Raw genomic sequence first — 72,089 nt, 5'->3', positions numbered from 1 at the left:
GTTGCCATGCCACAGCCTAAGAGTTCTTTTCTTTATTATTGTAATTTCTTATTTCTTAAACTCAGAGGATGGATACCCAATAGACCAGGGAGAGTATTTTGTGAGATTCTGACACCTTCACTGTTTGCTTGTCACTCACCGAACACGGAGAAGCTCAGGAAATATATACACACTCCAATAATCGTGCAGTGCCTTTGAATGCAAGTATCTGTGATATATAGCTATGTAATGGTTACTGTGAAGGTGCTTTGAACAGAGAAAGTATGGTGTGTGCAGCTAAAACACCATGTGTTCTGGGTCTGCAAGAGTATATGCTCTTTCCAAAAACACATACAATTTTGTTGAGTTCAACATTTATAATCACATACTTCAGAAGTAGTTCAGCTTCTAAATTACATGTAGAGTTTATCTCCAGAGGTAACTTAAAATGAGTATGAACTTCAGGATGAATAGGTATAGGTCAATTTTTATAACAAGGCAGATTTCTAGTGCTTGAAATGTTGATTTGCATATCAAAGGTTACAGAAAAGAAAAGCAGTTGCTCTAGCTGGAACTAGTGAAAAACTACCTTGTGATCTTAATTCCACGAAAATACAGTCCATGCGTCATAATATTCATGCAGGTAAATTTGCTTTTATTCTGTTGAGCAGCACTGCAAGCATTTAATACCTAATGGGAAAAAATACCTAATTTCTTTGGAGATAGGGAATTTTAGGGAACATCTCAGCAATGTCAAGATTAATTTTCACTGCCAGACAGAAAAGCACTGCTACACAGGCTGGCCAGCATCACATTTGACCCACAGTCTAACATTTAATTTCATCACAAGCAGAAGAGAATGAACTGACTAAGAACCCATATGAGTGGGGAAATGTGCTTACCACAACTCCTTGCCTGGCTTAGGAAACTGTGGGTACTTAAACCCTCTCAGGACTGGGTCTACTGTATTTTCAAGAACAATAGTAATGGAAATTCATGACTAAGTTCAGCTAGCTTTTGGGTAGTTTGTACTCTAGATGACAAAACTCTTCATGCTAAGAGTAACAATACTGAAATGGATAAAAAGATTTCTGGTTTTGGTGGAATGGAACATCTGCAGTTTAAAGAATTATTTTCTTTTTACAGGGGCCTGATTCATTCTAGTATTTGAAAATCAGAAGGGTTTCAGTTTGTACTTTGGGGGTTTTTTACTAGTTTTACAATAATATCCATGATGACATAATACTGCAGATTTAGAGAATCACAGAAATTGATTAGGTTCCTTGTTCTTTGTCTCTGTGAGTAACCAAATCTACCGGAGAATCAGACTAAGGTACTTCACTCCATTTCAACAACAACAACAAAAAAAACAACAAAAAAACACCAAAAGAAGCCAAAGATGATGAGCATTATTGTTGCCAATGAAAAATCTTTTACTTCTAACAAAGACCACAAAATCCTGTGATCTCCACTAATATTTACCAGTCAAAATTACTATTAAAGCCAAAAGGAATTTTGCCTAATAAAAGAGAGAAAGCTCTTTCCCCAAAACCACGGTATTTTACAAAAATATTTCAAAACCTGCACTTGTTGTAAGGTCATCCAAAGGCACTTCTGGAATGGTTATACTAGTTTTACATAATAGTAATGCAGCCAATATTTGTACAAATGTAGACATGAATCAGGTTAAAATTACCCTCAAGTTGACTTTAAAATTCTGGAATCAATATTTAGGTTAGTAATTAATTAAGCTAAATGACTTTAATTAATTAATTAAACTAAATGGATTTAGCTTAAACTTTAGAAGAACTAAAAGAAGAGGATCTTTGGCAGAAGGAACTTGTCTGCTCTTCAGATTTTCTATTGTCTTTTTCTGTGTTTTTAAATTAATATACAGCTTGTCATGCCTGAACCTCTGCAGTCTGCCTATATTGTACCTAGGATATACCTAATAGTTACAGAAAAGGCTCAAAGACAAGTTTTTTGTCTTTTTTTTTTTCACCTCAGTGACTCCTTACATGACCCCAGTAATTCCTTAATCTCAGCCTATTTATTTGTTTAAAAAGAAAAACCTTACACCACCACCAATAATCCAAGCTGACAAAAGGTGCTGCAAAATTTAATTAACATTTAAACATGCTTAGTGACCCTTAGGTGACAGAGAGTCTAAGTACAGTGTGTGACTGTTACAGCGTGGAGTGGTGCACAACTGCAAAAATAAAACTCCTCACATAGTACACCTGATAAATTAGTCTGAGAAAAATGGAGACGTGTAGCTGAGATGCCACTCAATTTCTGTAGCTAAGCTATGAAGGCCTTTGTATGTGTGTGTACACGTTTGAACACCAAGCTGCATGCTGCTGTTACTCTTACTATTCCCATGTATTTTTCTTTTACTGAGCAGGTTCCAGCAATCAGATGGATTAATGACATGTTGCTTCATAACAACAAGTCAAGTGTTTCTCCTCATGAAAAGATAAAATAAAATAAAACACTTCACTAACAAGATTGATTAAAAAGGAAAGCAGCCTGATTCAAACCGCCATCCAGCCTAGCGCACCTGCGGCACAGCCTGCCTACTAGCTCCAGCTGTGGGTGAGGAGGGGTAAAGAGCTGGATGCAATCCAGCGGTGCCTGCCTGCACACAATGTGTTAGTTACCCTTTAGAGAATATGCTAGGATACAGAGCAAATCCCCACAAAAGTCTTATTGCGATTCCATGCTAACTTTTGTTTCCTAAATCACAAAAGAAGGTCTTGCTGTCAAGAAAACGTGAAATTAGCTAATACATTTTTCAGGCCTTCCCATGTTGCTATTTCTCGCCTCCTCTCTTATCGCCCAACATATGGTGCTAGAAACAGTAAAAGCACAAACTGCATAAACACCAAGCTAAAGATCTGAGCCTGATAAGTGATAAGAATCCTCAAGTCAAATTGGTGAACCCTGGGGATGCTCATCCCTTAGTTCAAACCTTCAGCCAGAACTAGACTCAACCTCTAAAACACCATCAGTTGCAAGCTTCTTTTAGCCAATCAACCATAACCTGGTGAGTATTTTAGCATCTGTACAGCACAATCATTGCGTCTTTTACATCTGTTAAACCCACACATACCTTTACCATGATTATCACCAGTGACATAAAACTCACTGGAAAGCGCTTCAGAAAACTGGTAGACACAAACAAGGTGGCACAAGTGGTTTTTTCCTAAGACAACACATATAAATCCACTACAGGGCTTACAATTTATGTTTGCCTTTTGTTTGTCTTATAATATGGCTGTTTGCACTGTTTCTGTCATGGGTTGTGGTACAGGCAAATGAACGTCATGTTCCTACTGAAGCTGCAGAAGCTTTGAATCCTCTGAGCCTGGATTTATGTACCGTGCCTCCTCTTTGTATTCTCTTGTCCTACTGATTTTAGTTCTGAGCTGATGCATCTCTAGCTGTCAATGGCACACTTTGTAGTGCCAATGTTGTGAATAAAGAAGTACTCAATGGCAGGTGGGGTAACCAACATGCATCCAATGACACAAGTACCAGTTATTTTTCCATACCCTGTTTCTCACAAGAGATTGCTCTGATGGTTCTCAGCAAGCATCAGGGCTGGGATTGAAGACTATGATGAGTTTTTAAATCTTGGAAATGACAAATCAAGAAGTCCTAAAATAAAAAGGTTGCAAGAGATGGAAAGGGATCTTTTTAAGCCTGTCAGACTGCTAGAGCTAACTAACACTAACTCATCTACCTTCAGGAGGAAAAAGGTACTTTTCTTTTTTTTAGTGTGAGACTTTTGAAGTTATGCTACAAGGCGCAGTTATTGCCGTTTCATACGTTAGGGACAGATTCTGGGCTTCTTAATCACAAATTCATTAATCTAAGAAGTCCTCTTAAATCATGTGCTGAGTAAGAGAAAACATTTTGTGAATGCCCTGTGTAATAACGTATCAAGATCTTTCTGCGGGGCAAGATGAAGAGATGACATCTTCTTTTCCTACCAAACTTGAGAGGAAAGTGCAGGATACCATGCCAGACACAGACAAGCGTGGTGCTAGTGGCACTCAAGCTGAATGCTGCGCTGAGCAGCCACATATTCAGACATTTTGTGAAGAGAAAAGGAATTTGGCATGTATGAAGGGAGAAGCTGTTCCAGCCATGAGGGACAGCGTGAAAGGCTGCACGAGGAGACAAAGAAAGCCGTCAGACAAGAAATGAAGGCAAACTGGTGTGAAAGGAGGGGTGCAGAAGAACTGGGGAAGAGACGGTAGAGCAAGCTCTGGCTGCAGTCTGCTCTGTGCGATCAGTCCACAGGAATGTGTTGCTGAACAAATATGAAGAATGACAGGGAAAAGCATCCACTGCACAAGCCATCCGCACACAGTTACACCCTGGGACCCAGTTTCATTTAAATTATTATTTTTCCTTCAGCCCACAAATTTGTGTGCTACTGATGAAGATTTCTTTTCTCTATTAAGTCATATCAGGCCTCAGCCTAAATAATACCAGTACTGAACCCGTGACCTTTTAAGCCATGCTGTCAGGCAGGGGGGCTGCAGTAATGTGAAGCAGAGCTAACTTCGAACCAGCAGGGTACAATGGCCCCATTATTGAGTTTGCTTGCACTTGTCTGACACTGGGTAAAATCCCCTGAACAATGTCAAGACCTTTTAAATGTCAAGTCTTCCTGGGTCTGGGCACTTGTGCCTGAAAGCTCCAAAAAGAGCAGCAGGGTCTGGACTGCAAAGAGTGATTGCAGGCTGCTTTCAGAGGAAGGTAAGCAGGGGCAAATGAAAAGAAGAAAAATGTGCCTGGGAAAAGAGATTTTTGCAGCAATCTATGAGATTTTGCCTGGTAATTAACTTAGGAATCATGCAGTTGTTGCAAACAGTTGACCTGAGGCTGCCCTCTGGGTTGAGAGCTAAATTTTGTATTTACTAGATACCTCGTGAGAGGTAGAGCAGATTGAAAGTAGTGGTGTTGAGTATTTATTAACAAATCACTTTTAAAGTGGAGGGCAAATAGCCAATGAAATCTGGCTTGTGAATTTAATATGGTTTTGTCAGCATATGGTACCACTCAGGGGACATGAAGGAGGCATTTTTTTTACATATGTATGTGTGACAGGCAAGGAAGATGTAATGAGAAGACTGAAGCAAAAATAGATGTTTCTTGTAAATACATTTGAGCAGAGGAAATGAAGCAATGCTGAAACTGTTCAAATGTCCATTAGCAATAATACTACTTGTGAATTTTGAACTGCATGTTGAAGGGTGAATGCTCCGAACTCCCTGTAGCAGAGATGGAAATACACAAACAAACAAGCAAATGCATGAATAGAACTTTTTTTTTTTTTTTTTTGGTTGAGATCACTTGTGCAAAATAATATTAGTTGCAAGTCAAGACTGTGGAAAAAAAAAATCATCCCCAATAAAATGATTTAATATGGATGGACTCAACCCATGTCCATGCTCCAAAACTCCCACAGACTTAACAGGGTGCCCAGCCCCAAACTGTTGCATCTTTTTTGGTCTTCAATCAGAGTCCACTATTTTAACAACTTACCTGAGAGTCACAAAAAACTCATGAACTGCAAACAGAGAAGAAAGAGGAAAAAGATGTCACATGTGAACTTGGAAATGTTCCTAGGTTTCCCATTCAATCCTTCGAAATATTTCAGTGGACTTTGGCTCAAGTCTGTGAACATGGGGAAGGTATTAGGAACAACAGAAATTTTCAGCAAATGTGTTCTTTTACACTAATTCCCAAGGAGAATGTAATACTTCCAAGAGTGATAGAAGATTCTTGTGCTAGGTACTTTATTTTTGGTTACTGCAGTAACTGCCTTAGAGACAAGTCTTTAATCCTTCATTTACCATCCACCACATGCTGTGGACACTTACGCTCATTTGACAGACTATAGGGCTGTTTTAACTGTGGTACAGAGCCCATCTGAGCTAGATATTTCAGAAGTAGTGCAATGATCAGGCATTATTCCACTACTTCTGGTATATCTTGTATTGCTAGATGAACAGTGCAAAAATGTCACGTGTAAATCCATGACACATATAGGTAAAATGACACAACTATCTCCTGCAGCCACATTTTTCTTTGCTCCTTGAATGTCTCATGAACTCACCTGGAATCAGAGTGGATTCAGAATTTTTTGTGGTTGTTAAATAACTAACAGAACTCATAACACACTTGAGAGAAAAATTACAAAAATATGAACATGACACCATTCCCTCACAGTCTGATACTTTTCAATCCTGAATTAAGGATGGAAAGGTAAGGGGAAGGAAAGCTAGGACCAGTGACTCCTCCCCACGCAGAGCAAGCTCTGTTATCTGATTTGATATATATTTGCCTCCCAAAAGCAGCCATGGTGTGTGACCAGAAATTCAGGCCACAGAAAATTACAGCACCAAAAGACAAGCCTCATCAATTGTTGTTTAGAAAATACTCCCATGATAAGCATGGTTTCAAGAACTCAGAACATTGTGAGGGAGGGAGGGAGGGAGGGAAGGACAGAAAAGCTATCCTTAGGCAGAATATCTTTAAACAGTCCTGCACACAACAGAGACCTTAAGAATTATCTTTAGCTCTTTTAGAGGTTCCAAGTAATTCTTTCAAGCTTGTTTGTACTGCTTTATTTATATTTTATTATTTTGTTCTCTTTAATAAAATTTAGAAGTAAATTCAGACTCTTATGTGAGTACATGGTGGCCTTTAGCTTATGGTCCCTTCTCTTTGTTCTTACATTCGGTCTCTTCATTTATCAAATATTTGAGTAGGATCACTATCCATTATTTTACAGCTTTGTGGCTGACATTCACTTAAAAAAACTACAGGGTGGAAGACAGAAAGGTAATTTTTTTTTTTGCAGAGCTCCCAGAAAATAGGAATTAATCTAGTCTGAAGATCTCATTATTTAAGTCAAGATCTACTTTTAGTTCTAGGCACATACATGCAAAATGTTCTCACCAACATGTCTGATGATTCTTGTAGGTTGTTCACTAAGAATCTCCTAAAAAAGTATTCATTATTCACCAGTATTCACCGAGATTCATCACCTATCTGACGCATCGCCTGTGCACAGTTCATTGTGCAGAGCTAAGATCTGAATTTCGAATTGCTTTTACTAAACGCAAGTCATAGTGTTAATTTCAGATTCTTTGCTGACCAAGTACAGCCTGTGAAAGAATGAGTTTGAGCAAACCCTAACAACTGAGTGTGAAAAAAAAAGGACCTTCCAGTGATCACACTGCAATACAGATTTGATATTCACTATTGTGAAGAATATTCCTATTTTGGAAGACAGAACATATACCACACACAAAAAGAAGCACCAATACAGTAAAAAAGAATTTGCTTAAAAATCACAGTGAACACTAACAGACTGTCAGTTTTGTGTGTAATGACCCAGCTGTCATTATTGCCATGGCTGCAAATTCTGCTTGCCTGCTGGGCTGCGGAATGATGTTGTATGGGTTGGGTATCAAGAGCCTGATATTTCTGCTAATCAGCGTGGCTGGGAGCATGCTGCACACAGCAGAGTGTGCCCCCCCACCCAGCTGGGCTCTGCCTGGCCCCAGAGCAGAGCTGCAAACACCTCAGAAGGAGAGGCACCTTTCTTCAGGAAGGCACGTATATTGTGAGAGTTTGGGGTCTGTTCATATCCTGCCATAGAGACCTTCTGTTCACTGGGAATCCACATCCGAAAATTCTGCGCTGTGGGAGCAGCTCGAGCAGCTGCACGAGGGGGAAGCAGAGGACACAGGGCCCAACACCACCCGCTGCACCACAGGCTTGCAGGTCTCATTCCTCCAAGAATATCAGTGGCCTGCTTGTTTCTTTTTAAGAGGTGTGCAACTGCAACTCTAGTGTGCTGTAGTGTGACATTCTACTGTGCCTAAGAATTTCGGGGCAAACTACAGTAACTTCTTCACCTCATCTCCTCTTCCCTTTTTCTCTTTCAAGCTGGCATTTTCCTTGTAATGCAACTGAAACTTGTAGTTGGAGTTTGGCAGAAGTTGTTTTGCTAAAGCAGCAGCCTTAAATTTCAAACAAAGCTTAAAATAGCTGCAATCTTTGTGGAAGTTCAGAAAGAAAACACTTGTAAACTTAAAGAGAAGGGGGAGCAGCAGGAGAGCCTGAGTGAAGAAAAATGCCTAGTTTGATAACCATGGTGAAAACAGTCCACAGATAAGTGCAACACAGGCAACTGTACTCCCATGCCAGTCACATACAACTCTAAACAAAATAAGGTCCACAAAAATTATGGTCTTCTAAAGAATTAGCTTCTGCTACACTTAAAATGCTTGACCAGAGCCATGCTTGGTATAAGTGAGATAGGACTCTACTGCTTTTGACCTTTCATGGCGAGAAAAAATGTTCTTAGAAAGCAACTTAAAAGTTGTGCATGTTGAATACCTGCTGACAAAAAATTTTAAATTCCCACTGGCAAATGTATGCACCCTAAGTACTTGCTTGTCCATCCAATTAGTGGGAGGAGAAAGAAAAAAAAATGGTGAAAGTGCGTTGAGTTCTCTGAACAATCACAACTTAACAACCCAGTTCAATGCTACAATATTTGTAATCAGTCTGTACAGTGAAAACAAAAAGTATTTTTTATTGAACATGTTTGAATAATGGATAAATTCAAGGAAATTGTAATCTGTTTTTCTGAGAAGAAAAGCAGGCTAAATTAATTGAATAAATTATTCATTGTAAATTATGAGCTCAAGTCTGCTACTCTGTTTTCGTATATATACATTCATTTTCTGGCATCTCTGCTGAGCTTGCTAACGAGGATACCAATTAGTAACAATGGTACTGGTGGTTTTATTTTAGTTTTACTTGTCTCTGCATTTCCCAGTTTTGTCTGGTATCAAAAGCTGATGTACTAAAAGGACACAGATTCTTCTATTTCAAACAAAATCAGAAAATACTGGAAGCCTAAAAAATAATAGCAAATAGACAACTTGTCTGAGCTTTACAGCTTGATCCTTCAGTCAGAAGTTTGAATCCATTTCAGCAAGTGCCCAGGCTTTGGTATAGGTATTTGGAATAAGCCTTCCAATGTTCACAGTTTTTGCTTATCTCTGGCATGAAATAGATATCTGTCCCCCCTAACAAAAAGACCTCCAATTTAAGGTATGTAAAATAAACCTTATTCTATAGCAAATACTTATGCTTGTGTAGTAATTTGGAAATATACCTGCTGCACATTTGCCTTGGGTGAATCAAAGTAAAGTCAGTTAAAATTTAAAAAAACCCAAACAACCCAAACAAGTCGATTGGAACTCATCTGAGGCTTCACAAGAGACTCAGTGGTGTGGGCACTTCATGGACAGACAGTACAACGTAAAGGGTTCAGCAAAACCCTTAGTTATTTAATTAAAGTCTTTCAAAAGTTTGAGGCAACATTGAAGTAAAGAACTCTAGGGTTGAATAATGTGATCTGATTTTACATGTCTACAATATAGGTATCTGTCAGAGACTGCCCTCCATGGCTCCTTTCATAACACTACTTTTATTGCAATTCCTTCTACTTTGCGTGTCTGCTTAGGGTGAGGTTAACTACCAGGCCAGCCGCTTTCTTTTGATGGACTACAGAGTAAAGTGTGACTAGCTCAGGTGAAGTCAACCACAATGTTGGTGTCTGGCTGAACAGAGCCCCTTGTGCCTCAGGACCAAATCAGAGATGGATGAGAAACTGTATGTGGTAATGCCTGTGAACAGATGCTGACTGCTTATGTGTGTTGTACATTCATGGAAAATGAATTCAATATTCAGGAAAACAGTGATCAAATGCACAAAGAATAAACAAGATATTTAAAGCCTCAGTACCCTCTGCCTTTCTCTAAAACCAAAGTTTTTTAAAACCAATCAAACTAGGATGTGAAAACGCTAAAGCCCAGAAAAAGGTGACATACCATTTTACAGCCTTTGTACAGGTTTCACTTATTTCACCGCCCTTGCCCAGTGGAAACAATTGAGACAACTGAAGCAAAACTAACTATGTCTTCACTAATAAGTAAAATCAACCAAGGTCTACTGTCTTGTCCAAAGTGAGCAACATGGCTTAAATTTGCATAACTATGCTGTTTTTGACTTGTCAGCCCAGTGTGGCCTCATCCATGTCAGTTTAAAGCAGTGCCTGACCTGCAGTAAGTACTGTTTGGAAAGATACTAATTATCATGGTCCAAAACTGCCAGGGAGCATGCTAACAATTTAGCAGTGTGGGTCACTGGGAAGCACTGGTTCAAGACTATCCCTTTATCTCCCTAGCTTTGTCGTCTGCCCTCACTAGGGCCAGGTTGGATTATCTGGCTTTATTATACCTATTCAATGTGGTAAAAATTAAATGACAGACACCACATGAAGGGTAAAACTGTAATCCTTCAGGCTTTATGCAGTTGCATCTTCACCTAAAATTCATGGACTTGCTTTGTTACACACTCATATCCTACATTGGTCAAGTTTGCAGGGCCTCAATCCTTTCATTGGTTGCTCTGTTTATATACTGACTGGGAAAGGTCAACTTTGTAGTCTTCCTGTTCCAAAAAATGAACACTATCCTTTTCTTTGGAAAACAAATATACATCTTACGTGATGTGATATGAAAGAGCAAATGGAAAAACTCTGGACTGATAGTTTCTCTTCCAAACCCTTCTTTTGACTTTTACCTTGAATTTACTTGAAAAAGATTCACTGAAATGTAAACTTGCAGTTACAATTTCCATGGCATTTTAATTTGGATTTTAAACAAGTTGGCTTTATTTGCTAACTCATGACTGTTCTCTGTGTGGTCTTCTGATTTCTCTTCATACCAGCGTATCTCACCCTCAGTGTGTACCTGATCTCACATGGACATTCACAGACAGGCAGCCAGCTGCAGCAAAGAGACTGATAGGTTTTCTCACACTAAAACTACAGACAGATCTCTTGCTATGTGATACAAGGTTTTGAGGTAAGCAAATTCAACACAAACTTGCAGGATATAGCATTGCATATATTACTTAGTCATGTAATTGCTCAGTCTAAAAATTACAGAGAATCCACGTAATGCATTGAGCATGACTATATAGCTGCCTTTGCTATCTTTCACAAACTCTCACTTCCTTGCTTTATATCCCTTTGCAGTCAGCTGGAACAATATCTCCAGAAAACTCAGAATTTCTAAAAGACGATTAAACTTTTTGTTAAGGATTAATGTAGCAACAAAGCAGCACTACAAAGCCAGAAAAAAACTCCCTCATAAATGAAACTGTTGATTGTACAAACAACAGCCTATGACAGGGGTTGGTTATCATTTGGCTCCTAGTCCTTTGAGTTTCATCAAGATTGGGTATGATGGTCTGGAAATCTGTCACAGTTTCTTTAGAGAGAGAGGAACTCAAAGATGTGGTAGCGGTGCGTATTCTGTTCAGGTAAGGTCAGCATATTCTGTTCAGGTAAGAGTCAGCATGAAGGTTCACCTGAGTCTGAAGGTTCACCTGGTGTAACTGGTTCTGAGAAAAATCATAATGTCACACTGTATAATAAGGCTGTGAACCTGGATGTGGGCAATGCTGGCACTGCCATTGTCTCCTGAAGGTCACTGATGTGACCACCTGGGCTCTAGGGATTACCTGTCTATCTACGCTGTCTATCAAAATACTCCTGGGATTAATTGCTCTACTTTTCTGCATAGCCCTGGGGAATCACACTGACAGAGAATTGTTTCAAGGGGAACAGCAGAGAAAATTATCCTGAAGTTCTTTTCTGTCAACTGCTCTGCACACATGAACACGCTCATTAGAAGTGTTGACCAGGGAAGCAGGGGAGTGTGTGCAACAAGCAATCCCAAAGACCTACAGAGATTGAAAGAAAATCCTTTATTTTCTGTATTGCATAACATGTGATCTGCTGGATCATTATTCAGCATGGTTTCTGTTGCTATGTAAAAATTACAGAGACCCAGTACTCCTTGGTAAAGGATGAATGCCAGGTTGTCTTTGTGTCCTGCTTACAGAGTCTCTTAGTTCCTCCAGTGACAGCAGGGTTGACATTGGCACAGTTTACATCACATAGACAAGCTGTTAGGAGCCAAAAGAAAACTGATTCTTTCCTACATTAGTGTTGATTTTCAGGATAATTAATCCCTGCGGTTTAAATGGCATGGGACCAGATACTGTTCTTTCTTTTTAAACTTATCAGCTACCCTTGCTGAAAAAGCATGGTCTTATTTTAGTTGCCTTTTATTTTGCAGTCCAATAAATTGTGAAGATGGTATTCTGCATAGACTGTGGTTCATCGTTCATCCCTATAAATCTTGTTCTTAAGAACAGTAAACATCACACATTCTACTGTATGAACGGTAAGTAATAAATAACGCAACCAGAGAATTATCGTTCTGCAGATTACCTGGTGCAAACCAAACAATTTCAAACTCACTTTATCCACTTTTAATTATTCTTTCAGGTGTTTAAAACTTACTCATCTGTTCACCCAGCTACCTCATATATGCTAAACTTACTGGCAAGTAACTACCATGAACTAATGAAGTAATTTTTATATATTTCACTAATCATAACTGCAAGAGAGGGAGACAGCAGCTAATTAAATGATGATCAGATCTATGAAAGACTTTAAGGACAAAGAGGGACAACACTTACAAATCAATGAACAACTGGAACTCTGCATTTACAAAATTTTCCCTTTTTCATAACCACAACATAGCCTAGCTCTTTTTTCCCCACTGAAATAGGAAAGTGCCAGGCCTCTAATACTGAAAGATTTAGTGAGAAAATTCTTTTCTGAAACCTAAAACATTAAATTAACTCACAAGTATGATAAGTGCCAAACGCTGCTTTTTGTTGAATTCAAGCGTAAAGATGATTTTTCAAAATGTAATTTCTTATCAAGGTGCCTTACTAACTTCCGCTAAGGGTTTAACTAGCTGAGGCTTTAACTTGAACTAGCTTTCAGTGAAAGACGCTCAAAGTCCAGGCAATAAGGAAGCAATCAGTTACAGCAGGGAAGAATTGCTCGTGTGGACTACATAGTTGTTGGATCAGTTCAATGTCATGTTTGGCACAGGTGGCCTGGAGAAAGTAAGTAATACAGTCCAATCTGAGTGGTTAAAGGCAGTCTCCTAAATCCACCTACCCATTAAGAACCTGAAATAAATGTGCTCTGTTACACCAAGGAAGGACGAATTGAACTGTTGTGACTACAGGAGGCACTCGGCACCTTTGGCAAAGCAAAGCATTTTAAATTCTGGTGCTTATGTACATATTTGTGATCCTAAAGTGGGTTTCTGACTAGAGTGTATGGAAACACATACAAGTTTCTAACACTGTCCATCCAGAGCCAGCAGTCCCCAACCTGTGAAGGTCTCCATAAATCGCACCTTTCTGTTACTGCTGAGTTGCAACTGGTCAGCCTTGTTTGGAAGGTGTATGCAGAGGTATTACCATTTGCTAACCTGTTGAATATAAGGGCTCTATCTTGAAAAAAATTTACAGGTTTTTGTGCCCATCCACCAGATCACAGGAGAACAAGAAGCAGAGTTTGTAAAGCATGTCCTGACTCTGCTGGAAACCGCGTAGTACACTAAATCCTGCCACCTTCTCCCCAGAGATGTGATTCAGCAAGGTGGCTACCCAGGTAGCTTCTGTGGCTTCGGTACAGCCATTTGTGCTCTGAATTCTGCATGTACTGGAAACCTGAATCACAGCAGCAGCTGCTACCAGTGTCCACACCCACTGTGTGGATGCCTACTAAAAGAACTCAGCACATAAGGTTACTGCAGCCCAGTTCAGCACAAAGACTGAAGTTTCACTGCAGAGTTTCACAGAGGAGGGATTCCCTCTGTGGGGAAACGGCATATCCAGCCACGTTACCACTGCTGTATACCTGTGTCTGAAAATGACCCTAGCCAAGCAATGCCTACACAAATGTTTTTTTTCACAGTTTCAGTCAATGGCAGAAAGAAAAGAATATTTGTTTCAGCAGAATTAAAATGAAGAAAAAAATTACTCTGACAATATATGTTTAGGTTATTTAGTCCCTGCTAACCTCTCTTAAAAATGCATCGATTTCTAAGCAAAATTATCTACGTTTCCTTTCTTTCCTTGGCTAGTAATAATTTCTGATTTTAGTATGAGTGTCTCTATTGCTTTGGTCAGAACAAAAAAAAAATGCCATAAAATAACATCAATACCACCACTGATATAGTTGTGACTGGCTCCTTCAAAGTTACAGGTAAATGGCATCTGTGCACAGAAAGTACAAATTTTCAAAAATATCAGAGCATTTATAGACTACCATGTTGAATATGACGGGGGGGTGGGGGGTGGGGGGGGGTGGGGAGGACACGTTCAAGAAGGATACAGTGACAAACACACTCCTCACAGCATCATGACCACTGCATTCTCTAATGTCATATGTACAGTGACCTTAGTGCTATTTTTTGAGATATAACACTACAGCTTTGATCCAACTGCTGCTGCATTGCAAACTGCAAAAAAAACCTTTTCCCTCTTTTAGGGAAAAATGTAATCAGATGCACAGGGAACCTAGACCCAGCTAGGTGAGAAACAGTACATAAGGCCAAAACTTCAACAGTCACCTTCATTGCTCTCATTTTTGTCTATCTCAAAGTCATTGTACAAATGCTGAAGAAGAAAAAAAAGCAAATAACCTATCTAGAAATAAGGGTGACACAACAGGCCAAGGAAGACTTTTTCAACGCTAAAGCCCACCAGTGCCTCTCTTGAGAAGATACATCTGTTCCCAAACATGGTGTTGAAAAGCATGACCACTACAATTAATATATTCAGGTTAATGAAAGACAAAAGAAAAGATGAAGATTTTCTACAGCCAGTCAAAAAAGGACACATTACTGATTATCAGAATGTGGCAGTTTGTGGTTGCTATGCTTTTAATTGTTTACATGCACTAGGACATGAAGTAGATTTTGTGGATATTGTTATTCAGAAATTATGTGGTTTTTTTTTTCTCTTGGGAAAGATACATGTTAGAAAACTTCCTGAGGCCTTGTAAAGGGGGAATTTTTTCCCTCCAACCATATTATCTTCACTACCTGAGTGAAGTTCTAGTTTCTGCTATTTGTAAGCCTGGGTGTTCCTAGCATGGCTTTAGTACAAGTTGCCTTGACAAATTCAGAGTGGGAATTAGTCTGAGAAAGTGTTAGCAGAACCATCCATGTGTGGCAAATATATCAAATAAAAGCTTTATTGAAATAAATATACGAGATGAAAAGCCACAATGGTACCTACCTCACTGACAGGTTAATAGATCAGTGTTTAAAGGCAGAGAAACAAGTGGATAAGAAGAGTTGATGGGTTGCAAGATATCACATCTGAACATTTCTGTATACTCCTGTGACTCCTGATTCCAGGCTGTAGAAAGTGGTGCACTGGCTTTTGGAGAAACTGATTTCTTTCCACTTACAACACAGGGAGCTTAGGAGCTCAAGCCTCTTATCTTGGGCACCTAATATTTTGAGTCCTATCTATAGCCTTCCAGGTTTACAGGTCTCAGCACTAGCACCAACCCATGCCCTGAATTTACCCTGCTAAGTTTGGCCCCCACCGTTCCAGGTGCTTCCTACACTACTGCTTGAAAGTGGTTCCATGGATTTGTCTCCACAGTGTGGGCACTGGAGAGAAAAACTCTCACTTGTTTTGTGTGCAGCTTTTGTGCCAATTTCTATCTTGGCCTAAGATAAAGGCAGGGGGATTGAGACTGGGAGACAGATATACAGGACGGGAGGTTGGCCTGAACACCAGAAAGGAACAATTCTGGCAATAACCCTCCATGAGTATTTTGGATGTGTAAGCTTTGCTGATGCTCTTAGTCAATTCGCACAAGAACTACCCTAACTACAAATCATGCTATAAAAGGGATAAGTGAGGACACTAATATTTTGGCTCATTTTCTTCTGGTTTCTCTCTTTAGGGAAGAAAAATAGTTAATACCATTCACAGCACTCAAAAGACTCTGTAGGAGACTCAGGTTCAAATCCTCAATCTAGTGAGCTGTTGTGTACAAGCATGACTAAAAAAAAGTCTAAATATCTCAAAGCAGTCAATACATGAGGGAAGCAGTAAGGATGGAGGAATGTGCAAACAAGAACTTGATTCTGAGTTCCTTACACTGCAGATCCCAGCTCCAATTGGAATTATTTTCTTTTAAGGTATCTAAAAGTTTTATGGGAGAGGAAAGTAATTTCTTTTCCAGACTAGCTAAAAGCTGACACAGCTCTCAGGCTTAGAACATCTATTTGTTAGGGGGACATAAGAAACTGGACAACTCCTACCAGCAATGCCCTTCACAGCTGTGCAGGTCAATATGGCACTATACCACAGTCTCTGATGGACAAGAGCTGCAAAGTCATTTGTCGTTCAGCTGAGAATCTCAGGGTCTAATGCTCCCAAAATGGCAAGTAGCAAAATTTACAGGTCTGCATGAAACTTCTCAGACATATCCAAATATGGCCCAAATTTGGTGAGAAAGACAGCATAACTTTGTGCAAATATTGGCATTAATAGCAGCAATGGCATTAAAAAAAAAAATATCAAAGATCCAAGCAAACTAAGAAAGCAGAGCTTATATTAACAGAGATGGCATTGATTCTGTAAAATTAATCTACTATTTGAACAGAGGAAAACTGAATACTAAGACAGACAGACAGACTGTAATGGGAATAAAAAGAGTGGCTGAGTTGGGAATTTCACCACTGAACTTCTTTCCCAATAATAACAGCAGGAAAAAAAAAAAAAAACAAACAAAAAAATAAAAAACCCCAGGTTTCTAGAGCACCAACCACATTGTTAATTAGCAGTACAATTCGTGCTGCCTTTAATGATGGTTTATTCTGCTCTGGCTGTCAGGAGAAAAAAAATACAGAAGGGCATTTGGAAACCTTATGAAAAATAACCACAGTTTTAGGGCATTTGGGCTTGAAAAATGTACAGCTGTTGATGGATTAAAACACACACACACAACTCCCATAAACATTCGAAGAATAATAGATGGAAGGAAAATAGGTAATGAGAGAGTGAAAGATTTTGTTTATAGACTTGACTGGTTGACTAGGGTATAATTATGGGACCTGCTTCCAATCCATCCTATGTAAAATAATTGGTGTGTACAGGAGACGGATTTGCTCATAATAAATGGATCTCCTCACGATGGAGCAGAATGATATCAGTGTGAATACACTAGAATGACAGCATAATTTAACAGGACTGATGCTGGAGGGTGGACATTATTAGCTTCAGCATTTCTGAAGGCATATTATACTTGGAGGCACATCTTACTTTCACACAGAAGGTGCACAAGGTAAAAGCAGTGGCAGTCTTTTAGATCAGAAGTTTTAAAGGAGTTAATTAGATTGCACTAATCTTTCAACTGTACTGCTGCCAAGCTGTGCTAAGTTCTGCAGAAAGAAATGTGGCCAGTCTTGGTTCAGACAAAATTGTTCATGTCTGTTTGGAGAATGTCCTTAGATAGGGAGAATTGTCCTTACTGTCCTCCCAGAGCTGAGCCAACCAAAGCAGGTGAGAATAATAAAGAGTGCAAATGCCCACCGTGTTGTTTGGTGTTATTCTGCCTGCACCACCACCCCACCCCCCAAAAAAAAACCCCAATACCCAAACCCAACCCTCAATGCAAAACTCCCCAAACTCAAGGTTTTTCTATCTAGTACCGCTGCTATCAGACTCAGGGAACTACTCCGCTCCTCTCCAGCCTACTTCAAGCTCCCGCGGCTGCTGAAGAGTGAGGAGCTAGGTCTGGCTACAGAAGAGGCACAAAAGTTGATTACTGTCCTTGAGTAAAAGGGTCTTCATCCATAGTCCTAGGGGAGTTTTAAAATCTCTTCTGTAGTTCTGAAGGGTTAAGATATGTTCAACACATGCACTGCTATCACCATGGACCTTGCATTTTTGAATCATCCTTGATTAATTTGGTATTCGGACCAGAATTAGAGCAGTTCAGATGTGCTTTGAGTTAGCAGTAACAAAGCATTTACCATTATATGTTAAAAATGTTCTCACAGATAGGCTTTTTGAAAAGTTATCCCCACTGACCCTACCAAAAACTCTACCAATCACTCTTGGGGACTGATAAGCTGGAAATGGTCCTTCCAGTTGAGGAGGGTCATATACTGGCAGACCAGCATTCCAGTACTGCTGTCACTACCGGGTATTTTTTTTTCCTGTAAGTAGGCAAGGCTATTGAAAACAGAAATCCAGTGTAGAGAACAGAACCCTAGACTAGGAGTTAGGTGTCCTGGATTGTACATATTACTGGGTAGCTTTCTTTTTTTTGCTTATTGTTGTGTGACAGAGTCCATCTTGCCTATCCTTCTTGGGTGTTGCAGATAAAAGAAATAGATACTAACAATATTATATTTGCTGGTACATTAGTAGACACCAGTACTAAAAGAAATCTAAAAGTTAACTGTTCTGCAGTGTGCAATAAACAGTACTACTATTACTACTAGTGCCAATTAGTTGCTGAGCAGAGAGTTGCAAAGAATTACTTCAGGGTAATATACTGTCATCTATACCTATATTCAGTGGAAGGAAATAACAGGGTATCTCTGTGGAAGTGCCATTTAAAAATATATACTGTACAGAAGAAAATGTGGTGAATGATTTATGTAACACACTAAAGACATAAAAATACTTAGGCATAACTTATTTATTTTTGTTAAATATCTGTTTATTTCATTTTGGAGATCTTCATCCCCTCCTTCCAATCCTAGGTTGACAAATCCTCCACAGGTTGGCATAGATCAGAGCTATAACTTACATTTTAGTTATCTGCACTCAAAGATACTTGCTCCAATTTGAATTTATTAAGAATAATTAAAAGTGCATGTCAGAAGGGAAAGGACATAAAACACACCACAGCTAAGTCACAAGCCTTGCCAAAAGTTAAATAAAAACATTCCCTTCCACCAGCGTTCCAAGGAAAAGGAGCCAAATCTCTTAAGCAACTCCACTGAAGTCAATAGGGTGGCACAGGGAATACATTTGGCCAATCCTACCTGGCATACGGCCTTCTAGGAAGCATTGTGATTTATTAGCAGGTTGGCCACATTACTATCTTCAGTCTTTCAAGTGCACTGTATCTGTTCTGCAGGATACATTTCTCCACTGTACTATCCCACTCACACTAGTAGAAAACCATCAAAGAACGACTGACCACAAAGCATTACAGCAGGTAGTGCGAGTAAGATTTTAGTCAGGCCATTTTCTCCTTTCCCTGCATCCCACTGGTTTTATTTCCTTCTCTGGAAAAAGCAAAAATTTACATTGACATTGCTGATGGCTTCAGGTAAACTCAGCTCTGGTCAATAAGCAGGAACAAGTACCCGAGTTCTCAAATAAAAGCCCAATCCTTGCTGCACAGGTGCCAGAACTGCTTATGTTACTGCTCCTGAATCACAGTAGCTTACGGTGTGCCATATTAAGACAACACAAAAATCAGTGGTTGTTGACTGCACTGACAGCTGACAATGATAGCCGAAGTAGCATACAATTGCCAGTGTAACAAAGGAGATTTCCAAGCCAGCACTTCTTTCTCAGAACTGCTTTTGCTGCATTGTTAACCTAAACCATCACCTTGTCCCTGAAGGGGAACACCCACATAATTTCCTTCTTTTTAATTTGTCTTGTCTTAACATGGGTACTGCACTGTGATCTGCTGGAGGGGGTCCATGCCACCAGAAGGCTTTCAAGAATGGCCACAAACAAGGATGCTCCACTTCATCCCCATTCACACACAGCAACTGTGGGCAGCCAAGCTGTGAAAGCTTTTGTAGCCATGAGCAGAAGGGAAGCCTAGTCTCAAGGACAGTCTCAGTCCTACTCATAATATACTGGCTATCCACCAAAAATCACTCTGAAGCTTACTCTCTTTTTAGACACTTTGTAGGAACATAAAATTTAGGAACAGCCAGTGAACCCAGGACTGCAGCATCTAGAGTCACACAGCTTTCTTATCTCCATCTTAAACTGCAGGACCAGTGCCATGCAACTTCCTTCTCCCAGAAACTGGTGCAGCCAGAGATCAAAGCAATAAAGTAAACTTGCAGTTCAGAAAAGCCACTTCTTTGTAATAACAGCCTTTAAAAATGGCCCGAGGAACATAGTTCTAAAGAAATAATTTAGAAACAATTTGATGCTGAAATTAAACCTAAACAGTAACTAAAAAACAAAAACACCCCATACACATTGAGGCTAAGGAGACAAATAGCATAACACAGAGGAGAAAAAAGCTGAGCTCTTTAGGAAAAAAAAACAACAGGGTTTTTTTTTTCTTTTTTCTACAGGTGAATTAGGAAATTGTTCTGCAACTCAGATCAACAAAACAGTTCAGAAATAGGTTTGCAGGTGGGGTATGGTGGATTTTACCCTGCAGATGCTTATGCACATTACAGCCTACTTCTTAACTTTTTAACAAGAAACAAAAAACATTAAACAGTGTTCTCCTTTCCACTGCACATTAGACTTCCAAAACAGACAAACCCCCATAATATATGAGTAAACTCTTAGTTACTTTAAAATCGTGCTTAGCTGTCTTTGAGTCACATGAATGTGGGTGTGAGAGAAAAGGACATATGTTCTGAAAAGCCACAACAAGAATTAAACTTGAAATCAAAAGCCTACATATTAGCCTTTGCTGAGAAACAGAATATCAAATTCAATAGAAAGAAAATTAGGTAGGCAGCTAAAAATCAAGGCTGTAATAAGTTAAAACTGTAAAAATCAAATATTAAACTATTTTTCTGTGGATTATTCTCCTTCTCTTGTCAATATCCTCTGTAGTTGATCTTGGAGTAGTCTGCAACATTGCCAAACAACTTTGCAAATGGTGTTTACAGTGGAGATGCCCACAGATTCCTCCTGAAAAGCTGTGTATATGGATGTTGTCATTGATACCCATTCTCATTTCTTTCTTCCCCCACAATCTCTAACCTTAGGAAATAAAATGGAAAGAATTATGGAAAAATGAGAAACCTAGATCAACACATAAATACAACAGGAAATGCAAAAAGAGATAGCAGCTGATTCCACTGCTTCGTAATCTATATAGTCATTTAGATCTATGCAACATGATCTGAAAATCCAGCTGTGCTCTTTCAATTACACTGTCATCAATAATAAAAATTCTGCATTCAGAATTTATCTCACAGTTTTGTTGCCGATACGTGAAACAGCAGTGTACAGCTTGTTTTGCCTTTCTATCAAGCATACATAATATGCAAAATCTGAAGTACAGGCTCAAAGGAGGAAGATTTGTCAAATAAAAAGAGCCTTTTTAAACAACTTTTTTTTAAACTGAAACTTGTTTGTTTTTTGTCCTCCTTGTGTTTTGATTGTTTAGATAAGCTAAAAAGACAAAGGGCTATAACAATCATTCTAAGCATTACTGATAAAGTCCATGAGTATGCTGTACATACAAAGACAACTGTGACAGTGGGAGGTATGGTTACTGTTCATGAAATTTTCTGATTAACTGTGAGGCAGATCTCCCAAATACATATTATCAGAGTTCTGCAGAATAAATGCACAAACAGCATAGCTCAAACAAAGGGCTAACAAGAATGCACCAGCAGGTGGGAATATGGGAAGAGACAACTGCTTGTAAATATGCCAAGGTACAGAGACCGACTTGGGAAAGAAACGAACCTGCAGCATGACTCAGATAAAATTGGCTGAATATAACAGCAGCAGCCTAGGAAAGAAACATCTACTAGAAGCTACAGAGAGCTGTGTTATTTGCACAGCCAATTAAATAGGTTGAGCAAATACCAGTTGTGTCAAGTGCCATGGAGCTAAGACCCAAGAGACGATGGCAGGATCAACTTCTGATGATAAAGGAGAGAAGGGTGGGGGCTGGGACAGGAAACCACAAGTGAATGTGAATCAACTACAGTGAACAACCTTTGGTGTAGGTAGCGACCACCTAGAATCACAGGTTTCAACTGCAACATGAGTATTGTAGGACAGCACAAATCCAGCATTAACCAGGGAAGACTGATTATATTCACCCCTAGTGCCTTTGTTCAGGCCACTCAGGGGATGTCCTACTATAGCAAATTACATGCTGAGGAAGAAAGGGGGGCCTCACTGTGGTATGGGACACACATGGTCCACAAGACTCCTGTGCAGCCTTGCACTTTCTCTCTGGCTTTGGTGGGAGGAAGCAGTATCCTCCAGATATAAATGCATCTGTCTGTCCGTGATTGAAGAAACTGCCTTATTAATACACTAACCTCACTTGGTTATGAAAGTTCTCATAATACTGCCTGATCATGGTTGGTCATTAACTAGCATGTCAGACAGATCCCAGGTCAGCGAAGGACTTTTTGCCCCTCTAGGTTTCTCCTGCAGTTGCAGGTATATGCTGCAACCCTTTACTTTCACCTGCATGCCACCTGCATGCAGCTGATACGCTCTATGCTAATATTCTTTCATTGGTGGGTAGAATGACCTCTAAAAGCCAGTTATTATTAATCAAAACTTCTATTAGGCATCCTTCACCAAAGATAGTGACAGTAAATCACTTAATGATCATAACGGGCTTAAGAGATTTGCAGGGAGAAACTCAAAAGACATGTGAAGTATTGAACTGAAAAGGAAAAGCTGAAATAACCATAACGATATTTGTTTTGAAGGGAGACACCATTTCAAGCACAGTGATTGAACAGTGGATTTCAAGATAACTAATCTCCTGCATGTTAGTCATCCTGATTGAATCATCCTGTAGTATTCCTCTTTCCTTATAATATTCAATGTTATAACAGCATCCGGAAATTTTCAATCAAGAAAGTTGTTTGGAAGCCCACATACTAGCTGAAATGCTAAATATAAATATATTATAAACTAATGAATGGAAAGATACTTTAAAATACATTTAATAGCTCTTTTTTGAGCACTATAAATATCCTGTGGTTCTCAGTTGGGGGTTTGAAAAACAGCTGATCCATGATTTACAGAATTGTACCTTCCGTTTCTCACAAGCAAACTTCATCACTTACAAGAGGCACAAATTCATTTGCCGTTTCCTTTCAAAATAAACCCACCTGACAGTACAAGTTAACAGGGTGGGAACCTTGTAAACAGATACTTTAAAGGAATTTACTGAAATTCCTGATTGCACATGTTTCAAGATTAAGTACAAAACTATCTCTGTTTAAGGTAACACTGGATCTTAAACCAGAATATACAGAAAAGGGAGAGGATGCCTTTAAAAATATCAGGGCTTTATCAGTCTTTGTCTTCTATGAAAATTCAGGAAGTTCTCAGGGCCCGCATGAAAGGGATATGCTAAAACTCCACTTCTTCTCTTGTGCTATTTCCGAGATACTTCAGAAAGGAAGTTTCCTCAGTATAGCTTAATAACTAAAGAATAACAAAGCAGTACGGAAAGTTCCAGATGATTCTGGCATTATAGATCATGCAGGCAAAGCAGAACACTCCCTGGGTAGCTTATTCTTTTAGATTTAGAAATCCAATTTGCAGGCAAGTTTTAAAAATATAAGTAGTAAGTAAAATGAGCATCTCAGACATCTTAAAAGAACACAAGCCCTGGTGCTGTTCTCTGTGAAACTATTATTTGAAGGGAAAAAAGGCCCAAGATATTCCTTCTCAGTGACTGTGTGCGTTTATCTTGTTCAGTTCTCAGAACTGTTTCTTCAGACTCTTAGACCTATGGCTTCCCATCCCTGTTGGGCCTCTTATAAACACTTGAGGTAACTTTTATGAAAATACTGTGGCTGAATCCTCAGCGCTACAGGCGCGGGCGCTGGCACACAGTCAGAGAGGGTGGACAGGCAGCAGCAGTTTCCTACTTCTCCTCATCCTCCTCAAGTCAGGGGGATACTTGACAGCGCAGACCAGCCAGCATTGCACTAGCAGTTATACATTCTGGTGGTGGAAAAAGATTTTTCTCTCCATCCCCGGTTTTCATTACTTACATCTTTAAATCTCTCTGTTCAGTTTTTAAATCTCTCTGGTTGGGCCTGCAGTGTGTTTCTGCAAGGCAGAGACCAGGCCTCAGGCTGCATCATGAAGTCTGGTACAAAGCTGGTCAGAGTGGACATGGAAACTTAGGTTGGCTGTGTTGTCACCTCACCTGTGCCACCGGGTTATTTTGTCACCTAGGGCAAGTCAGCTCAGCTCTCTGCACGTGTGAAATGATGTGGATGATAATAAATATCCATCTCACAGGGGTGCTGCAAAAGCTGATTAATTAATGAGCACTTGTAAAGCATTTGGGGAAGCTTGGATATAACCTGCTCTGTAAAAGTAAAATGGGGGGTGGTACTTTGCTTTCCAGACTGTTAAAGGTTTCCGTTTCATTTCCCTTCACTATTACATGGAACCATATCCAAAACAAGAGCACTGAGACAGGGAAGAGTCAGTTTATCAGCCCCTTCTATAGAATTCATAATGAGACATGACTTCTCTTTGCTCAAGCAGTAGAAGTACATTGTACAAGTTCATCATGAGCTCATGCTTTTGTTGTTGTTTGCTTGTTTTTTGATATACTGAGGTTTTATGAAGGTAGAAAAAGAAATGATTTATCAACTGTTTATAAATCTTATAGTCAATAAAATGCTTTAAGCGACATAGCAAACTACACTAGTACAGCTAAAAAAAATTAAGGTGTACCTACAAAGATGGTATTAATAGAAAAGAAAAAGAAAAGGCTCAAACACATTGAATCTCCATCCCTCTCACAGAGTAGCCTCCTGCAAAGTCATTACAACTTCCCCCCTGCACAGGTAAAAAAGGAGACCTTTGAGTGAGTTACATTGACCATGAACTCTTCACAGACAATCAGTAAAAGTTATTTAGCACAGATGTTGCTGTAATTGTGAGATACTGGGAAAATCAATGTTTAATGGCAGACTCCCAACTCCACCCTGGCAATGCTCTTGAGTTAACATCACCAGGCTAGAATTTAAAACATGTAGAACAAAATTGGCTGAGATAAGTTCTATAAAGTTGTTATCATCACTCACAATATCCCATGTTTTTTTGATCTCTGAGTCACCCACAGATAAACAGATTGTGATTTATATCCATGTACTTCTAACCTTTGCTATCCACTGCCAGTTTAGGGACAATGCTGTTGTGAAGTGCTGTGCACATTATTCTTTGAGTAGGAACCATCTTTCTGTTGTGTTCAAACAGTATGTATCGCAGTGTACACTGTTTCAAATATGAGGAATTATCCTAAATGTTGAGCATCTCAGACAGACATTAATATTAATGAAACACCTGATCATAATGCTTCAGCAAAAGGTGACTGTGGAAGCAAACACAGAGAAATAAGTGGTGTAAAATTTAGTAAAACACTGACAGTGTAGCATTCTACTCATACCAGTTCTGCATAAAGGATGAAGATGTTGATGACACAGGTGGCAACATTCATTCTTTGTTTCATTTAATGACAACATCCAACAACATGCAATCCAACAGAATTTGCTTCACCTCTCTCTCTCGTATGTGGTCTTGTTCTCTTTCTCTCCTAAACAATATATGTGTAGAAGAGATATATACAGGAAATAGAATTTTGTAAGCTTAGTGACATTCCTACGTGACATACAGGAGCCTTACCAACAATTCACAGATGTACACACCACACAAAGGGGTAAAAAGTAATTTGTAGGGATGACTGACTGATCTGTATCCATCTGTACATTCAACCCAGGATAAGCATTCCATCTGCTGCAGACGCTAGCTACAGGGGTTTTGCAATATTGCCTTTTGAGGCAGGGAGGCATCTACAGTATACCTAAAGGGCTAAGAGAGAGAGAGTTACAAGGGTAGTTGAGTTGCACAGAAGGGCTTTAAGTGGGTCAGCCATCCAGCTGCAGAACTGCGTGACTTATTCCATCTGAATTAACAACACTTAAAACCTGCATAATCAGTGAGAGTGCTGAGAGGAAACGTCCTCTGCAAAGGTTTACTTTGGTGTTCACATTCAGAAGCAATTCTGTTTATAACAGAGGGACGAGAATCCTGAAATCTTTGTTGTTTTATCCCCTTGCATGGGATTGTTTACGTGCGTGACCTGTCAGTCTGACCTTAATTCTAGTGAATCCCTCTCCTTTTTACTCCCCATGCCAGTGAATTAAAGAGCACGCTGGCTAAAATGCTGATGCTATTGATCAGGGTTTCTATCTGCTACCTCGAAGGCTTGTGGCTTGCCTATAGCAACAAAGGTGGTCCCTGCTGTCACATATACCAGTACATACTCAGAGCAAAAAGCAGAAAAGACAGACCTGAAATAGTGCCTCAACTATCAAAACAGCAGCTGCAGTACTGAACCACACGGGACCCCAGTCTATGGAGTACAGCACAACATTTTTACAACCTAGAACTTGAGTACCTTCCAACGCACTACGACACAAAGTGACTAAAGTCTGTCGCGTGGTTTGCATTTTCTCTCTCACACCCACACCCACGCACACATGTACAAACTGTGTGACTTAGGAAAAAAACAAACCTGTCAATGCAATATGTCTAAAAGCTGAGGGAGTAAAAAAAGAACTTGGGCACATCTTCATCGATGACCGGATTTTATGGATTAATAAAATACCCAGCGTGACTGTGTAGTCACATAACGTGTTTTGCACACTTCTTTTTGGCACGTAAGACATTTCTAAAGGTAAGGCAAAACTCCAAGCTGTTTTGCCATGGGAGGAGTTACATTCTTCAGTAGATAACAGTCACTGGTATAAAAAGCAATAAAAAGACTTGTAAGGAAAAGATGCCTGTAATACAATGCTTTGCATGTGGAACCTATTCTCACAATTAGCATCAAATTCCAAAAAATACCTCACTGACTTTTGAGGAGTATTCAAGAACTAAGATGTATTTCAGAGGGCACAGTTTTATTACAATCTAGCTGTCACAGAAATACTTGGTTAGAACAAGCCAGGAGAGCAATAGAAAATTTTAGTTGCTGACCTCTTCCCTTATGGCAGTAGTCATAAGGAGAGCTATAACTTTCTTGGTTCCATTTTAGGAATAACTGATTAAGCAGTTACATTATATCTCTGATGTGATTTCAAAAGTCCATTCAACCTTGCCAGAATTTGTCCTCTAACAAATAAACTGCTCACAATCATCAAAAGTTCTGAAAGAAAAGATATGATTTTGCCCATTAATTTTTCTTTGTTATAACTAGACCTCAGTGAGACTGGTTCACAGAAAGTTCTTCCAATGTTTTAGGGTGCCCACATTCAGTAGGATTCAAAAGAAAGAGATAAAATTATTTCCAAATCAGTGAAAAGAAGAAACGCTCTGGGTCTTTTAGCTGTTGTCACACACTGAGCAGTACATTACCAGCTGCCAGGATCAAAGCTTAGCGGGAGTTCCTAAAGGGGCAAGTGACTACATAGTGTGACTGCTGATTACACCTTCCCCAGACAGCCTCGAAATGTGAACACTATTAAAACAGGATTATTTTAAGGCTGTGTTCTCAGTGTCTCCATCAGGCTGAGATCATGCAGTAAAAGCTGTATGTAACAGCACAAGTAAGCCACAGGCTGAGGTATGCCTGGTGTAGCCTCCATCCCTACCCTTTGTTCAGAAAAATTCCATCCAGAACATTTAGTTTGGAAACACAGATGCATATTACAGGATATTTTGTACTATTTACTTTATAAGTACTATATTTTGTACTATTTACTTTATTTCTGCAGTTGACTTGTCTAAACTGGACTCATGCTGCTCAGCAAGCGCATCCACCACAGTGGCCAGACGAAGACATCTGTGAGGATGGGTGCCACTCTCACCAGCAGTCCTGCTGATCTCAGGGGCCTGGTGGGGCCTGTGGTGTAGCGTAAACAGCAATGCTGCAGCACAAGCAAGTGAAGAGACCTGATATGGCTCTGTCCTGCCTGAAAAACACTGAACATGTTTGTCTGCCTAAAATAGTTAGGCTTCCACTTCTGTCACCAAATGAATGCCTCAGTAAAAGTCTCCTTGCTTTCAGGATAAGGCTGAATCCCAGACAATGGGGGAATTTTTAAAAGTTTATAGTTTCTCAGAGAAAGGCCTCAAGTTAATTTTTTTTTTTTTTTAAATTCACTTTGTTTGTCCTTCTCAGATCTACAAATATGAGATGCAACCCTTGAAAGGAAAAAAACATAGATTGGAATTTCTCTACTTCTAGTTTACTCAGGTATATTGCAAGGAACAAAATTCCCGCTTCCCTTCCATCCCAAATGAAAGTAGAAGAGAAAGAGAGAAAAAGTCCTTATTCTTTCCCCAAAATTCAGGAAGAGTTCTTTGTTTGAGAGGCAGAAAAAAATGACATGTGAAATCCCATCAAATAAGATGAAACCGTTATCTTACTCAGGATGGTGGGTAGGACTGTGGTGGTGCTTCTGTCCCCTACTATTAAACAGTATTTTGGGAATCTGCGTCTACCTACTGCTTCTGAGGAAGGAGCTCCATCTCCCACAGGACTCCAAAATTCCTTTAATGGTCTGCCATTTGAGTCCAAGTTCTGGAAATGTTCAGATGTGCTTATCTTTCAGTACCTGATAGGAATACATTTGAGATTCACAGAATCACATGATCCCTAATTGAAAAAAACCTCATACATTTTCTTTTTCTGCAGAGGCATACTGTATGTTTAATACTTCTCTTCAAGTCTTGTTTTAAATATTTCAAGTGATAAAATTTCCACCATATCCCTTGGAGCATTATTAGACTTATAAATCTCAACGTCAGGAAGTTTTTCCAAGACATACCACCTAAACTTCCACTTGAGTTCACTCCATCCCTCCTGTTATTATACCAAGTAATTCTCTCCTTTATGGGTACACTCTTCAAATGTTTGTAGACTTCCCCATCTGCAAGTCTGCCCCCTGCTTGAGCAAACTGCAACTACTTACCTTAATTTTACATTATAAAGCAATCCTTCCAAGTCCCCTTAACCTTCTCACTGCTTTCTTTTTTAATAGTTTTCTGGTACTAGTGTGCAGTGAGGTTATATGTCCTTCAGTTTGTAGTCTTTTTGAACAGAATACCGGTCTCTACAATTGCAGCATACAATTTCAGAGTTTAACTCTTCTCCAAAAATAAACAAAGCAAACCAACATATTTTTTCCCTTCTGTGTAGGTTTCAGAATTATAATTAGATTGATTAGCACTTGCAAGTTAGTGAGAAGCCAGATCAACCACTTCCCTTTTTATATTATTATTAGTAGTAGTATTATTTCTGCATTGTCCATTTGCCAGCACAAATTATTTCAGTAGCTTTTGTACTGTGGAATACAGAACTCCTCACCACTGGTGTGACTGAGCTCAGACTGAGAGGTTCAAAATATCATTTGCACCATTGTGGACTTCTCTGATGTTCCCTACTCTGAGGCGCAAAGCAACCATTACAATTTCATGCCTGCTCTGTGCACACTTCCAATGGGAGCAAACTGTGCTCTTGACCCATAATTGAAGTAATCTCAAAACCACATCCCAAGCACACACACAGATATGTTCACTTTGGTGTTTGATCCTAAAACAGAACAATTCCAGTTTGAACAGAATGATTGCTTTGCCCCAAACCCATGAACTTTCTATTTTACATTTCTGAAACAATGCTAGAAGTGCCTTCCCATCAGTAATTTAATGCACAGCAGCACAGTTCAGCATGCCATGTGAGAGTGCAAATAGTGCAAAGCTTTAGCAAGCTCAAATACATACAAAAGCCAGAATGAAATTAACTGCTTGAAGACACTCCTGTAAAAAGGTGACTTTGCATCTGAGCTACAATACATCTAATTGAGTAAACCATAGTGTCTTTGATAATTTTCAACAACTATAACAATTCTATGAATCAAATGGAAGCACCTGATTTAGTACAACTACATCAGTTAAAAAGGGTGGGGGAAGTAGAACTTTCTAGAATCTTGAAAATTCAAGGGAAGAATGGAAAATTCAGTCATCTATTCATTTTATTCAAGGATTTGTCTAGAAGCAAGTTGTAGCTTTCTATATGAACATTCCTACAAAAGAATTCCTATTTCTTTGGTGTGATTTTCTTATCATGGAGTTTTCCATTGGAAAGGCCCCACTATCAGACCACCTCTTCCCAATCCAGTCACAACATCAAAAAAATAATTAGATAATGAGGCACTTTCCTCTTTGCCAAAGGCAGTCATGATATTTAGGTAATACTGCTGATCAAAGTTAGTCTGGAAAGTAAAGGATATAATGAATAACTCTGTATGATGCTGTAAAGAGGAACAGGAGAAAAAGGTCCTTATGAGAAAAATGGAAATCAAAAGCAGCTGGCCGGAATTTTAGCAGTACATCACATTCCTTTCATTGGTTGGGTACAATTAAGCTGTCCTTGAAACCCCATGTCATACATCACTAGTAATTAGTTACTTATCAAATCTTCTTTTTATTTGAAATTAACCTGCAAACACCTAAATTCACACTCAGTCACAGATTCAGATAAGCTTTGAAACACAAACATAGTCTCCAGCAAAACCCAGAAGTACATCTGAACACCCTCCCCCACATACCTCAGCTGTGTCCGGCTTTCTGGTACTGAAGTAAAATTTGCCTTGACACAGTTAGGATTTCAGAAGGTATAAGCCTAAATTAGTTCAAACTCTAACAATATACATTTTAATCCTCTTCCAGGCACATACTTGGATACTTTTTCATATCAAATCTAAGCATCTCCCTGAAATGTTTATTTAATGACCTTAGCATTAGCATCAAGAGATTAATCAGTCAACTGTAAACAACTCCTGACTGTCCCTGAGAGTTTAAATTTTGTCAGAGAAACTAACTATAATGAACAATAGGGAATTGTTTAGGTTTTATTCTGAGGGCCCCTGGAAGAAAAAAATTAGTGGGTTTTTTTTGGGGGGATGGGGGGTGGAAGAAAGCTAATCCCGAATGTAACCAACAGCATTCATTTTGTGACTTCAGCATCTCATTTAGCTTCTACCTCTGATAGATTGCAATGTCACTCGTTATTTCCTGTCTTCTCATCCAGATACCAGGATGGCTAATTCACTTGAGAAGCACCTTTATTTATGACTCTTTCCCACCCCGCTTTAATTTCAGAGGGTGGGACCGGTAATGTTTTTTTTAATAGATTTCTTTTAATGCACTACAGGATGTTGTTGTAAGGTCACTGACCACACTGACAGGAGAGAAAGAACTGTGAATCTGTATTATTTTCAGATCACTGAGTGACCAGGAGAGAATGGGCTGCAACTGGGAAATGCCAGCTTTCATTATTTTGCATAGGCCTGAGTGACCTTTCATTTCCACCGTCCTTCCCTACCTCTGCTGTAAGAGCCTCCTCTATTTTCAGTTTCACTCTGTAATATCCATTTTTAGCTGCAAACTCCTCATTCCAGTGAGGAACACTGTCAGGACTCTGAAGCAGTTTGTTCAGGGCTGATTTTGTCCCAGGCCTCTCCCCAGTTTGGTTCCTTCTTTATAACTGTCACGCATAATTTATACAGCAGGGCTGTGACAGACTGCCATTTCAGCCTGTGGCAAATGTCCCTATGGCTTAAGCTAACCCTGGGTGAACAATTACTGCTCATGCAGTTGCCTCAAAGTGCTGTGTTCACTAACACATAGAAGTACAATCTATTTTTCAAATAATATGATTTCTCCAGGACACTCGGCTACTGTGAAGTTTGTTTTTTAATAAAACGATTGTGCCTATGACTGCGCTGCCTTAAATAGAGAATGACTTAGCAGCAGCAACACCACAACATACAGTGATGTGGGCTAGGCAACAGCAATATGTAAGAGAAGATGCTCTGCCTCTAGGCTTACAGAAAATACCCTACTCCTACTTTTTATCCATCACTACAGTTCTGATGAGCATCTGCCTTTTCTGTGGTACTTCTAGTCTCCAGTCTGCACAGTGCAGCTGTTGTAAAACATGTAACTACAATATCATTTGATAAATAACTGAGACAGAAAAATTAGGGAAGTTTATACAATGGAAGAATAGAACAGAGGAGAAGGGGATGTGAAACAGAGCGGAAGAGGAGGATCGCAGGAGAGGCAATTGGGGAACTGAAAGGGAGGAAAAATGAATGTTGTTTTAAAATGTTCTTGCAAAAATATTTCAATCTTTAATCTTCATTTATTCAAATTACTCTTCCTTCATCTTCCCTATCAGTGACTCTGCCTCCCAAACCAGAGTTACATCAGAAGACAATGTAATAAGATTTCTAGTTCTTAAGTCAAAGAATTCTGAATCTTTATAAAGGAAGAACATACTCAGAATCACAGTAGTTAACTTACATTTGGGACGGAGTGGGAAGAATATGAAAGCACATATAAGTAATGTACACAAACAATTGAACACAGATCTTTTGTATCCTCCCTATGAAACACTGGACACTGTCAGAGAAAAAAAAGATGGAGAAGGTGGATCACAGGCCTTAGCCTGTTTGGGTTTTGTTTTGGTTTTTATAACAACAACAACAACAACAACAAAAAGCAACTCCAAAGACGCAGATTGAGAACTGTTGGCTGGAAAAAAATCAAGATCAAGACTCTCAAACTGTTCTCAAGCAAAAGACTGTTCTCAGCCCTCAGCACTTCTTGAGTTTACCATCTACCTTATCATTGGTCCTTTCAAAGACAACAGTGATGTTGCTCTGTGCGGCATTTAGCAAGTTCCTGATAATCTGGAAACCTGTTCTTTCTGAAACGTGGAAACTTTTCCTACTAACTTGTGCATTTAGAGAGGAAGAAGGACATTTTGTCTATATAGGTGAGAAACTTGGAAAATCCAGATTTTTCTGGTGTGTTGTGTGAGATGTTTAGGACTGCTGAGAAAGATCAGATGCCAAGTATAAATAGTCTGCCAAGCACAGGGCTTACAGCAGGAGATTACAGGCCCAAGGCTTTTGGGTGAGAGGTAAGACAGGGTAATTATCTAGGAGGTGAGTCAATAGACAATATAAGGATTCATATCACAGAGTTTTATTGTTCCAAATCATTGATTGCTTATACATGATGCCATTTACTTTAATTCCACACGTTCATCACCACATCTGTCATTGGTGAATTGGTTCGTGTTTTTAAGATGCTCACATATTACATTATAGCCACTCCATTTCCCACTAACAGCAATACTACATAATTCATCACTGTCACTTCAGGCAGTGTTCTGTAGCTGTCCTGACCTGTAAAAAGAGTGGCAATAAAGATGTAGAGCAGTGTGGCTCTTTGAAATCTAGTGTGTCAAGCCCCGTGGCAACATGCTTTCAGTGCTGAATTTCTTTAGGAAACTCCAGCTCAAGATGATCCTTCAGTGAAAGGCAGAGGAAAAGGAGACATTTCTGTCCCTGTTGCCAATGATTAAAATCACCAGTCTGCTAGGGACTGTTACACAGATGGATAGGTAATTCCTAGGCAGAGGGCTCAACAGTTTTGAAGAATTTTAGAAATTCTACACAGCTCAGAGACACATGACCTTCTTCATCCACCAGACAGTGTCTATCTTAATGGAGGCACATATTTGCCTATGCAAGCTGAAATTAGACAAGACTGAACATCAGACATCCATCTGTATGCTCCGGGTCTGACAGCCTGCAAGGCAGTCACATTTTCAAGAGCAGCTATTGGGATCCAAACCATCGTAATGTCAATCCAGTCACTGCAGCAGATCAGAGTGTTATGCAGCAACTTCTTATTTCTACATCTATATAAAGTCAGTCAGACTTTGCACAGATCAGTGTAAACCCATGAGAAGAAAGTGAGAATAAAGAAACTGTAGGCAAGAAAATACTGTTGTGTTTTAAACAGCAATACCCAGAATAAAGTAAATTCTCAAGTGTGTGAAAGAGACAGCTAGAGTATTATACTTGGGCCTATTTCCTTATTACTTTGCTCTTTTATGAGACTGCTCATTTCTTCCAGAAATAAGAGTGTAACTATTTCTAAGCTCAACGCAGCCACAAAGAGAGCTCACCAGAATACATTAAAGATGCTTTTTAGTCTCTTGCATGACAGTTGCTATCAATATTGAAGCAATGAGGAACCAGTGATGTGGAAAAAGCGCAGACATACAGAACCTAACATAAACTCACCCACATTTTAGGCAAACCATATTAACCAAAACAATGTCCATTGAGGCTTTTAGGTATAAACGCAAGACAGAAGGACATCTTTTTTGTCTTTGACCTCACCTATTACAAAGAAAAAAATTTCAAAAAAGAGTAAGAACTAAACTTCTGATGAATCTAGCTATCTGTCCCAGCAAGCCAATAATATGATTCACAGAGAAAAAGGAAGAACAAAGCAATGCATCAGCTATAGTCAAGTCTCCTGCTTAAGTATAATCCTTCTGTTCTGAATTTTAGAATGAAAAACATACAAATTCAGCGCAGGAAATGAAAAGATTGGTCAAGAAATGCTGAGGTTAGGGGACCTACCCAGATAGAATTTGCTCTCAAGCCCGACATACAAAAAGGAGCATCAGTGCCTTCTAAAATGAGACATCCGCCCAGGAACAGCAGCAGTTCAAGAATGTTTCCCTGATAGAGGTAAATAATGTCTACTGCTTGGAGTTCAACATTGCAGCTGGATAGAGTCTGGTAATTTTCAAACAAGCTTGAATGACTTAATGACAAGTAACAATAACAGGTTTGATTACCCTTGCCTTAACTTCAACATTCATCAGTATTTGGTCAGTAAGATAATCAGGGCTGCAGAAAGAAAAATAAGGTTTCCATGGGAAGAGAAATCTTATGATCCCCCACTCCTGTCAATTAGATACTCCAAAAATCACATTAACTGCCAGGTCCTAAACCTTAAAAACCATCCCATTCCCTTGAGTGATATTCGACATGTCAATTCCTCATGCTGGAAAGAGTAAGCAGCTAATTTAGTTCCCATCACAACTATTCCAACAACTGCATGCCTGACAAAGACATCATCCAGACCAAGTGAATGGGGCAATAATTGTCCAGTCCTGACTTTCCATCTGTATTTCCATTTCAATCCAAGACCTAATCTTTTCATGCCTTCTACCAAAGCCTTTGTCCATGCATTCCTTTCTACCCAGAATGCATAAGAATAATAAGTAACAGTGAAAAATAAGGGGAAGAATAATATAGCTAATCACATTTCAATATTGAGAAAAAAAGAAACAAACCAACATCCAGATTCCACACACCCACACTAAAACCCCTCCCACACCCTCCTGCTAAAATTACTTGAATCATTACCTTTGATTACAAACACTAAAAACCAAACTATTCTTCTGGAATTAAAGCTTGCAATTTCTGAACTATTTAGAAACATGACTTCAGAATATGTTAACAGGTGCTTACATTACCTACCATCATTAAACAGTTTAACCTTTTATAGTAATTCAGCACAATAAAAAAACCCACAAACCACAAAAACCTAAAATGAAGGATTATTTGGGAGACTAAGCAAGTTGCTCTACAATGTTATCATATCTCCCCAAGCCACCTGGCAGAGAGTTGTATGCCTACCAATGAAGGCATTGAACCTTCAAGCTGGAATTGATACACCTTCTCAAAGCCCTACAAACCTATCCATGCTCAAGCCTTGACCCTTTTCTAGTTATAGAAGTCTTAGCTGGGGAGAGACTGTGGAGAAGGATGGGTGGGAGACTTGATTCTACACAGTCTGCAAGGACAGTGATAGTAAGTATACCTCTAAAATGGAATAAAGATCTTCCGGGGTTGATGAGGCCAAGAGCCGAGTCCTCTGTATATGGCTCTGAGTCTTTTTGTTGCTCTTTTTGTGTCCTGAATCAGCACCCTTTTTGTTGAGGTAGAGCGATAGTTCCTTGAAGAGATTCTGCCCATCCTTTCTGTATGGAAGATGAAGGAAGAAAACCATTCCATGGCTCCTTTTTCTGTCTCCAAAGTAGACATAACTGGAAACAAGGAAGGGGGAAAAAGAAGCACTATAAAAAGCAATATGAGGCAGTGAGGAACCTTTCATAGCACTTCTTTTCTGACTTCTCCTCCTTCAGATCCCTTCTTTTATGAGTGCAACCACTGCTGGTTATGTAGGCCTGGGTTTAGCTTACAGAAAAAGTCAAGCCCAGAACCCTAACTTTGAATTCCCCAGTACAATATAAAAGTCTGAGAGTGCTGAAAGAAAGCCCCCTCCAAAAGGGACACAGGACATAAAAGGGACACAGGAGTCTGATCAAAGAAAAACTGAGTATAAACATGGTCCCAAAGTGGCACCTTAAAAAAAAAACCTTTAAAAATTCTGCAGTAAAAAGATGCGGTAAAGAAGATAAAAGTTTTCTTTTGCTCCCCCTTTTCCCCCACAAGAGTTTGTTTTCCTTTGCATAAAAATAACTTCATTGGAGTAAAGTGAATTGTGGGCAAAGTTCTCTAATAGCAAAAGTAGTTTGATTCAATTTTATTTCTGATGCTCAAATTCTATTCCTTCTCTGGCCCTCACATCCAGTTGCCATGGCAACAAAAGTGCTGAAAAATCCTCTGCCCATTTGATAATCATTTAATCATTTAACAACAAAAGAGTTTGGGAATGGGAGAGTGGAAAACACCAAAAGGAAAATAAACTGTGGTATCAAAAAAACCAACAAATCACCCAACAAAAAAAAGTAAAAAAGTAAAAAATTAAAAGGAAGAAGGACCAGAAGTAAAGAGTAATGGCCTAAATGGCCTACAGTACCTCTGTGCCCACACCGAGAGTAGATTTAAGCCTCTCATTATGCTCATTCAGACATCATGGTGTGTATATATATATATAAAAATATATATATTCCCCCCCCCCCCCCCCAAGGGAGCCTGCATACCATCTGAAACGTCCTTCAAGTAACTGAAAAAAAATCTAGAGAAAAATCCAGAAGATCTGAGTTAAAAGTCCAGAAAATGAGCAAAGATCTAAAGATGTTCCTAAGCAATAAAAGCCACATTCTGGAGTTTGTCTTCTTCCTTCTGGTCAGAAAAGGAGGGCTGTGCCTAAAGGGTATTTCAATACAAAATCTCTGAAATGCTGAACATAATCCACTGGGAGGATGCTCTGGCAGAGGTCCCTGTCACTTTAAGCAGCAGGGTTTATTCTCCCCTCATGAAGACAGCAGTGTTATTGAGCAGCTGGTAGCCCAGATCCGGATGGATTCCCTCCCTCAGAGAAGTAACACCATTACAGATAATTTTTCATCAGGGTAGAAACTCTCCTGCCAGGTAGGTTAAAAATAAAAGGTTTCCTGCAGCATGTCCTTGCCCCTGACACTCATATAAGATGAAGCCCAGTTCATCTCTGAATACAGTGTCAGTTACCTCTCTGTCCCCACTAAATCTGTGTCTGGGATGGAGCTACAGGATGGGTGAGACATGGAAGTGGGGACATCAAACGAGGTTGTACTCAACTAGACAGATACAATGCCCTGGCAATGCTGTAGCGGCCAAGCAACTACAGGAGAAAGCCACAATGTTGGATCTCATATCCAGTACAAGCCCTCAATATTCCAACACAAAACATGCTACTCATGCTTTTATCAATACCCTAGCTGTGGGTAAAATGATTACTTCAATTTTTTTTTTAAGAGCCTCATAATGCCTCTATCCCCCCAAGAAAGGTACTAAAAAAAAAACCCCAAAAGCAAACAATCCCCACAACCCAGCAAACATACATGAAGCACAGTCCATTTATCAGAACATCCAGGTCAGCTTTCTACCTATCAATCTGGTTACAGGCATGGAAGCTATCAAGGTAGTAAATTATTTAACTTACACTTTCCCTTCATGTTGAGATGGAAAACTGCATCTACCTTGACAACATTTCATTAAACAATGGTTTATCTGTTCAAGTTAACTCAGTGGGAATGGTAATTAATTTTAGATCTTGATGCTAGAAGTTAACCGCTCCTGTGTCAATGGTAGCCCATTTGATATGGAAAACTGCAAATGACCAAACGTTCTTGATGTACCCTTGGCAAAATGTTGCATCCCAAAGGAGTTGGTGAGGAGAGGGAAGAAATTTGTGTTACAATCTTGGCTACTCATGCCTGCCAGAGAAGAGCAGCTTTGCTGTTTAATGGATATTATTGCAAATACCTTATGAAAAATATCATCCGAGTATGCCTCTAACAGGGAAAGGTACAGAATTTTTACATGGCATTGAACTGATAAGCCCTAATATTTTTTAAATAATTGTTATTTCTCAGTTAGGAATAATGTATCATCAGGCTTTTAAAATTATTTGTAATGATTTCTCTGAGATGCCACATCACAGAGGCATCTCAGCATTCAGTGCAATTATCTAAATATGTCTGTTATGCAGGAAAAGCTACATTATTGCCACTGCAAAGAAAGGGAACTGCACACTACAAATCTCTTTCAAAACCAACATATACAAAGGTCACCAGTGCTGCTAGGAATAGAGGCTTGAGTCTTGCTTACATTTTGCAGTGCTTTCACCACAAACCTCCCCTTTTTTGTATAATGGAGGGATGGTGAGCATTCATCACCCTCAGAGCTTAATCCCAAAAGGATATTCTTCATTTATGCTTTCTCTTTAATTCAGGGAAGTCTGAATGTGGATCTATATCCATTGACAACATTGACAATCCATTGCAGCACAAACTAAATACCAAATAGGAAAACTCCAGAAGTAGGGATCTTTGGATTTAACACCCAGCCTCAAGTAAACAACCAGGTAAGACTTTTATTTTTGTAGCTGCCTCTAGATTTGTCTTGCTTCACAGTCACTGTAATTTTTTTTTTTTTTTTTTTGCAACACAAGGACGTGTCAAAACTAAATTCTTGTCACAGATGTTGAGGTGAGCACAAGGGCAGCTACAGATCCATGGGAATTTTTGACCTGATCTGCAGTCCTTACTCACTCATATTTATGTAACACTGATGTGCATAAGGGCTTCTAAGACTGCTTTCTTTAGTACCTATCCCCGACTTGAAGCACAGAGATACAGCATACAGCACCAGCTTAGGCAGCTGGGCCATATTGTACCTGTAATACAACAAACCATTCAAGTGGCTTTCCTTTGTAAGCCCCCATGTGTTTCACACTTCCAAATCTTGCTGAAGAATTTCAACCAGAAATTGTCTCAATTATTCCAAAACCCCAGGATAATCCATGAGAACGTTAACATTCAGTTTTATGTCAGTCTGGACCAAGATCTAATTGATAACTTCCCAAGGTAGGCAAGCTACAGTGCAACTTGAGGTTCGCAAATTCTTGTTAAAGTCTGCTGTGCATTTCCCTTAGTGACAGCTAGTCAAACAACTGTTCAGATAAACCAGACAAGGTGGGAGGGATCAGGCTGAACTCTTAACATTTTCATGCCACCATTGCAGTGTGACAATTTAGGCTGGGGCCACCAATGCCAGCAAGAGAACACACGCATGAAATGAGGTGTAACTTGTACAAAGGCCTCATAACCAAATCATAACATTATAGTCTGCAGATGCCTGTGCTGCAGAGCAGTGCAGAAATACACCATTCAGCCTCAGCTAACTCATTTAACTTTTTGGCAGGGTAAATCATACCATGCTGAATTCCATGATATGGGGTCTAAAGCGTTACTTTTAACCTCAGCTAGATTCTTTAGTGATTTCACATCTTGCTGCATTGCATTACATTGTGATATACAGACATTCCTTACCTTATTTTTCACACATGCAGGTATCTATTTAGTCATTAAAATCTCTGCTCTAATTTTTTTTCTTTTACTTTTTGCCTTTCACTCTTCACTTTTAATTTGCCAGTTTTTTCCAGTCATTCTCTACTGACTCATTTATGTGAGAGGGGAGAGGCAGATTCCAAAAAGGCAAATATACTCCCCTTGAAAAAAAAAAAAAAAAAAAAAAAAAGTAGTCTGCCCCCCAAATTTGTAAGGTGGGAAAAAAAATTCTAAATTTTGCCTTTTTATTTGTCTTTTGGGCTTTGCACCTTAAAAATACACCTAGGTTAGAATTCAGAGATTTTTATCCTACAATCCCAAGCAAAATAAAATTATTGAAAAGTATAGGCTTCCTTACCTATTCATTTGAGTCCAGAAACCAGATCTTTCAGTAAATCACTGGATCATGCAGCAGTTGGGCTCAAGTCAGAAGAAAAATGCAGGAGTTCTAATACTCCACACCTGATTCTATAGCTCTGGAGGAAGAGGGCAACAAAAGGGTACAGAGAAAATATGCAGCACACGGTTAAAACCAACCGCTTAATTCTTTCACCTGCTCCTCTCTCTTTCTTCCAACTGTGTTATGGAGCAGACAGATCAAGAAAATCAGGAATAGACAAGAGGGCACCAACCTGAAGTCAGACACCAATATACATTCTTATGAACTCTGTCTCTTTGTTCTACAAGTATTTTCTAATGGCTCCTGTCAGATACAGGATACTGGGCTATTCAGACCTTTCACCTAACCCAATCTATATTGGATCACCTATATCTTGTCATCATATTACAGTCTTATAAAGCCTACGTGGACTCCAGATTACTATTACTGTGATTTTACATCATGATCACTTTGGGTTGGTACTAGACAGAAACAGAAAGGAAAAAATGACTTCTGCTTCAAAGAATTGTACTCTCTAGTTAGCATCTGGCTCTATTTTTATTTTGTAACTTAAATAAAAGTTTTCAGGGAAAAATCCTTTTTTGTATTGTAGGCAAGTGCCATCTTCAAAGTACTGAACAGGAAATTCTATAAGCGTAGCACTCCCTCCTCCATACACATGAATCATAACTTGTCTTTTGTTCTCCAAAGACAGGATTCACCATTACATCCCACTGGGAGAGGGGTCTGCCATCATTTCTTGTGCAGGTGGACTTTGCAAGATGCAAAAAAGGCTAAAATAATTTTGGTGTTATATCCAACTAGCTTGTGTTTCTGTGCAAAGTTCATCAGTTCCAATATCACACTTACATGATTGTCTCCTGTTCTCTGAGACATCCTGATTTAAGTCCCCACAAATCTGGTAATTTAAAAGTTAGCACGCTGAAGCATCTTTATTATTGAAGAGGAACTGGATGTATTGTAACACAGCTGCTTACCACTCCAACAGGAAAAAATAAAATAATTAAGAGCAAAGATGTCTGATATTTACTAGTGCTGTATTTAAATAACCCACTATTGCTCTTTTATAGTAAGACAATTATCTACTAAAATATAAGTGGTCATTTCAAAATAATATTATTCCTACCTATAATTAAAAATGACTCTTCAACGTTTACACACCACCTTTATTTCAGAAGGATCCCCGTATGGTATGAAAACTATTTTGCTGCAGAACACTTACATTTGACCTTACGCACTCAAAAATGGAGCCACTTCTATGAGAGATCCACTCCATAATGGGTCAGGCTATGGAACAGGCAGCTGGAAGGAAAGTATGAGGAGCATATTCATTTGAAACTACAAGAACAATTTTCCTGGGGCAAAATTCATTCTCTAAGCCAGAGTGTCTCCAAGACACTGGACCTAAAACCCCAAAGCAAATGAAAAACTAGAATGTTTGACTTTGTTAATAGTCAGGTAGTTAATCATTTTCCTTTTATATAGCATTACACTAATTACACATCAATTTGGTTCACATAGGTGGAGAATGGAGCTCATGGAGCTCTAGTATTTATATTCACATCATTTTTCAGAGGAAATTTTATTTAAAACATATTGAAACAAAATTCACCATATTTGATCTCTTACTATATAAAGACATTCAACACCTGCATATGTTAATATGTCAGAGTCTTTTAGAAAGAAAAGATAAAGGTGAAAAATGCACTTTGTTTTCATTCCTTTTCAGTTAGACAGTGTTTCAGTAGAGAAAAGTTTTCCAGTTTTATGGATCATGGTTGTGACAGATGAAATGTCTGTGCAGCACGGAATTTATTTTTCTAGCAGAAAAAACATTCTACCAGTTGTGCCAGGAGATGGTAAGTTTTATGTGCTTATTTCAATTGAAAACATCTGCAAGAGATAATATAAGCCGCTGGGTCACATGTTAAATAACACCATTATATGTGACTGCATATAACGGCTGTTTTGCATCTTCTTTATAATGGTTTGTAACTAAACGGAATTGTCTTGGATCATTAACTGAAGTTGCTGTAACATTAACCCTTAATGCATTTATACTTTGTAGTTTTTCAATTAATTAAGGTCTGATTCAGTTATGTGCTTGAATATGAGCCATTTCCAGAAATATAACTCAGGTACCTACATTGTAACTCAAGTACAAAAAGCATTCTCAAAGCACCTGCTTGCCTCCTAAAATCTCAGATGCCCACAGATTTTTTACAGGAAAATTTCCAAACCATCTAGTTTTCTGTTTCTGAAGACATCAGTGATAAAGGGCTCCTTGCCAAAAACTGTATGTATCTTCTTTGAACTGATAATGTCTGGAGTGTTGTCTAACCAGGTTTTGCAAAGCTGAGTTGCCAAAGCAGCCTCGATGCTGGATGAAGCCTGTAAGAGTGGCAAAACTGATACAATACAGGCCTACTACTACTCAGCATCACCACTTGCATCTTTCCAGTTAGGAACATTCTTGAGCACCTCATTGGAACCTGGGTGACTGTAGTTATCCAGCTGGGTTTTTCAACAGCTGGCTTAAAATCTGACATGCCTGAAAATCCCAGTGTTTGGTCTTAATCAGAAGCTAGCCCACAGTGGAATTCTAATGAAAAATTAGCATGTGCCCCATCACGTTAAGACTCCCTGAATTTGAGTAAGCAATGAAGAAAGCAAGTGTGGAACGGGAGAGAATGCTTCATGTCCTATTTGTCCTAAGACTCTAAAAGTTCACAGTTATATTCTAGTTACACCAATTAGTGGCTTGTTGAAAACTGAATGTTTTGGCTTCCCAATTCTCTCTCACTTATGAAGTAAATCTGGAAGTGTTTTTCTAGAAAAGAGTTACATCAATGTAAGACTGGTGTGTTTGGCCCTCTTCCAAAATATTTATAACATGGAATCCGACACATTCCATCGCATGATAACAGATTAATGGGTTGAGAAAAAAATGAAAACATCTTAGAAAGTAATGTGCCTTCTGTAAACACTTGGCTACAACTGGTGGGAACAGGTTTCAAAAACATGGATGCAATCTTATTCAACACACATTGTTAACGAGGAATCTTCTCATCACAATATACATACAGCTGATTTTCTTCTGCTAAATGATGGTGTCAATGATCTAGGCCACAGTGATTTACTTTCTTGGAAGTCTATGTTGAAGCTGATAAAGACTAATGATTGCAAGTTATTTTAGATAGCCCTGCCCAACTTCTCTGCCAGGCTGCTAGGAGTAGAGATAATAGATTGTCTTATGTTTCATCAGTCTAGATCACTTCTATTCTAACAATTATAGAAATGAGGGGTGCAGAACAATGAAATGAGGCATATTATTGTACCAGATGGTCCATTTTAGAACAATTCATATGCAGGTCTAGAATAAGCTGTGGCTCCCATATCCAGTAAATACATTTGCAGACTGTTCCAATAGTTTCAGTCCAGTTTCCTTACTTTGATCAGGACTGCAGAATTGACATATTTTTCTGTGTTGGTTGCTTTCAGGATTTAATCTCATTTATTTAACAGCATTATAACTTCCACTGGCAAGAGTTTATTCATTTATTTTGACATTCAGATGGGCTACCACTGTAATTGTTTCACTATCTCAATATCCATCATAATGGGATCTCAGCAGGATTTTCTCTTAGTAATTTCACTTTATAATTAGGGGTATCATATCCAGTCTTCTAATCAAACTGGCAGAAGTATAGTGGTTGCATGTAAATCTTTTTATGTGCATTCCCAAGCTAGCAACCTGTGAAGCTCAGATCCAACAAGTGCTCAGATATATTTGTACTCAGTGAACTGCTGCTAGTAGCTTCTTGGTATCTATTTAACATGGCACCAAAAGGAAGTCTTCCCCGTTTCTAAGTAACAAAAAGCTTTTGTTTAGGATTCACAACATGGTTCTCCATTTCCTTCTCTCCTCCCAAGGCACTTTGCGTTAAATAATACTGCTTTTACAAGGTACTACGTAACCGAATGAACCTGTCATCACCTAATACAATGGGGTGGGAAATACTGGAAAACATTTTCATAAATTTATTTTTGTTCAGGTTGGGTACTTGCTGCTATTGATCTGGATCCTAATTCCAAGTCAAGCTTGAGAAGCACACAGAAATAATTCCAGCTTCATCAGGATAGCCCTCCCCAAAACAGATAGCCCACTGTCAGATCCCCATACTACTTCTGAGACATCTGTTGCTGGGATTTTTTGCTTAATGCATTCTTTATGGTGAAAGAATGTGTACGCATTATGTTTTCTTTCTTCCACTCCCTTCCTTCTTATCAGTTGGTTCAATAAGAAATATGAGAGTCCTGTAAACAGAGCAGTAAAACAATGTTCTGTATTAATGCTACTTAGGAATGAGATTTCCTGTAACATTTGCACACTCCCTGAAATGAACCAAATATGCAGAGAATTGCAGGCCAAGCCCAGAGACAGCTAAATGATGCTGATTTAACAAGTACTATTACACAGAGGGAGAGGTCTTTCTGATATTGGCACGGAAAGGTTCTGTGTGTATTTAACGCAGCTGCCCTCTAAATTCTGAAATGCCATGGAATAACTATGGATGAGGAAAAGGTTGATATTTGTCTCTGGAAGGGACCAACAAGCTGTCATAACAAAGCATGAAGTCAGCGAAGATGTTGTCTAAACTATCACAGGCTGCACCATGACAAAGAAAGGACAACACAATTTATTTGGAATCAAGTGCTGTTTTGCTAACAAAATTTTGGCACTGAGTATGCACCTTTTACCACATTACACTGATTTAAGGGGAATAAATTGTGCCACCTAATTAAAAAGACTACAGACAATACAAAAGGACAGAGACAGGTTAAAGCTGACATTGGAGAGCTGTAATTTGCAACAAAAATCTGGAAATCAAAAGCCTGCTGGCAAGGCATCCACTGAACTGAATGAGGTGACAAATACATGTGCTGTCAAGAGGGCGCCTGCACATCAGCTAGTGTTATATTCTACTATTTTACTCAAACAAGTTTCCAGGGTTAGAAACAAAGTCAGAGAGTTCAGCAATGAAACTTTTTTGTTGGCTCATCAAAACTGAAACTCTTTATGGGCAAAGGATTCAGTTTCTACAAGGATCTCCACTTACAAAAGTTGGGGGGTTTTTTATTATTATTTTTACTGTTGAGCTCTTCTAGTTCAAAAGGACTGATTTGAAACACTGAAACACTGAGAAGTTTGGTCTGAAAAGGACACTGCACTCCGAGCTGCTAGGAAATTAACTACAAAATTCTGCTGACCCAATCCCTTCCCCTCCAGCCTAGGTTATTATTTTAGAAACATTTTTGAGACCTTCAGTGTTACGTCCTTGTTCAGAACAGGAGCTAATCTGAAACCTTTTGAGATAGGAAGCCCAACTTTTATTTTGTTTTACTAAGGATCTTCCACTGTTGCCAGAGAGTCTGTTGTTACACACGGTTGTTTTCCTTCGCTGTCTGCAAGTGAGAAGTTTGCTCACACTGAACATCGACAGGAGGCAGCTCTGTCAGAACCAGTTTTGAAACACAACCATCTGAAGAGATCTGCTGTTATCATTTCAGAGCAGTGTAGAAATTAGTTTTCCTGTGCAGATTTAGGTGTTTAGGTGCGTTCTCTCTCTCTTTTTTTTTTTTTTGGTAGAAAACCAAGCATAAGCAGATCAAGGGTACAGCCAGGGCCTTTCAAAACTTCTCATGAGAAAATGAAGCAAAGGGAGAAAAATATATTTGCTCAGGAGTGGCAAGTAGGTCAGCAGTTAGGGCAGCAAGAGTGAACAAGGAGAGAAGTCAGGCTCAGATAGGGAACAGATTCTGCTCCTCCTTGCTGTGTCGAATCTCTTTTCCAATATTTAAATTCAAGCCAATGAGATCTGTGGAAGGCTTTTCTAGAGTAACCATGCAACCAGTCAACACAGAGCCTGGAAGAACCTAAAAAGGTGATCTACTAAACTCCCTTTCTCCAGTTAGGGTCTGCTCTACCTGCACGATCCTGCTGGCAGTTGATCCCAACCTGCAGCAGCTAAACAACCCATTTCCTTCCGTATATCTCAATTAATGTTTTTCTTCACTTTTCTCTAAATTCTCTTCTCCTGATCTAAATTTCTGCTGAACTGAATTATCCAGAATTAGACTGAAAATTTTAGCCATTGCCTTACTACTTCTGAAGAGAATGGGAGGATTACACAATGTACCTTACCAATATGACTGTTGCTTACATCCCCAATAGAGTGCTCATTTTCTTTTTCCACAAAAGCATGAGATTGTTGTCATATTTACTATGCTATTAACTAAAGCCCTATATTTCTTTTCCCTTGGAACAGAACAGTGGTAAGTGGATGCAACTATGAGACAGTATTTGACCCCCCAAACTTTTACTGACAGTACCTGCGAGAAATAAAGTTGAAAGAAAGGATTAACTTTCAGGTGTCTGCTACAGCAGCAATGTGCTCCTCTCTTGAAATGAATCAAGTGAGCTACAAAGTCACTGAGTTGTGTTAAAATGGAAATCCCCAAGACACCATTTTTTATAAATCACTTTTCAGAGAATAATAGTGAAGCAAAAGAATTTATAGGTCTAGTAATTTTGGCCTTGATGGTGTAATTGCCATTACTGTTCTGATTCTTAGAGGGTCTGATTTTACAGAGGTGCTGAGCAGCTGCAGCTCCACCATTGATTTCTGGTGGAACTGTAAATGATCAGGACTTTTGAAAAATCTATACCCACTCCCATCTAATCCTTACCAAAAAAATACTATACCATTTTTCATATTACCTGAAAGTTATTTATTTTCCTCAATAGGTATTTCCAATGAAATTCTTCAATAAATAATAAATCACACAAAGAACATCCTTCAAAACATCAGATATCTACCAAATGCTTTGCATGTCTAGGAAGTGCCTAGATTTTTTCATGTTTTGGAGAGTTGTTTTTTAGTGTCAACCAGTGAAAGATTTGTTCTTGGAACAAGCTCTTTCTGTATACATATCTTAGCAGAGCTTGGCAGATAATAGCATGCAGTCTGAACCTGCTACATCACTCAGAGTTTATAAAAACCACTGGGTCACAGCTCAGCAGGCCATGCAATACACTGAAGGAGACACCATATGCAACAGGTCTGGACACTAGAACTATTCATGAGGTTGTAAGTGGGCTTTTTTTTTAATAGTTTCAGCATCTGAAATGAGCTAACAGGAAATAAACCCAACCTTTTCTCTGCTGGTCAGATTAATTTAAAAGTAATATTATTTGTTGTATTTTAGAAATAAAAGTTTGGGTCTAAAACAGCTGCTGATTTTGTTTTGCACTTGGAGGGGTGGGATGAGGACAGGGAACTGGAGTTCTGATGTAGGTGAATTAAACATGACTAACTTCTTCATTGGCAAAACTGTCATGGTGCTATTAACTGTAAAGGAAGAAAGTAAAGCAGAAATGAAAGCAATAGGCCATCATTTGAATAATGCACATTTTGAATGAATAATTAGGCATAAAACAACAGGAGAAAGCAAATGTAAACACCAAAGGGGACCTCAGTAGAGTACTAAATCAACACTATCATACAAAAGCGGGTTCATGAATACAATTATAAACATATATTTACATATTTTACATGCTCCCACTAAAAAAAAAATCTACCATGTATGGATAGCCAATTTATAACAATTTATTTGATCAATGAGCTGAGATTTTGTTTGTGAGAGTTGCCAGATCCTCACAGAATATGTTCTGAGGGCAGATGCATGTTCTGTTAACTATTCTGCAGATAAGTATATTGGACTGAAGCATTTTACCAGGTTCAATTTTTTTTCTTTGTTTTTTTCCATAATTAAAATATGCTGGTCTTCCAGACACGTTGCTTAAATATGTCATATGTCTAATAGTTCAACATAAATAATGAATAATCTCAAGGCAAACAGTGCTCAAAATCCCCTTAAGCTTTAAGTTATTAACTGAAAATATTCAGAGACTACTGACAAATAAAAATGGCATTCAGAGAAATCAGGACTAATTCATGAATGATTCACAAACAGAAAAAAACAGCTGAATTCCTAATTAATATTCTTTATTTCAGTAGTTCAACTACAAAAAATAACCTTATTTGAATGAAAAGTAGTGACTTGATTTGCTTACCAAGTAACCACAGGACACTATATAATAGTCCACAGTATCTCAGGAAAAATAAGACTCACTATATGACCAGACATACCGTGAATAGTAATCCGTCTAGTGAGTGAGTTGATGGATATGCAGTTTCACCATACTAAATTGTTCCACATTTGCATTCTTTGCACTGTTTGCTGATGAAACCTCAAAACCATGCTTTTTTAAAAGAGATGTGGAAAGGAATTATAGTAAGACTGACAAGATTTCTGGGAATATAAAAGAAGTCCTTTTGAACAACAACTTGTTCAAAATGTTCCAAAATGTTTCATAACACTGATTTTTCCTAAAGTTGAAAATTGAGATTTTTACATTAATTTTACATTTAAAGATAATTTTAAGTCCAAAAAATCTTCAGAACATTTTCCTTCATAAAACATTCCAAAATTCTGGCACTTTAATCAGGTTAAAAGAATAAAACCTGAAAGATTAGAATTTCATTCAGATTAGAACTGTTCTTAGCAAATCCACTTTTAAGTACAAGACAGTTCATAAAAATGTCATAATTTGTCTTGTAGATGAAAACAGAATTTCTGAATTCTTTTTCATTTTTAATTGAAGTGAAATGGTCAACTGAAAGGAAATAGCCAAATGATACTTACGCTAAATATTTCATGACAAGAAACAAAAAAAAATTAAACTGATCCCATTCTATTGAATATTTGAGTAAAAAACCATGGGGTTAGCATTTTAAATTATCTGATTTCAGCTGGGATAGAGTTAATTTTCTTCCTAGTAGCTGGTACAGTGTTGTGTTTTGGATTTAGGATGAGAATAATGTTGAAACACACTGATGTTTTCAGATGTTGCTAAGTAGTGTTTATACTACGTCAAGGATTTTTCAACTTCTCATGCCCTGTCAGCAAGGAGGCTGGAGGAGCACAAGAAGCTGTGAGAGGACACAACCAGGACAGCTGACCCAAACTGGCCAAAGGGATGTTCCACACCACATGACGTCATGCCCAGTACATAAACTGGGGGGAGCTGGCGGACATCACTGCTCGGGGACCGGCTGAGCATCAGTCAGTGGGTGGTGAGAATTACATTGTGTATTGCTTGTCTTTTCCTGGGTTTTATTTCTTTCTCTGTTTGTTATCTTCTTTTGCATTACAATTATTATTTTTACTATTATTAGAATTTAATTTTTATTTCAGTTAGTAAACTGTTCTTCTCTCAGCCCACGAGTTTTACTTGGTTTCGATTCTCGTCCCCATACCACTAGGAGGGGTGGATAAGTGCACAAGCAGCTGTGTGGTGCTTAGTTGTGGATGGTGTTAAACCATGACACCATTTTTCTTGATAAAAACCCCCTAATTCTTATTTCACTGGATTTTTTTTTCCCTATTTTCAGTGGAAAAAGGAGAGAAAAATAAAAGAAGAAGGAATTTTTTCCTCCAGGAAACATATATTTAAGATGTTAATTTATTTTAAAATTATGTTCAAAACTCACAATTCTACTTTCTTAACTAATTCCAGTAAGACTGTTCCTTATGCCATCTCCTCCACCATGGTGAAATGCTAAGGCCTGGACAACCGGCCCAAGCCAGAGTTGACCTATAGATGAATCCTGTATATTATAACTGACAACCATTGTGCTAGTAGGCATTGTACTAAGTTATAACAATGCACTTATCTGATGTAAAAAGTGCTAAAGCTTTGAAGTACTGCAGCCTGAACAACAGGCCCCAAGCCAAAGCTGCTAACTTAGTCCGTAATCATTAACAAAGTATGTAAACTCACTAGCGAAAGATGCAGCTTAGACAAAATATAACAGTAGTAAGGAGAGAATGTACCCAGCTTCCCTTGTTTAGCCTTGTTCAAGGCTGAGAACCCAAGTATCTGGCCTTGTTAGAAACTCCCTTGGTTCCCACCCCCCCCCACCCCCCCCCAGCCCTGGCCAGGTTTTGGGTGGAATCAACAGGAGAATGAAACCAGAAATTTTCCGCTCAAAACAAAGGTGCCAGCTATTCTGGCTGGTCGATCTCTGGTATATAAGGCTGGGCCTGTCTGCAGCGACTTTGGATGCCTCACCTACAGGTGGACGCACCACGTAGGATTTCCCACTTGCCGGGACAGGCTCTCCAAACCCTCGCTGTAACTGGGGCTCCCCAGCGACTGCGGATCTGGATGATAATAATATATGCAAGTGGTGATGTATTTTTCTTAATCACTATTCTTTCTCTTGTGTAGTAATGATTTGATGCATTACCCTGTATTCTCCTGTTTGTTGCTTTAAGTGCACTATTCTGCTTTTTCTTACTGCATGTTTTCTGTATTACACTGTTACATTGGTTATCACCAGTAAAATACACCCACCCTTTTCACTCTGGTGTCCGAGTTTAACTGGTATTTTTAATCAGCACAACACATAGTCACCACTCTCTGATGTAAGATTATACCACAGTTATCCTACAACATTTTTCTTCCTCCTTGCGTCTTTCCAGTATCCTCCATCTGAGTCTCTACAGTCTGAATTTTTAGTATCAGTCTCTACCTCCAGAAGCACCTCCAGAAAGCCCAACAACACTTGATGTTCTATGTTCCCTAAAACTGAATAAACTCTACCTTATTCCCTGAGAGACTGCCAAACCTGCCTGGGTCTACAACATTTTCATTGGCAATGAAAAGAAGACATTTTAAAGGACAGCTGAGAATTTTTAATTTCAAGGAGAAATGGTTACTGCTGAAGGCTGGGTGTTCCCTTCCAGGGTAAATACTGGAGAGCAGACAAGACAATGAACTTCAGAATTTTGATTTTTATGTGAATGGCTTACAGCAGCTCAACCTTCAAAATTTGACTTATTTCTTCTTCTTTTACCTGTCTTAATATAGAATCAGCATCTCTTCCATCCATTAAAGTTTTTTTTACAAAAAAGAAAAACTTAACTGTAGTAGACCTGGTATTCCCATGTGCTTGAGTCCTCTATGTCAAATTTTCAAAAATTCAACCTGAAAACAGGAACTGAGTAAAATTCATAGTCAAACCTTCTGCAATGCTTGGTTTCATCCTGAAGAAGAATAGAAACAATGAACAAATTCCAAGGAACAAAATGCATTCAGAAACGCCAATAGGTCCCGATATGAAATATTCAGATAAAATATCTTAATTTCTTAGAAATAAGTGGTTTGGTTACTCACTTGTACTTCAGCATTAAACTTCATCTTCTCTTAATCCAGTTTTGCCTCCTGCCTCCTTAGCAGGCAGACAGGTAGACATCAGGACCAAAATAAATTCATCAACCGCATACATTAGATCAGGTGAGTCTTATGATTCCAGAGAATGCATTAGAGAATACAAGTCTGACCAAAAACCCAGCTTATAAAAGAAAAAGAGCTCTATAAAGGTAAAATTTATCTATGGCAAAATGCTATTTTATATTATATTTCTTTAATATTGATCTGAAGCAAAATAATTTAGACCAGTCAAAACAAAATCAATACCCTTATTCAGGTCAACTAACATGAAATAAAAAAGCAATTTTAATTTTAATTCTCCATCAGAAAAATATGACACTTAAAAAAATACTATCATGCTTTTTCCCCCTTGGAAATTACACTTCACAGTGGAATATCATTTCAGTGAAAAATTCCCAACTACCTCTAGCCAAAATCCATGTTTACGTACTTAAATACTTTTCCTGATTTTACAGAGGCAGAATGCTCTGTGCTTCCACCAGAATGGATTTGTACATAATATAGCCAGAAGGGACATTCCTACTCATTAGCCTGATGTCCTGTATAGCATAGTCAATAGAGATTCCCTGAATTATGTTCGAACTAGGTAAAAAAAAAAATACAATGTAGGGATGAAAAATCCACCACGCTTCTTGGCAGGTGTAAGTTCTTCCAAAGGTTAAATAACGCCACTGCTAAATATTTTTACCTGATTTCTAGTCTAAATTTATTCTGTTTCCATTTCCAGACGTCAGCTCTTTGTATATATTAATCTGCTAGACTGATGAGTTTTTTATTATGACATTGCCATTCCCCATGTAGTTACTTACAAACTGTGATTAAGTCCCCGCTTAGCCTTGTCTTTGTTAGGATAAACAGATTTTGCCCGCTGGAGTCTTTGATCATAATGCATGTTTTTGAGTGCTTTAGTGATTCTTGTGGCTATTCTTTGATGAGAGCACGCTGCTGTTAACAGACTGAATGCACTGGGTCCATAATTTGTTCACGATTTTGAACACAAGGCTGGCTACAGTGCCCCTGGAACTTAATGGAAACCTTCCACTTGGATGTGAGGAGTTTCGTTCTATAGAGCAGAGTACATGCTCTTTTGTGAGAATAGGGTACCGGCTAGGATACTGCCTGCTCACCTGTCTGCCTTCACTTGGTTTCTCTTCAGCTCCTGCCTAAGAGATTCTCTGCATCCATTTAGACAGCTTGTATCCCACTGAGACTTTGGCCTTAACAGCATGCCCATTAAGTCAAAATAAAAGCAATACAAAATGTATAAACTGAGCTGTCTCCAATGTGCAGTTTGTGAATGCTCTTTTTATTGCCATGATTTAAGTGGAAGGATTTAGAAATCAGGACTGAGAATCTCTCTTCCCCTATATTCCTTTATGGAGGAATCAATGGGTGTTCATTATCTAAATGCTTTTGACAATCAATGGCTAAACATTACTTTGCTGGTGGAACAAAAGTGTTCAACAGTTATTTAAGTCTTCAACATGGTTATGTAGTTTCTGAGACAGATAACAAAAGATTCACTTACAGAAAATAAGTCTTATGTCTTTGGCACAAACATTTCATCTCAAAGTGAGTTTTGCAGTTTCAATGACTGGTTCCTTGAAATACAGACAAAGTTCATTCACAGAATTTTCCTTTAAGATGTTGACAGCTGTGTTGCTGTTTTCTTTCTGGGTTTCATAGTGCCTTCTCTAAAAAAGACTTCAAAGAAATGGAGTTAATAGGCTGCTTGTCACTGACAAGGGTTCATTTGCTACCAGTCAGGAGAGATATCCTCACTGGCCAAAAGGTAACAGCCTGAGACAGTCTCTCAGTCAAACATTCTCACATGCGGGAATGACCCACTGGATAGAGAGGAACATTTCATACACTTTTGAGTTGGTGAGACAGCCAGCTTCCTGAACAAATACACTTGTGTATAGTTTCTGGTCAAAATATGACATTTTGAACCAAAATCTGGATAAATGTCAACTTCATGAGCTTCAATAAGGCCAAATGCTGAGGGCTGCCCTTGGGCCACAAAAACCCCCAGCAGTGCTACAGGCTTGGAGAGGAGTGGTTGGAGAGCTGCCAGTCAGAGAGGGACCTGGGGGTATTGATTGACAGCCGGCTGAACAGGAGCCAGCAGTGTGCCCAGGTGGCCAAGAAGGCCAATGGCATCCTGGCTTGTGTCAGCACTAGCGTGGCCAGCAGGGACAGGGAAGGGATCTGACCCCTGCACTCAGCACTGGTGAGGCTGCCCCTCGATTCCTGTGTTCAGTTTTGGGCCCCTCACTCCAAAAAGGACATTGAATGACTCGAGCGTGTCCAGAGAAGGGCAATGGAGCTGGTGCAGGGTCTGGAGCACAGGTCATACGGGGAGCAGCTGATGGAACTGGGGGGGTTTAGTCTGGAGAAGAGGAGGCTGAGGGGAGACCTCATCCCCCTCTACAGCGACCTGAAAGGAGGTTGCAGAGAGCTGGGTTTGAGCCTCTTCAGCCTAGTACAAAGCGACAGGATAAGAGGGAATGGCCTCAAGTTGCGCCAGGGAAAGTTCAGACTAGATATTAGGAAGCATTTCTTTACAGAGCGGGTTGTTAGGCGTTGGAATGGGCTGCCCAGGGAGGTGGTGGAGTCCCCATCCCTGGAGGTGTTCAAGACTAGGGTCGATTTAGAGCTTAAAGATATGCTGTAGGTGGGAACTGTGCTAGGCGAACGGTTGGACTAGATGATCTCCAGGGTCCTTTCCAACCTAGATGATTCTGTGATTCTGTGATACAGACAGAAAATGCAGTGATTGTTCTTTGAAATTTTGCAAATTTGCCTTTGGAAAAGAATTGCTGCAGGTTTCATGCCAAGCATCATGGGGCATATGTGTGCTGATCTGCCTAGACTCAACAAGCCACCTGAGCAAACCAATTTATTTGGGCCCCACTCCCTGTAGGAAACTTTGCACAATTCCATGTCTTTTCTACAAGTCAGTTTTTCCATCAGCATTTTTATCTGCTGGCTGCTGAAACATGCATTTTGAAGTAAGAGGAGTATTTAGTTAAATCCCTTCTTGTTTTCTGATAGCTCTGCAGTAGCTTAGCTGTTCGTCATGAAGCAATATGAGGTCATTTCACCCGTATTTGTAGTCCAGTATGTTAACATGATCTGTTCATCTCTTAAGTGGTATGTGTAACTGCCAGTCAAACAGTTGATCGAGCCTAATGATCTCACAAGCTTTAAGAGATTTTATTAAGTTAACCTTGAAGGTTTTCATTTTACATTCATTTCTCACTGTATCAAACTAAAAATTGCTTTATCGTAAAGCAATACATTCTCATCACTTCATTGTTAGATATTTTTATTGATCGTGCTTTTATTTCAAATAAACAGCACCATCTGATCTCTTTGAAGTACTCTTTATGGCTAGGTTGCCTTGGCAATAGAGCTATGTGGAAAAAGGAAATCCTCTCTCTCAGAGAATTTTCATATTTTGAAATCTGATCGCCTTCAGAAGCAAACCCCATCTGCAGAAAGAAATGGGGCCCTGACTCTGTATCAATAGTGAAATAACGTATTGGTTGTTCAACAGCCCAGAGATTGCCAATGTAACGGCAATTTTTTAGCAAACTGCTGAGGAGGACAGAGAAACTGACAAGAAACTACTCTTTGCTGCAACAGAACCTTATTTATGATAGATTTTAACTTCAGAGAGTGAGAAAATTCCGACCCAAGTTGTTTAGTAATAATTTTGCCAGCTAGCTCCATTTGGCAGCTCATCAAGTTGAAAGGGCACTGTAATGAATACTTTGATGGTTTTAATTTTCTCTGTAGCATTTTAGATTTTAGTCAGCATCTTTACTTCCCATGCTATACAAGAAATAGCACGAGAATAAAATGATATCTGGAAGAACCAATGATATCTGGAAGGAGCTTCAGGTCTGGGAGGACAGGTGTCGGAGAAGGATCTATAGTCACTTCAGATTAAAATACCTTTAAATATGCTTACACATGACAATCCAGCTCTCAAAGAAGCTACATAAAAGCTCCCATTTCACCCTCTAGCATGGGTGGCCAAAAAAAGAATTCACATTTTTCGGTCAAATGCTGAAATTCAGCATGAGGCACAAACATTGATTTACACCTATAAACCTGATGTAAATCACTTAAACCTGGGTAATACAAATCCAGATTGAAATCAGCTGACAGATTTTATTCAGCCACTTGAATCTTTTTCAGTATAAGATGTTCTACTGTTTTATTACAGAGAATTTGAAGGATCTAAGATAGGACTTCAATGAGTCCAAACAGCTTACAGTTATGTCCAAGGCTTTGATAATAACTTCATGATGCTCTACTTGTTTTCAGAATTATCCAAAATGCTGCTCCAGAGATGCAAGACTTGGCAGAATAATATGGAATTGACAACGAATATTCTTTTGTGAATGCAGCTACATAATGCCACAGATTATAAAGTTACTTCAGCAATCACCAGCACCAGTGAGACTTACCTTCTAATGTGGACCGATGGCAAGTATGAAGATGACAATTTGTATTTATTTAGAAAGTCAGTAAAGAGGATAAATACATTTGAAACAAGAATTTATCTCTCAGTTAACATTCAAAGGAAGAAAAATTAGTCTACTGAAGGAGAACGGAACAAAAGTGAATGAAGAAGTATGTTGTAGTCTGTGAATCTGGGTACCTAATCCAGCAAGAAAATTTGGCATCTCAGTTGAGCCAGGGTGTATACAGAACAGTGAAACACTGAGGGCTATGTACAGAAAAATTACAAGAAAATGCCTCCTTGTTAATGTTGCAGAACAGATGCATGCTGAGCATGTGTGCTATTCCAAACAGGAAGGAGCAACACCAGGAAGTAAATCAGTTAATACACGTTTTAAATTTAATTTTCTTGGTAGTCAAGACAGTCAAACACAGATAGCATGAAGATGAATGCCAGCTAGGAATGAGAGCTGCAGACCTGTGCTACCGCTCAGATGAGTATCACTGCTCAAAGAAACTCTTGAGGAAAACAGGATGTCTAAAATAAAGATATTCTCTTTCTGCTTTAAAAGTGCACTGGGTTTAGATTGATGGGGTTACTGTGGTTGGGCAAATTGAGTTTCTCACAGTCTAGTGAATTGGTGTGAAGGTAAAAATCAGCATTCTGCTGATTTCTGTTTCTGGTTTTGAAGAAGGCACTTCCTGTGGTCAAGAACTGTGCAAACCACATCATCACGTTAGTGTGTAAGTAAATGTTTAAGTAACATGGCAACACAAAATCTTCGGCTCGCTTGTCCAAAGTCATGCAGAAATTTTGAGACAGAGCTGAGAAATGAGACCAAGTTTCTTAATGCTAGTTTACTCACCAATATATCTTTCTCTCTGAAAATGCTATACCCTGTATTAGTTATCCAGCTAAATACTTTCTTTTCCACCCAGAAGTGACTCTGTGTGCATTTTGGTGCCAAATCTATTGTTACTAATGTCAGTTGTGTTATTAAGACAATGAATTGCCTCTGCTAGTTTGTGAAAATGAGGTGAAACTAGCACATTCCCATTCGATGATGCATCTAATGGGACCACGTTCACTAAGGCTTGTTAAATCCTATAGCTTGAATAGCATATCTGCTGAAAAAAGTAAACATATTCATGAAATAAATAATTATGTAATTAAACCAGAGTTATACATAATAGGATAATGTCTGATTAAAGTCTCAGACATTTTAGCATTATTATGTGAGTAAAGGGCTTGATGTTATTGCTACCTGCTCAGTCAGCACATCTTCCTAATTTATTCATTGCACTTTGCAACTATCCAAACAGCTCACAACAGAGATTGTTCTAGAAAAGTCATAGAAGCTGCTTATACAGTGCCCGAGCATAATGCGTAGGCAAGGTAGAAGCCTACTGTAGCTGGACTGTATGAACAATTCACAGCCTGTAATGAATTCATCAGTGAATCATTATTCCCATTTTATAGACAGGAAACTAAAGCCACAGAGAACATAAAGCCTTACAGCAACTAGTTTCAGGGTATCAGTCTTAGCCGGTTAATTTAGAATCCTTACTTTCCCTCTTTACAGTCAATGTAGAAAACTGAAGACCTCTCCTGAGTGCTAAGCATTGCAAAAGTACATAGAGAGTCTGCAGCAGAGGAAGACATTGAATCCAAATCCTTAAGAACTAATTTAACATTGTACTTATGCCAGGTGTAAGCTCTCATCCAGGATGAACATCTACTTATGGACACAGCTAGCGTCTGGTTGTATGTATGTGTTGGAAGACTGAAGATAGAAATTAGAATAGGTAGGCAAAGCACAGTTGCATTTGTACCATAACCTAAAGCACATATACTGCTCAAGAGCTTCCTTTCCCTGCTTTTTCCTTCTCCCTCTCCTCACAAATCCTCTTCTGTAGGAGTATAAACTAAAACTGGGACCAGATCCAAGATATTCTCATTCTCAGGGAAATTTCTTAATCACTGGGCTGGAGAGCTCTCACATTAGCCCAGCAAACTCAAGAGTTATATCAAGCAATATGAAACAGCTCCAGAAAGAAAGTTTGAGGGCTCCTTTACTTCACAACGTTTGTAAGTTGAGTTAGGGTGGTCGCCTACTAGGAATGAAGTATGTTCTTGAACACTGGGTCAGGAAATGAAGGAACAATACAGGCATAGATCCACAGACCTATTGGATGACTGAAGCAATTGCAGAGGAGGAACACAATACTTCCCCATCTTTGGAAGAAAAGTCTAAATCTTCCTCAGTTTTACCTTATGCAGTCATATGGTCTCCTTGCTTGTCCACTTACTTCATCATAACTGCTTGAATGTGGCCAACTTCTGCCAAATTTGACAGGGCAGCAGTGGTCTCAAAGGTATTGAGTTCCTATAGGTTTCATGCAGACAAGGGACAGCAGTCTGAGTTTGCTCTTGTTGGATACCGGAGCACCCACACAAAGAGAGAGAGGCTACCAAAGACCCCACTGTAGGAAAAGTGGCAAAGGAGCTTGCTTATTATTCAATCAGAGTTCCTGGTCAAGAAACCCCAAGCTGGGGGAAAGCAAGCTACCAGGCTGTGCCTTCTGAAACTATTTGTTTCACAAAAAGGCTTTGTTGCTCAGCTGTCACCTTGGTCTCAGAGCTGAGAGCTCCGGGTGGAGGCAGGCACCTGTCCCTGGGAAGAGAAAGACCCTTCAGTCTCAGAGAAGAGTGGGGTTAGACACACGGCTTTTCAGGATCAGAGTTCTGCTGCTTTTATTTTAGAGGCAGGTGGCAAGAAAAGAGAGGTAGAAGGAAAGAGGGAAGCAGGTAAGCAAATCAGCTCCAGAAAAGAAGTGATGTAACCCCCACTGGACAGACTATCATAATATGTCATTAAAAACCACTGGGATGTTTAAGGGAATTAATTAGTTTACAGTTTCTATAAATATATTATTGAGTGGCAGGTGTTCTGGCATCCATATGCAAAGCTGACTGCCCAAATACAATTGTGAAACCACCCGCCAGGAAAAAAATCATGTTTATCTGCTGAGAAAATAGATATGTTGAGCCAATCTGTTCCTCTCAGAGTAGCATACATGGCAATCCTCTTAACTCTGTCATGTCCGTGTAATCACGAAGTGAAATGTAGAAATAAGGAGAGCTAGTATCCCTGCACAGAGGCTGAGAACACCTTTTTTTCTCTGACATGCTTGGTATTGAATGTTTCTTTCTCAGAAGGGTGATAAATAATTTACTTGCTTATCATAAGACACTGAAGTGCAGATTCCACCCTCTACAGTTACTTCAGTTTTTCACTGATGTTAGTGAGAAGTGATTCAGCTCCCCACTCAAATGTTTGCAAGTCCTTCTCCTGAGTGAAATCCACAGTTCTTTATACTTGTATATTCTTTTCACTCAGATTCAGTATTCTAAATTTAAACTAATGTAGAGTTCAAAATACTAGCCTTTAGCATTTAAGCCTGCAAATATCAACAATTAATATGCAATGCAAAAACCTGCATTCCCTTGTACTGTGAGACGCTATGTTTACTCGATTACAGAATCACAGAATAGTTGAGGTTGGATGAGGTCTTTGGAGATCATTCTGTTCAGCTCCCCCTGCTCAAGCAGGGTCAGCCAGAGATGGTTGCACAGGGTTGAGTTTTGAACATCTCCAAGGAGGAAGCCTCCACAACCTCTCTGGGCACCAGTTCCACTGTTCAGTGGAAATATTTTGATTAGGTTATTGGGGTTTTTTCCACTTGGAGTAAAAAAGAATTGTTCTTTTGCTCTAATACTATTAATCATCAGCAACGAGAACTATAGACTAGTTGCTATTAACTGTATCTAAAGTATGCTCAACTGGATAGCTGAAATCACAGAGTGACTGCACTGTTTTCCACCTTACAAATAATTTGCCCATAATCCATTAGCAGATTTTGGAAACTACAAGGATACCGGTGAATACACATTGCACAAGCTGTAATAAGAACATTCCAACCATCTGACTAACAGGTAAACTACAGGAAGTACCAACTGTTTCCAGAGTGGTGACCTTCACCAAAGTCAGCAGCTTCTGTTTTTTATCGTCCTAATCAGTCATGCAACACTGTCTGCTGCCAATTTGACTTTATACTCTAAGTATATATGTGAATACATAGAGTGGGCAATACAAGGGAGTTGGACTAGAATAGAATTGTAACAATACATGTAGTAAACAAAACCCATCGTTTTTATTTAAAGGGAAAGTAATCTACCATGCAAAATAAAAATGCATATGACTACAACAGGGATGTCACCCTGTCTGGCTTCAGGAAGTGTGCCTGCTTTCTCACATGGTTTGGTTTTCTCAAAAGCTTCCCTCGGGATAGGGTTGAAGAGGTGAAATGAACCACCAGCTGAGTCACAGAAATCCAACCCTGTGGCCACAAATTTTGATTAATGGAAATCCAGCTCTGCCAAAAAGATCTCTCTGTGCCACTTGTATGAGACCCTTTTCCTTATTTGCAGAGCAAAGAAACTCAGCTCTGACCCACGCTACCCAAGCAATCAACTGTCTTAACATGCTGCTCTCTCTGTAACATACTACTTCCTTTTCCATCCATACAGGGCTACCTTGTTCTGAACACAGTGCTCCGATCCCGCCTCCCAGTGGCAACACTCTACTAGGAGGCACTGTGCATTACAGGGCTTTTTTTGTGACATGAGAGACCCACCTCTGTGGTGACAGCTGATGGCACCTTTTGTGGGGTAGAAGTAAATCCCGGGTAATTAAGATTAAGCTAAACTGATGTAATATCAATTTATCACTCTATAGAAATCAGAATGTATATTTGTTAAAGATTATCTGTCTTGATGATGAGATCGTAGAAGAACTGTGGTTGGAAATTTGTTACTAACTCTTATCTGCCTGTACCTATCATTTTGTAGCTAGGAGGCAGTCTTGTTAAGTTTCATCACTTCCCTTGCCATTCATAGAGTACTGCAGTGCCTACAGAATTTATTTAAAATTAAAATAATAAAGATATATCTATGACTCTAGGCTTCTATAGCACCTTCATTAATCTATATAGTACAACCAAATCCAGCAGCATTAATCTAATCATTTTAGTGGGAACACAACGATTTACAGAAATTAACTTCCTTTCCCATGATCACTGTGACAAGTTCTCTCTCAGCTTTTTCCAAATACTCTTTAAACAGCTAGTTTTTATAGCAGTCTGAAAAGTCACCACAAAACGGGCAATTTTTGACCCCAGGACAGGCTCAATTTTAGTTTGCTCAGAGCCATCAGAGCTGCTTCCCTTTTTCATTATAAGAAAGCTCTAGTTTAAGGATTACAGCTGCTACATCATGGCCCAGAGGAGAAGTCTTCCCATGTATCAAGTCCCATGTCAAAGCTGGCAATGTCAATTTCAGCTCAAAGTGCCCACAGTTTCTAGAGCACTGGGATCACATTTGCCCACACAAATTTCCCATAATAAATAACTGCATTCCTCACTAGCTGTCCAAATGCTTTAAAGCTACAGCCCTTTTATAAAGGATAGTGCAAACATTTAATCTGAAAATGACAGAAGCAGGGGCAATTGCACTAAAGGCCAAACCCAAAAGGAAAGTTTGTGATCTAGCCAGCTGACAATAGGAAGGTGGCAAGCATAGCATGAGAGTACAAATGGCAGCATGCACTACTTGCACTGCAGAACTACTGTAAACCATTTCCATTGCATGAAATCAAAACCCACCACTCTTTAAAATAAACATCAGGTTAAAAGGTTTGAGGACAACCTTTTTCTCTTTTTGTTCAAGAAAAATTAACAAGATTTCAACACCACATATTATGAAAAATCCTAAACAGCATAAGCACTCTCATTTCCATCAGAATCTAGGTAATTTTCATCCTCATGACTTCCACTACTACCCTAGAGGAACTGCATTCAGCAGTCCCAAGACAGCTTTTAAAATCCATTGCCCAGGAATTTAAACTTGCAAAATATATGTTTTTACAACACTCGAAAAGCCCAGACTCTCCTGAATATTTGCATGTAAAGATCGCACCTAAGTACGCTCAGATGAGACAAGAATGGCATTTGAAGACCCTTTATCTTGCCAGAACACGTCAGACTGACAGTTGGTTTCTATAGTATTATTAATTTATATTTATTAGCATGGAGTTCAAAGACATAAATATTTTATAGCACAGAGGAAGAAATATCCTCTCTCATTATAGCCTGACCACACTGGTGCTATCACAGTTATTGCTCCAGATTTACGAAAAACAACAGAAAACCTCAGTACTACAACTGGGTTGTTCTGAGGGTGTAGATTATTTCCTCTGTTGCCAATAACATGATGGAGCCTTAGAGAGTAGACTTGATAAGAGAACTTGCTTATAGACATTTTTTTACATATCTTTTCACTTCCCTCTCACATTCCTTTTTAGGTAGGCAACAGACAGATGTTAAAAGAATTCAAGTAGTTTCTTTCTGTCCTCAAGGTTTATCTTTTCTTTACCCATTCCCCTTCTTTCTTAATTTACATTTGCCTGTCTCTAGCCTCTACTGTGCACCAGTAAGCATCTGTGGCAGGTCACTTCCCAAACAGAAGTCCTTCTATCCATAGATAAAGCCTTTCCCAGAGTCACAGGCATACCAAATACGGAGGAAATGTTCTTTGAATAACTGCAGGTCTCATGGCAAATGGTGTATGATAGCTGCTGAAGGACAAAGCAACCTGATTGTGGTACTGATAAAAGCCAGTGTGTCCATTCTTACCAGTTTTTGCCTACTTATTCTTCTAGTATTTTTTACTTAAAGTCATCCATCACATCAGTAACAAAGCCTTACTCCTTTTCTGTACAGTGGTCTTAGACTCTCTTAGACAAATATATGTGTGGAAAAAGACATAATTTTTACATTTATAAGAGGACCAAATTTATTCTCTGCATGTAGTAATTAGTGGTGCAAATGGTTAGGAAGCAATGTTTCCATACCACAACAAAATAAAGTCTTTGGTTAATTAGGAGATGAAAACACATAAAGAATATGTGAACTCTGCCTACTGTTCTAATACAGGCCTGCAGCTCATTTATATTGTTAATTGAACAATTAGTAATGCTAAATTGCAAACCCACAGGGGAGAGAAGAGTGGAGAACATGTTGCTGCCACACTGTATTACTCTGATGGCACCAAACAGCAGTGACCACAGGAGACCCAGTTGCTCTCCAGAGTTTTTCAACATCACAGGTGGATTTCAACCTCTAGGGAGGGAAACTTAAGTACCTAATGTTTCATTTTGGTGAGACTGGTCATAGTGTACTTTTCCAGCAATCTCCCAGCCCATGAAGACTGATAGATAGGCAAAGGGAGGAAGGAAAGATGTAACAGTCAAGAGGAATAATGCACCATATCCAGACCAGCCAGGCATCAAAGCCATCCTTATCCATGCCTCTTCAGCTGGCAGAAAGTAACAATTTCCCTGAGGCCACTCCAGTTGTTGTGCATTGATATGTATGTCTATGACTAGTGTACAGATTTTAGGCAACGGTTGCTGAAATGCAGAACTTCTGAACTTGTTGATTATTAAAGAAGGAAAAAGAATAAAAATACATAAAGAAGAAGGAGCAGATTTAGAACAACAGCTGACAGACAGCACACAAGAGCGACTCTGCAGGGGAGAAGTTTCTACTGGGTTTCTATCAGCCTAGAATAATGGATGGGCTGGACCAGGTTGAAGAGACTCATCTATAAATAGGACCAGTCTTTCTTCTACAGACATAGGTATAGCCAAAGAAGTTAAGGTGGATGATGCATTTGGCAACAACAGAAATAGAATGGTTTTTGTCTAAAATAATACAACGGAGAAATTGCTCAGAACAATAACTCATGAAAAAGTGTTCTTTCTGAAATGTTGTTCACATCAGCCCCTACATGGGCTTTTTAATCTATCACTAAGAGTTAATGTTGGTCACATAAATTAAAGTCATCCAGGAGCTAATTGAACTGACCTTCAGGTTCTCTTGAAAATTATCTGAGGTTTTTACTTCATACACTAGAAATGACAATACGACCTGGAAAAAATAAATTATTTTGATGCCCTGTCAGTAAAACATCATCACACTGATGGAGAAGCATGAATGGAGATGTGATAGTTTCCTTCTCAATGTGAAGGTAAAAAAAGGAGAAGGAAGAAGGTGAAGGAGCTACAGGGTTTCTCTTATCTTGTGACATGGAACCCTAGGACTCGCTGTTAACTGGGGATGTTTCGGGGCCTTTAGTGACTTGGTAAAGCTGGCACTGAGTATCTCCACCTGAACAAAAAAGGAGTTATTTAAGAGGACAGGATCTGGTAAGCTTAGACAAATCTGCAATTCCTGTTTCACTGCACAACTGCATCCATGTTGAGAAATCAATGTAGCCTGAGCATCGTTTTCCTGAGAGGTATAATAATATATTATTTTCAGTGCTGTATATATCTCGTACTATGCAGGAGTAACATCACCCATTACTGTGGAATGGAAGCTGCTTAACAGAAGACAGCTACAGATGAGGTCAGGAAATTAAAATTATACTGGGTCAAATTTGGTCTCGTTACACCTGTGAAACAACACAGTAGTTATTCTGGATTTAGACAAATTAAAACAAGAGTCTTCAAAGCCACTGCATGCTAAGTTGAAAAAGGACCTGTAAACAAGTGGAACACAATTATCCATTTACAGATTGCTCTGTCTGCCTCTTCCTTAAAGCACTGATAATGCTTGTATAGATCTGTTTCTGGGAAACCTCACATCAAATTTCTCAACTACCTTACACAGGCAACTGAAGGTTAACTGAGACTTGCACAGAAATAATTGCTATGGTTTAACATAAAAAATACTGAGTGATTTTTCAGCAGAAGGGTCTGTGAAATCCCAAGTTGCTAACCATTTGGTGCACCATTATTTAATTCAGGGAAGCAAACCACAGTGTATGAAGAGCACTATTTATCCACAGAGAATATATGTCATTGTCACAGGATATTGTGCATTTTAAAAGGTTCACATGATTTCAAAAAAAGCAATTAGACAAATTCATAGAATGCAAATCCAACAAGTGCTATTCAATACAGAAATAAATATCTCTGCACAAGAACACCTGGCTTAGAGATAGCTGATAACTGGGAGTGTATACCAGGGAGCTACTACATCATTTTTGTCCCAGTCTTCCATTTTTTCCTAGTTATCCAGTTAATCACTCACTGCCAGTGACAGTATTCTGAGCTGGTCTGAGCTTTAGTCTGACTGAGGTTTAGTCTGACTCATACAGCTATTCTTCTGTTCTTTGAGAATTCTGCATTTACTGTTATTAGACATAGTGCATTTACTGTGTACAAGTGATATAAGATATGCAAAATAATGTAAAATCAGGCACCATTACGGAAAATACCCTAATCACTAAATCAATATTCACCTTTCCAGTGGTTAAATGTGCCACTGTATTTTAAGGAAAAGAATTTTGCAAGTCTAGTGCAGCAAGTGTTGATTGCTGTATTTTTAATGAAGCACACCATAGTACTACAGTTATTACTACTTTCCTTCAGCCTGAAACCATACTTTAGAAAAACTTCCATATTTTTATTTCCTTTCCTCTCTCCTCTTGTGTATTAAAAAACTCTAAAGCAATGTAAGAATTGAAACCATTGCCTTAACACAGACAAAGAGAGATGTTTCATACTGCACTGAAGCTTCAGACTTTTTCCCTCCCAACCTCTGACAATAAGGGGTCCAAAGCAATCATGACTATCTTTACTGTCAGTAAAGACTGAAAACTGTAAATGCCATCTATGTAATCGGTTGCGTTTTCAATACATCATACAAAGATTAACTGAATATGAATTCTTGTGTAGATTTTTTTAGTTTACTGTTCATTACTGTTGCATCTAGCTAGCATACTGAACAGTTTACAGACACAATGGACAGCTGAGTAGTTCCATGATTCTTTTGTGGAAGAAGACCTAAACCCTAATCTTATAGATAAGCAAGGATGCATGGCTTTACTCACGCATGCAGCTGTGAAGTATTTGTGAAAATTATCTGCATTAGTGCTAGTCAATCTGGAGTTAACTGTTTAGACAATCAGTGCTTAAATTACAATTACACAAAGCTAGCACCCAGTGTGTTACATTTCCCATTCTGAGTAAAGACTATAATAGGAAAAAGAAAAAAATACATCAACTAAAAGGTTTGAGTTCTTGGAACACAGAAGAAAACTTACTCAAAGTAAAACAGTGTTTTAAAAAAAAATCAATCTTTATGACTTCTGAAAATTGATATGTATCAGTTATGAGTCTTATGTGGTTTCTTCAATTGCTCTCTGTAACATTTGCCAAGGTGGGTTTTTTGTTTGGTTGTTGTTTTGGTTTTTGGTTTTGTTTTGGTTTGTTTTTTTTTTTTTTTTTTATAACTGAAGCTTGTATTTTATGTTAGAATTAGAAACTTTTCCTTTGTGGCCTTTTCAACTTAATTATACCTCACAATTGTTCCTCATTTTAGAGCTATCACAGATTTAACCTCAAATCTCTCTTTATTACTAGCTAGCTCTTTACTATCTAGCATAATAATGAAAATGCTAGACAAAGAAACAGCAGAGGCAACTCCGAAGTTTCCAGCTCAAAAGCATTAATGTAGCCCTTTTCTTCTTAAAATACATTGCTAGGTAGAACAGTGTGCATAGGTTTTATCTGAAGATTAGGATTTCAGCATTGCAACATCTTTTGAGTGAGAGCTGGACATCTAATTAATCAGACACCCTTAGTTGCACCTAATCCTAGTATTACCTCCATTTATGTAAACCTGGAATAAATCCAGTAAAGTGGTTATATGGAATAAAGCCAGTGTAAGATAGGAACAATTCCTTCTGTGCCCTCCCCACCTGTGCCATACTTTTTAAGGTTGACTTCACCCCTTCCCCACTGTGTGGCAGCCCATCATGCAAGTAACAGGTGTGCTGATGCTTCTTTCTGGTGTTTACCTGATGCATCTTTACCATGAGAACCATGGCTATTTCTGAGAGTCTGTAAATTAAAGGAAGAGGGTGTGGCATCTGAGGTCTAAATTTCAATAATGTAAATGAGTGGCAGATGAGAAGTTTAGAGGCCAAATAAATTATATATGGTTGAACTACATCCATTATACCTGCAAGAGAAACAATCCCATTGACAGAACTTTCCCTCAAGTGACTGAAGCTGCTGGGGAGACACCAGGATGCTAGTGTCAGCATGAGCCTTTATTTTGGATGACAAAGGAAAAGCAGTATGTCACTGGAAAGTGTTGAGAATGGATACAGAGGAATGAACTTCTTCCATGGAGCCAGAAATGCCCTTTGTTGTGTACCAGTTGTAAGTCTTCTGTCTGCTGCATTTATCACCTAGTATTAGGGTTGTCTCCTGGCAAGCAGAAGACAAAAATTTAAAGCACTGTAGCCGTGGTAGACCTGGCAAGTTTTCTGACTACCACTCAGTTACACAAAAGGCAGGTATACACGGTGGATTGCTGTTATTTATTCGATGCTTTTTGTTCATACTTACTTGTTTTATGAAATGATGCATTTCCTACACTTTCATTTCCATGAGGAATTGTGTGGTGTGTCTCCCAAGAAACCAGGCACCACCAGGGTGCCTCCCTGCCTTGCCTCTTACCCAAAGGGGCTGTCACCGCTCTGCTGAGTCTTTCCCACTATCACCAAACAGCTGCTAAGCAGAACCTGTCAATCATTCATCTGACATATCTAGCTGCAGTGGACAGGGAGCTGAGGCACGAGACTTTGACCTTGTGATCCACTTACCTTAAGCACCTAGACCAGATATACCTGCTCCAGTTCTACAGTGCCTTGAACATTAGAGACACCAGTTTTGCTTGGGGCTGCAGGAGCTGATATAATACAAGCACTAAAGCTCTTCTGTTACCTTACAGTAATCTCTGTAGCATTGCCTTGTCCCTCTCAACCAGCAATTATTGCAGTTTTGTATTGTAAAATTTCAACAAGATTATAACTCTTACAGAAATACTTTACTTCAGCAAGCCCATCAGGGACAATACACCTGAAGTCTCCTTTCTTATTCCAAGTAGAAAGGGATGGCTAACAAGAAGTTGGCTACAAAAAAGCTCTCCAGCATGCTCTCCAAAACGGTTGGACTAGATGATCTTCAAGGTCCTTTCCAACCTAGATGATTCTGTGATTCTGTGATTTGATAACTTTCTGAATGTGATACAAATAGCTGGAACAATTAGAAAAAACAAATATGCTTCCAGGTACTCAAGCCCTTTAGGTCTGAAACAGAAATTACGGGAGATAATGAAATTTGCCTTCCTTCTGTCCCAGGCAGGTTTTTGTTTGCCTTTTTTTTTTTTTTTTTTTTTTTTTTTTTTTTTTAATCCTAATACTATATTGGTGTACTTCTCCGTACAAACTTTTTCTCTGCAACAAAACCTGTCTGAGGGTCCCTGGGTCTCTACTGAAGACAGAGTGTGTACACCTTACATAATGAAGGTAAGAAGTGACCAACTGGAATGGATTTTAATCCTACTGACACACAATTTCATTTTATTTATTGCATGATTACACATATTGGGGTGCCTAAAACAATGAAGACACATTGTTAGATAAATATATAAATAAATAAGTCACATTATTAAGTACAGTCTAACCCAAGTGAGGTTTAAAATCAGGTCATCCAAGGTGATGCAACAAGAAACTCCTTTCCAAGCTATCTACCTCTTTTGCAAATACTTATAGCTAAGGAGTGGTCAGTGACTGATGAGCATTCTCTACAAAGCGATCCTTTATAGCAGGGTTATTCATGCATTTTTTACAGACGGCACTAACAAAATTGTGGAAAATCTGTTGGCTTAACATTTGTAGCCTTTAGACAGGATTTACCTAAGATTCGTTCAGTTCAGGAAGTCAGGGGATGGACGTCCTATTTTGAGAGAATTTTCTTGCTACTCTGTTTTTTGTAACGTTCATCTGAGTACTCCTCCGGAAAATCTGAGAAAGAAATATTTTTCTTACTGACATATACTTCTGTGAACAATCAACAAGCATTTTGTACTGAGCCTTGGTGATGAATGGTCCCAAGGCACCCTTCATAACATCAGGGGTTTCCTCTAAATGTCCTTGGGCAAATGGTAGATCAAATGTCTTTTCACTAAGGGTGGTGACATTCAGAGTTGTTTGGTTGCTAACTGCTGCCTGAAAACTACCTGCTTTTCACTTGTGGCAGGCATATAGAGATTCTGAGAAACTTTGTCCTTTGGGATAGGAAAACACTGCAGAAACATCAGATCAACTTTTTACAGAAAAACGGCTGATGGAACCCTGAATCACAATCATCTTGTAGAGAGAAATACATGTCAGCTTCATATTCTCCTGCTAGCCCAATATCAGACAAGTCAGGTCTAGCTTGAAACAAACACAGAGTGTCTGCTGAGATGCTCTGAAGACCTGCGTGGTAATAGGGATGCCTATCAGGGTGCTCACACAAATGAGCTCTCCCTCCCCCAGCAACTTGTCATTAATCCTCCTTCTTTGCTGTCACTGGAAGAGTTACTGCAGCAAAGCTATGCTCTGAGCCTCTGTTGGTAGCGTGTCTGAGGTAGAGAGAAAAAAACCCTAACACCGGAATATTCCAGGCTACCAGCACCAAGCAACTGGAATTCAAGGCCGACTCCTCTAAGGACTTCCACAACTAGATTTCAGTTCTCTCCCTACACCTCTGGTTTCTAAAACACCCTACTTCTCATCTCTCACACAATTTTATTTCCAGGGAAGCAATAATCTACTATTAGCTGCCTTGAGCAAATGAGAATTGAGGAAATAAGCAATTTACTCAAAATCAAGCATCAGCCTTGAGATGGAGGAAGGAATTGAACCCATAGCTCCAGAATCGCAAATTTTCACTCCAGCCCCTAGATGGTCATTGTTCAGCTCACCATTAGGGATTCACAGTTGATGTTTTGAGTACTTACTTCTTGATTAGGGTTCAACCATGTGGCAGCATAACCTCTTCTTCTTTTGCAGCCTCCTGCAGTTTATCAGTACTGACAGGGCTCAATATCAAGCCAGAAAGTTTTGAAAATAGGGGTCCCTGTCTGGACTTGGTGTTCTTCTCAGCATAACCCCATATATACCAGCTACACTGCTGTACAGAGTACAATACATCACACCTCCAGCCAGCGGTGTTTTGTTTTCCTGGCCTCTGTGCTGAGGAGGAGTGCATGATGGGAAAATCAGTTTGGCCTCAAGAGCTAGTTTATTCTACCTTTCTGAAACCTCCTTATTTTCTTTCTATGCTTATTTAGGTAATCACACTTCACTCTAAGGCATACATTTGGAGTGTGCAATTCAAGCTGTTTATGTCATATTGTGATGCAATATAATACAGGGTAAATGCTCGCTTCCTCCAGGATGCTGCATTTTGAGGCATGCTACTGCTAACAGATAAGTTTCTGAAACACAACTAATGACAAAATCATAAAGTCAGGAAGTACTGATTTGAACTGAACTTAGAAAAGGTTTAAAAAAATAGGGTTTTTTTTAAAAAAAAAAGGAAAACCAAGTGAAGGACAGGGCAGAAGGTATAAAGCCTGTTGACATTTTTAAATGAAAAGCTTTTTGATGGGCATTTCTTGAATTTCCTTTAAATTTTAATACAGTTGATTCTAAAGATAAAATACACACTCTTTTCCCTGCCTAGTCTGCTATTTCTGCATAGTATCCAATTTCAGTATCTCTAATAAAGGCATAATCAGACTCATGATTACAGATGTGGGACATCTACTCCCACCACATTTCAAGTTGAAGCTTTAAGATCCACTTTTCACAGACTACTGCAACTACTTTTATTCTGTATATAGCTTTCTCCTTTGTTCAAAATTTCAAATTGTTTATAAATGTTTAACTATAAGGTGATACAAAAAAGCTGGATATTAAGCTATATAAAAATGAAAGTCACAGATAAAAAAGAGCTGCAAAAATTGCAAGATAATAACAATAATAATTAAAAAAAATGAAACCCTGCGTTCCCAGTTGGCTATTGGTAATTAAACCACTTTAAAATAGGTCTCACTACATGGAGATTGTTGTTGGGCCTTTTATAACCTTCCTCCCTAGGGATTAATCGGTGGACAGAATCACAGCAGAGGTAGGTGGCATGTGTTCCTCAATACCCATGTAGCCAACCATACAGTGGGTAATTGGCTTTTGTCACATTACCACATTTTACCTCCAAAACCCCATGTTGTCCTAATGGGAATAAATGAATGGCTGCTACTGAGAATAAACACTCCTGCTCACTAAGAAAATTGCTTAAAATTGGACCAGCCTGAATCAACAAATCTGAGGAGATACTGAGCTTTAGTTTCACTAATTTCTTTGTATGGTTTAATATAAGGCTGTCACCTACAGTACACTGAAAATATGGTACCTGCGGTTCTCACACAGGAAACTCTGGAATGGGTTGTATCTCAGCCAGAGATCTGTCAATCTCCCAGCTTCTCACTGAAGATTCAGAGACCGCAAATACAGAAGGAAGGTAAGCATTAAGTAGCAAAGGCAGGCAGCTGTAAGAACAGCCCCAGTATACTCACCAAGCCCTCTACTCTCCCCCTTACTAAAATACACCTGTTGACGTGATGCTTTGTGAATGCTGCATTGATACAGCGCTTTGTGGAAATGAGCTCATCTCTTAACCCTCCACGGATCATATATTACATAAAATAAAATGCAACAGAATAGTCAAAAGTAGTTTTGAATCAGTCTGGTTCCTACTGTGTGCAGTTCTGAAGGAGTGATTTTCAGATTATTATTGTTGCAAGCCTTAGCTATAATGTCTGGATCATCTAGTTGAGATCACACGGTGCAGCAAAATGATACATCCAGAAGTTGATCAAAGGTTGAGGGTGCCCAGATGTCTTCCACATTACCTTCCTGCTGTTGCTCAGGGACAGAGTAAAGAGCTGTGTCCTGTTTCTGTTGATGGCATCTGGCTTGCTTGGCAATCTGACTCAAATGCCTTGACTTTGTGGATCTTCAGCTCTTGAAGCAAGTAAGCATTGGATTTTAACGAGACTGAAATACACAGGATGAGGAAGTGCTAAACTGTACTTTTGCTTCTTGGAGGAGCCCGAGGGAGTAGCAACAGGAGCAC

At 39.0% G+C, this 72,089-nt stretch overlaps 1 long non-coding RNA gene across 1 annotated transcript; it reads right to left on the bottom strand.

The window, feature by feature from the left end:
- Positions 1–35,640: 35,640 nt before the first annotated feature.
- LOC141971200 (uncharacterized) lies at positions 35,641–41,393 on the bottom strand. Its single transcript, XR_012635263.1, has 3 exons — positions 41,311–41,393; positions 40,047–40,164; positions 35,641–35,938 (listed from the first exon to the last, which is right to left on the bottom strand). It is a non-coding gene; the product is annotated as an uncharacterized LOC141971200 (long non-coding RNA).
- Between the last annotated feature and the right edge of the window lie 30,696 nt (positions 41,394–72,089).

Source organism: Athene noctua, chromosome 1 (assembly GCF_965140245.1).
Source record: "Athene noctua chromosome 1, bAthNoc1.hap1.1, whole genome shotgun sequence".
Lineage (NCBI taxonomy): Eukaryota > Metazoa > Chordata > Aves > Strigiformes > Strigidae > Athene > Athene noctua.
Note: the sequence above shows the minus strand (reverse complement) of the source record. Positions and strands in the feature narration are given on the sequence as shown.